The following is a 72089-nucleotide window of genomic DNA, read 5'->3' on the forward strand; positions in this document are numbered from 1 at the left end:
AGAAATATATCTACAAAATGGTGTAACCAATTTTAGAAGGTATGTAAAAGTATCTATTAAATAACTCTTCATATAGAAAATAGCACCAAATCAGGAAAAAATGGAATCCTAGAGTAAACACTACTTTTCATCGAAAGGGTAACAAGTTAGTTAAATGAGTGTTTTGTTGAATGTGTATGGGACACTAATTGGAAAATTCCAAAAGAAACATCAGTGATAGTGTGATAGTTATTTTTTATGTAAGCGTTAGCATTTCCAAACAGATATTAAGAATCCTCTTGGCCTCTAAACATAAGACATTTGTTCTATTTATTGAACATCCATTATTTTATGACATCATTGAGGAAAGAAATGGCTGGTCTTAAAGTCATAATAAGTGCCAATGAAAGGGAACCGTTTTCTCATCTCCCTGAATTTTGGCCTTGGGCTAGAGGGAATAGAAAGTTCACCCAGAAAGAGCTGTGAAAGAGCCCTCTCTGCATCTCCACCCTGTAGGTGAAAGGCTTGTACAAACAATTAACTCTCTGGTACTCTGGAAAGGAGAGGAGAGGCGTGAGGCGAGGGAGTTAAGCCAGAGCCCAAATATGTTGTATTTGTAAAAAATCTCATGTAAATATGACTAGCCAGTCTTCCTCCAGATTTTTCCAGGGGCCTCGCCTGCTCTTGAAAGCCCTACCCCTTACTCGAACCTGCCCAGAGAGGAGTGACTTATGTGAATGGCAAGACATTCAGCAGGTCACATTTACATGCCTAAGGAGGCAGGGTGTTCTCTTAAATCTTCTTGTATTCAGATCCAGTTTATCCATTCTTATGCAGTAAGCATTCCTGGACAGGGGCTCTGCAAGCAGTGGGAGGGGATGTTGCAGAGCCTGTCATTTCCCAGCTTCCCCATGTGCAACGGAATGAATCGAACTGTCTTTTGTCTTCAAATTGTGGTGTGAGGGAGGGTAACTAGGAGATCTTGGTAGCATCTTTAATAAAACCCAGACATGTTCACTCCTAACTGCAACAGAGAGATTTAAAAAGAAGACAATAAGGTACTAGCAGCTAGCTAGCTATTGTTTTTTTAAATCATCATCTTTATTCTTATTCTATACATAACAGTATCTGAAACATACTAGCTGTTCAATTAATGATGCTGAATAAAGACAGCCTTGTAAGGGCTGCAAGAGAACTCCCAACATTTGATTACCAAAGGGAAACTACCTCTTTTGAAGTGTCTGAACTTGCCTGTTTTTACTGCATGCTATTCAAGCTAGGGAACCTTTGGAAATGCAAATATTTGCCATCTATTTTAAAGACACATTCTCAGTCAAGAATAAAGGAAGCAGATTTGTGATAGTTTTAAGGAAACACTTATCCTCAATTTTTAGGAAAACATGTTAAGAGAATTTCCTTCTTCTTGAGTTACCTGAATGACCTCAAATTGCCCAATGCAAATACCCACTGAGCCAGTAAATTGTCTCCGTTAATGCATTTATGCATTTCATTTCTTTTGAGTGCCTTTATGTGATGACCATGCAAAACACATTGTATAGTTTGTTACCTTAGATTCTTTTAAAAAAAATATATATATATATATATTTTTATTGGTTTTTCACAAAGAGGAAGGGAGAGGGACAGAGAGCCAGAAACATTGATGAGAGAGAGAGAAACATCGATCAGCTGCCTCCCGCACACTCCCCACCGGGAATACGCCCGCAACCTAGGCACACGCCCTTGACCGGAATCGAACCTGGGGCCCTTGAGTCCGCAGGCCGATGCTCTATCCACTCAGCCAAACCGGTCAGGGCTTACCTTAGATTCTTAGTAGATGAGAAACTGACTCCCTTCATCTGAAGTTGCTCACTTCACCTTAGTTATACCACAGGTTGCAAATGTATGTGTACTAATTGGCCCACTAACAATTTAAAAATAATTTTAATTGCTTACCATATTAGTTTTCTATTGCTGGGTAACAATAACTACATAGTGACATAAAACAACACCCATTTGTTATCTCACAGTCTAGATGCCACAGGCTGGCTCAATTGGGCTCTCTGCTCAGGTTCTCACAAGACTAAAATAAAAGTGTTGGCTAGGATGAGCTCTTATTTGAAGGCTCTGAGGAAGAATTCACTTCCAAACCCATTTACTTTGTTGGAAGAATTTAGTTCCTTGTGGTTGTGTGACTGAAGTCCCCACTTTCTTGCTGGCTGTCAGCCTGTGACTAGTCAACTCCTATAGGCTGCTTGGTCCTTGGACATGGCCTTCTGTCACTTCAAAGCCAGCAAAGGTCTGTGGTATCCTTCTCACATTTTCCCTTGTGATCCTACTTAATTAGATTAGGCCCATTTGGGTAACCAACCTTTTGCCAATGAACATAACAGGTATGAGTGTGATGTCTCGTCATATTAATTGATGCCATTCACATTCAAAAGTCTAAGGAGCCCTGACCAGGTAGCTCAGTTGGTTAGAGCATCATCCCCATACATCAAGGCTGGGGCCTCATCCCAGGTCAAGGCTTATACAAGAAACAGCCAATAAATGCATAAAGAGATAGAACAACAAATCAATGTTTCTCTCTCAAATAAATAAAAAATAAATGGAGGGGGGAGGCAAAGGGTTCTACACAGAAGAAGGCCATTTGGAATCATTCTAATAATTCCGACTACCACACTTAACCAACATTTAAACATCAGCATATTTCATGTAGATATCCAGAAATTGATTCATCTTAAAATCAGAATTTCCAGCAACTAGGAGCCACATTCTACCATTACAACAGTTGGCTAGACCTGATGAGAGACAGCCTCCTTCAGAGCATTCTCCAGTGGAATTTGCCAGTCCCTGTGAATGTACACCTGTCCAGTGTCACTCTGCATGTAGTTCTGTTCTCAACAATGCTACACAATAAACTATACTGCACTGCAGCATTTCTGACAGAGTACCCAATCACAGCTCTTCCATCCTAAATTTATCCAGGGAACTAATCATCCCAATGATATCTGCACTTTGCAGATAATGAGACAATCTCAAGCTAAGCACTGGTGTTCTTGTTGCCTCTCAAGACTGATTCTTGTAATAACATTTCAATAAACTTAGTGATTCTGAGCATGTACTGTCTTTTGTTCTGATAAGTGAATAATATTGCACAAATTAAATGCTACCACTGAGTTAGCCCATGCAAAAGGCACAAGCGTACTCTCAGTGGACAAATGTGTTCCCGTGTAATCATGCCAGCAGCCGAAAATGGAATCTGTCACAAAAAATAAATTATCCAAGAGTCAGACCATGTTCACATAGCTCGGCCCTAAATTTCATTTTCCTTTTTCTTCAATTGAGAGGCTAAATAAACACGTATAACATGGTCTGAAAGATCACATTGTTCATCAAAGTTGGATTCTACAGCCTTAGAATTCCAATATATGAAAGTCTGGCAGTTGGAAGACCTTCTGCTTTTCATGCCCGGTTTTCTCTGTGGTCACACTCTTATTCAGTTAGGTCTTGTTGGCCTCGGGGCAAATGGCACCAGGTGCTACACAGATGGAGTCAGACCAGCCCACAGTTCAGCAATCTAGTTATAGTACTTGAATTCTGGCTAAGAAGGAATACAGCATCAAGACTCAATGTATAAGGGAAAGTTTACTTAGAGAGTCACAGAGGTAGCAGAAGTGAGCTGTAGAATGAATGGGCTCACTTACAGAGGCAAAAGAAGGGCCCTTGGAGCTTAGGAGAGAGAGTGGTTAAGGTAACATGCCTGGGGTTGGAAGAGGGAGGGGGAGGGGGGAAAGGTGCAGGCCAGCTCCAGAGAGTGAGAGAGCAAGAGGGAGAGCACGCTGGGTCCTCCAGGCTGAGGGCTTTTAAGCATGGAGATTTTAGGAGCGGTTCCAGGGGAGGATCTCAATAAAAAATTCAGCAGCTTTCCAGGTGTGTTCTTTCAGGGTCTTGGTCTCTACTGATTGGTCAGCGCCAGGGCAGGGGGTCATTAGTCAGTGCAGCTGGTCCTGAGGCAGCCATGGCAGTGCTTGTCCGGTTTTACTGCTTTTCTGGGCCTGGAGCTGAAACACAACTGAGCCCTAGATGTATCTGATGCAGGTCAGAACCTCATTGTCCTGGGGGCTTAATGCTTAAGGGCTACTCTCCTGTCTCCTTGTTCCTTCCTCCTCTAGAGGGGGGATGCAGGCGGGGCGGGGGCATCTAACCCGCATGACCACCAACACGCCAGGAAGGAAAAGGTAAAGGGAGGGTCTGAACCGCATGACTGGCTAGCAATATGCCAGGGGAGGAAAGGTTGCTCTGGGGTGAGACCCTTGTTTTTCCAGCTTTTCCCATTGTTAAGCACGTGGGGCTTCCCGCCCTGGTGGCCTTCTTAACTGGCCTTGCTCTGCTCATGTCTGTCTAACTACCTCCCAGTGTTCCAGTTTCAGAAGGCATTAAGGTGCAGGGAGAGGCAGTGCAAAGCCTGCAGGCTGTCAGCTTTGGGAGACGTGGGAGGAGAGGTTGGAGCTAATGGAGGGAGGCAAAGATTGTTCTAGGCTAGATAGTGGAGGCCATACAGACAGGGAAACAAGTTTTAAAATTATCCACTAGTGAACGGGCAGTCTCATTTAGTGCAGCAGCAGCAGACAGCAGTTAGGAGGAGTGTGTGGAGCCAGGCGTCTGGGTTCAGATCCTACCTCTGCCACTTACTGGCTATATGATTTGGGGCAAATGATTTTGATTCTCTGTGTTTTAATAGCTTCGTGTAAAATGGGGATAAGAAGGGAGACGTGAATTCACAGCATTTCAGCAATATCTTATCCACAGTGACAACCTGGTAGACGGCAGCCAGCATCATTAATGATCCGTGTGGGGGCTCACATTGAGTGTTCTTTTTTTAATTAAACAATAAACCCCAAGTAAAAGTTGTGAAAAGGTAGCAAACACAGCTTTAACACAGGTCTATTAGATTTTTCTGGGTTACAAGCAAGAGGCACCCTTGAGTTGTCTCAGTTAATTAGACTTTATTATAAACCTATTTTCTGCCTCAGGTCTAATGTTTATGCAAGGCTTACTGCCTTATAGCTCTTCATTTCTTTGCTTCTCTTCTTGAAACTTATTTTCTTGCTCATTGTGACACATTTATATTTTCTGAAAGAAAGAATGTGAGTGGTTTTAAGTGTGGATTTCCCTGTCTGGGCAGTTCTGCCAAGCCCCTTGCTTCTCAGACCCCTGTCCGGCCTGAAGATGGCTGCCTTTCTGTCAAACATCAGTTCCTGGCTCAGTCAGCTGTGCCCAGGGTGGCAGAGGAAATGCCCCTTCTGGATACGCTGGAGCCCAATGACATTTCGGCCAAGGGTGGGCCATGTATACAGCAGTGGTCCCATAGTGTCTGTTGGTGATGTGGAAAGAAGAGGCTAGACCTGACCACCACGTTGAAGTGACAGTTCTGGGTGGTGTAAATTGATAGGGAGGCTCAGCATGCTATCTTACACACCTACAGTGGGGGGCCAGGAGTTGGCAAGGCACCCACCATGTGCACTGATGTCTGCCCCTTCACACACACCCGCACACCAACACAAACACACACACTCGTGCACACAAATGCATGTTTCATCCCTTCGTTTTCTTTCTCTTTCATCCCACTTCCTTTCTTCTCTCTCTCTCTCTCTCTCTCTCTCTCTCTCTATATATATATATATATATATATATATATATATATAATTTCTCCTCTCAAGCTTTTCTCCTAAGCGCTTTAAGAGTGTGATTTTAGGGGCAGTCCCATGGGAGGATCTCAATAGACCAGGGGTTCTCAACCTTGGCTGCACATTAGAATCACCTGGGAATCTTTTTAAAATGCTGATTTCTGGGCCTCATCCTCCGGAAATTCTGATTCTTTGTTACTAATCTTGTGGCCCCACCCCATAACAAAGAAACAGAATTTCTGGAGGATGAGGTCCAGAAATCAGGATTTTAAAAAGATTCCCAGGTGATTCTAATGTGCAGCCAAGGTTGAGAACCACTGCAATAGACTATTCAGCAGTTTCCAGGTGTGTCTTTTTAGCATCATTTCTCCACTGATTGGTTGGTCGGCGCCAGGGCGGGGGTCATTAGTCAAAGCAGCTGGTCCTGAGGTCAGGCATGGGGTTGCTTGTCTGGCTTTGCTGCGTTTCTGGAGCTGAAATACAACTGAGGCCTAGATATTACTTTTAGGGAAGAAAAATCATCAGGTCCCCACCACATGACCAGCAATATGCCAGGGAGAAAAAATCAACCTGGAGTCCAAGTCCTACCCCATGATTGTCCATTGTTAGGCACCCAGGGCATTCCACCCTCATGACCTTCTACACCTGGCCCATCGTCCTCGCTCTGCTCATCGCTAACTGCCTAACACACCTGTAATTGAACTCTGAGATGTTTGTACAACAATGAAGTCACCTAACAACCCATTCCTCAGAATGTAACCCTTTACATTCTGTGCATGACTGTGTGTTTCCCCTACTCCTGGTTGGCAAACTGCGGCTCTCGAGCCACATGCGACTCTTTGGCCCCTTGAGTGTGGCTCTTCCTAAGCCTTAGGAGTACCCTAATTAAGTTAATAACAATGTACCTACCTATATAGTTTAAGTTTAAGAAATTTGGCTCTCAAAAGAAATTTCAATCGTTGTACTGTTGATATTTGGCTCTGTTGACTAATGAGTTGGCCGACCACTGACCTACTCCATGCCTTTGAAGGTAAGTTGTGGATCTGTCCATTATTTTGCTGTTTTTCTAGTCTTAAGGTCACTGGTACTTTGGGCTGTGATAACGAAGAGTCTTTGAGTGAAAAAGCAGAAGGGACCATGGCCTCATTGCCGAACTTTGCAATAAGTAGTGAGGATGGAAGAGCTCATGGACTCAGGAGTCCTTGGCCTAAAGAAAGGCTCATGTGAAAGCCATGCTGTAGGTGGAGTGAGAGGAGGGGAGGAGGTGGGACATCGAATAGCATAGGATGGAAAGAGTTCTTTCAGAATATTGAGAGGCTATGGAGTGTTTTGTGATGTTGGAGAATAGAAGAAGGCTGGGGGGTTTTAGTTAGAATTTTTGTCGACTATGTACTTGGTGGGTCCTCTTTTTTTTTTTATTTTCACTTTGGGAAATCAGGCAAAGACTAGAAACATCATTTGACCTGTGCTTCTTTAAGAATTAAACTTCCCTGCTCTAACCGGTTTGGCTCAGTGGATAGAGCGTCGGCCTGCAGACTCAAGGGTCCCAGGTTTGATTCAGGTCAAGGGCATGTACCTTGGTTGCGGGCACATTCCCAGTGGGGAGTGTGCAGGAGGCAGCTGATCGATGTTTCTCTCTCATCGATGTTTCTGGCTCTCTATCCCTCTCCCTTCCTTTCTGTAAAAAACCAATAAAATATATTAAAAAAAAAAGAATTAAACTTCCCTGAGCCAAACCACGGGATTATATAAGGGATTGACTGTCACAGAGGATGCTAGGCATGGGTGTTGTACTGAGGCTTCTGGAGGGAAGAGTTTAGCTAATTTTCCAGTATAGCAATGGACCCTGGAATTCCAAACACCTTGCTGATTGCATAACCTTCTAAGCATAGTATATATCCGATTACTGAGGAAAGAGAACATTTTTAAAAAGATGAAATGATGCCCTGGCCAGTGGGGCCCCATTGATTAGACACAGTGGTCAGCAAACTGTGGCTTGGCAAACCTCGGCTCTCGAGCCACATGTGGCTCTTTGGCCCCTTGAGTGTGGCTCTTCCACAAAATACCAACTTCTGTGCATGGGCCACGAAGTTTCAATCGCACTGTATGTGTGCTCCCGCACGTGGTATTTTGTGTGGTTTGCCCACCACGGGATTTAGAGCGTTATCCCATACATCAGAAGGTTTCGGGTTCGATTCCCAGTCAGGGCACATACCTAGGTTGAGGGTTTCATCCCCACTTGGGAACTTTCAAGAGGCAACCAATCAATATATCTCTCTTACATCGAGATTTCTCTTTCTTTCTCCCTTCCTTCGTCCCTCTCTACAATCATGTGTTTGAATGTATAATTGTTCTGGTCCAGTGGTTCTCAGCCTTGGCTGCACATTAGAATCACCTGGGAATCTTTTTAAAATCCTGATTTCTGGGCCTCATCCTCCGGAAATTCTGTGTCTTTGTTATGGGATGGGGCCACAACATTAGGAACAAAGAACCAGAATTTCCGGAGGATGAGGCCCAGAAATCAGCATTTTAAAAAGATTCCCAGGTGATTCTAATGTGCAGCCAAGGTTGAGAACCACTGCTCTAGGCAGTGGAGAGCTATGATAAAAACATGGGCTCCAGACTAAGACTGAAACAAGTTCAAATGCAGGCTTTTCCACTTATTACCTCCATGACTTTAGATAAGTTAGCATGTCTAGAGTGGGTTTAAATTATGTGCCTAGAGTCTTAGATATTCTTCCCTTCGAGTGTTGGAGCCTAATTTCCCTCCTGTTGAGTGTCTGATGGACATGAGGATTTACTGATTCAATGGATTAAAGAGAAAGCGACAGTGTTTGGACTTAGATCATAAAAGGCATTTCAACTTCTCTTGGATTGCATGCTCTAAAGAGGGCCGGCTGCCATGTTGTGAGAACACATCCAGCCTTGGATCTGGATGTGTGTCCTTGGCCATGCCACGTTGGGCTGGGCTGATCTTGGAGAGATCACTTGGCAAAGAACCGAGGCTTTCTGCCAACAGCCATGTGAGTGAGCCATGGTCGCCTTCATCCCTCAGCCCCAGACAACCTCCAGGTGACAGCAGCCCTAGCAAACACCTTGACTCAGCTTCCTGAGAAACCCTGAGCTAAAACCACTCACCGAAGTTGCTCCCAGATTCCTGACCCATAACAACTGTGTGAGCAAACCGATGCTTGTTGTTTTAAGCTACACAATTGTGTGGGTAATTTGCCACACATAAAGTTGTTTTAGTCATATTTTGGAAAACCAGCGTCTGACGGCAGTTCAGATAAAATACAGCTGTGCTGGCCATGCCAGTGGCTGCTATTTAAAGTTATATTGGTTGAAATTGAATAAACCTTAATATTCAATTTACCAGTCACATTAGCTGCATACATGTCAAGTAACTCTATAGCCACATGTGACCAGTGTCTATTGTTTGGGATTGTGCAGGTGTAAAATATTTTCATTACACAGAAAGGTCCATTAGACAGTGTTGCTCTAGAGCAGTGGTTCTCAAACTTCTGGCCCTTTAAATACAGTTCCTCATGTTGTGACCCAACCATAAAATTATTTTCGTTGCTCCTTCATAACTGTAATGTTGCTACTGTTATGAATTGTAATGTAAATATCTGATATGCAGGATGGTCTTAGGTGACCCTGTGAAAGAGTTGTTCGACCGCCAAAGGAGTCACAACCCACAGGTTGAGAACCGCTGCTCTAGAGCAATCAGGGTCACATTGGAGGCTGCAGGAGCTTAGGAAAACATGGACACACTTTGTGAAGTTTATTTGGATTTAATTATTTGAGGTGTTTGGCATAATGATTATTTTTTTAAATAAACACATTCTGAGTCACTTGGACAACACTTTTAAAACCAGATATTGTTAATTAACTTCTGTGCTTGATTTAATACCTTGAATTTGGATGCTGATAGTGGAGTGTGAACCGGGTAGTGCTACTGTAAATGTTGAGAACTATTGACAAAAGAATAGCATCAAAGTCATTGCATAAACAGTGGGTTCTTAAGACATCTGTGACATCAGCCCATGGTGTCAAACATGCCGAGTGAAAGTTCAGTCACGAGAAAATTGGTACACCAACATAACACATGGAGCTTTCAGTGGTTTACTTTATGCAAAACAACATTCTCTTCATATGAAGTTTATACTCTTGGTTTGACTATTTTTTATTATACAATCTGATTTTATAACTAGAGGCTGGGTACATGAAATTTGTGCACAGGTAGGGTTCCTAGGCTTGGCCAGCAATCAGGGCAGATTGGGGCCTTATGGCTGCCAGCTGGGACCTCCTTTCCCCCAACTTTCGCCTGCCGGCTGGGGCCTCCATTTCCCTGGCTGCTGGCCGGGGCCTTCCTTCATTCCACTCTGCCTCCCGGTGATCAGAGCAGGTCATATCGAGTGGTCAAACTCATGAGGGAACAATTTGCATATTAGCCTTTTATTATATTTTATTATATAGGACTAGAGGCCTGGTGCACAAAAATTTGTGCACTAGGGGAGGAGAGGGGGGTCCCTCAGCCCGGCCTGTGCCCTCTCACAGTCTGGGACCCCTCAGGAGATAACGACCTGCTGGCTTAGGCCTGCTCCCGGGTGGCAGAGGGCACGCCCAATCCCTAGGTGCAGCCCCTGGTCGGGCTCAGACCAGGGCCGATTGGGGAGTTGGGGCACCACCCCCTGTCATGCACAGAGCAGGGCCGATAGGGGAGTTGGGGCACCACCCCCTGTCACACACAGAGCAGGGCGGATCAGGGGGTTGGGGCGCCGCCACTGTCACACTCAGGCAGGGCCGATGGGGAGGTTATGGCTCTACCCCATCACACACAGAGCGGGCTCATGGGGGGGTGGGGGGGTGGGGCGCCACACCCTGTCACACACAGAGCAGGGCTGATCAGGGGGTTGGGGAGCTCCCCCCTCTCAGGCACAGAGCAGAACTGATCAGGGGGTTGGGGCGCCTTCCCCTGTCACAAACAGAGCAGGCCGGTTAGGGAGGTTGTGGCTCTGCCCCCTGTCACACACAGAGCCGCAGGGCGATCAGGGGGTTTGGTCGTTGCCCCCTGTCACTCTGATCCCAGTGCCAGGAGGCCTCGCGGCTCCGCTGATCCCGGTGCTGGGAGGCATATCACCCTTTTACTATATAGGATAGAGGCCTGGTGCACGGGTGGGGGCTGGCTGGTTTGCCCTGAAGGGTGTCCTGGATCAGGGTGGGGGTCCCCACTGGGGTGCCTGGCCAGCCTGGATGAGGGGATGATGGCTGTTTGCAGCTGGTCACACCCCCTTCAGGGTGGAGGTCCCCACTGGGGAGCCTGGCCAGTCTGGGTGAGGGGCTGAGGGCTGTTTTCAGGCTGGCGGGTGACTGAAGCTCCCAACCACTCTTTTTTTCTTTTTTTTTTTTATTCTGGGCCAGCTTTAGCTCTGAGGCTTGGTTCCAACTCTTAGGCCTTGGCTGCTGAAAGCAGGTATCTGGTTTGTTTGGGTTCTATAATCAATACACTGTTTCAACTCCAGCTCTGAGATCCTGGCTAGCTGAAAGCAGGTTTCTGTTTAGCTTCTATATTTGTTACAATGTTTCAAACTGCAAGCTCAGAGGCCAGCAGCCACAGGCGGGGAACGTTGGAGTCCTCAGTCACTGAAGCAAGCAAGCCTCATGTTCGCTTGAAGCTGCCTGGCTGCTGGCCGCCATCTTGGCTGGCAGTTAATTTGCATATCACCCTGATTAGCCAATGGGAAGGGTAGCGGAGGTACGGCTAATTACCATGTTTCTCTTTTATTAGATAGGATTGTCTTTGATATTATAAATGGATAGTGATTATAAAAGCAATTATAGCATTATGCTTATCCTTAACCAAATGACATTGTATAAAATTTGTAAGATCGCACTAGAATTCCAGGATATTTTCCTCCTTTAAAAGTGATGCCTACATAATTCAGATTTGAGAAAAAAGGTCTGAGCTATTTTGTTCATCTCAGTTTACAATCCCTCATTTCTGTGTATCTCAGTTTAAATTCTTCAGCAGAGGATCCCAACTGGCCCAGCTTGTATCATGTGTTCTTGCTTGCCCAGTGGGCTGTGATCAGGATAGCAGGTTCACGCTAGTAAGACATTTCTCTCTGGCCAACTCATATTAACTGGGTTACTTTACAGAGAATAAAACCTGAGGAGAATATCCATCTGCAGTGTAATCAACCATTAGAGATAAGGATATTGGCTAGAAAAGAACTCTAGATTTCTTTACAGTTAACAGTCTTACATTTAAATCCAGGCCTTCAAACACACACACACACACACACACACACACACACACACCAAAAAAAAAACAGAAAAACCTCAACCTGAGGACCCTGCTGAGGGGCTATTTTTGCACAGTAGCAAGTCCAGGAAGAAGGTATTTTTAAATGGGGAACCTCTCCTTATACTTCACAGCATGCCCAGTCGGGGGACCTGCCTGCGTTTTTGCTAATGCAGGTGAGTACATGGGTTTCTTTGATGAAGCTTTTCATTAGCTCTGTGAGACACCTAACTACTCACAGAGAACAGGCTTCTGCAGAGAGAAAGGCTTTTGATGAATGCAGTAGAATTATGTTAAGTAATCGGCACACCTTTTGTTATGCTGATTGTGTCCTGGTTTTTATTTGAACTGAATAAAAAATAGAAAGGTCTGAATGTCTCCCTCAGCTATGCACAGGCAACTCTTTCCAACAGCTTGCAGAGCTCTAGGTCAACCCCTGCTGGGGAACAGGTGGGCCTCAGGACATGCTGTTTTCTCCAGGGTCCTCTTTTCTTGTGCCAGGGAGCAGCCCCGAGAAATGCCTCTCCCTTTATTGATGGGAACAACCAAAGGGCCTTTAGTAACGGCCAATCTGAATTTCATGGCTTTTGCTTCTCTTTTCCTCCTCTTTTCCCTCAAATCCATTTGCAAAAGTCTTCTGTCATCTTTCACTGTCTTGCCACCTCCCACATTCCTGCATTCTTCAACCTTGCTTAGTTTATTTCTTAATTACATGTAAACCTGCACCTATTTTTCACATAGCATTCAGAAATTCTCTCTAGGTTTTTTCTCTTGAATGTGTTGCAATTAGCTTTTGTACTAAGTGCTACTGACTTCCCATTGATGACATCCCTTTAAATCAGTGGTTCTCAACCTTGGCTGCACATTAGAATCACCCAGGAATCTTTTTAAAATCCTGATTTCTGGGCCTCATCCTCCTGAAATTCTGTTTCTTTGTTACTAATGTTGTGGCGCAACCCCATAACAAAGAAACAGAATTTCCAGAGGATGAGGCCCAGAAATCAGGATTGTAAAAAGATTCCCAGGTGATTCTAATGTGCAGCCAAGGTTGAGAACCACTGCTTTAAATGGTAATGTTATATTTGCCACGTGTTTATATACAGAGGAAGCAGGCCTGCTTTCATATGCCTGAAAGGAGGAAGTTCCCATTTTCTCACTAAATTATTTCCTGAAGATGAATTAAGTCTTCATGAAATGTGTCATATTTCCCATAGGAACAATTTAAAGACAGAGGAAGTCACATATGTGACAATGGATGTTTAGTTATATGTAACTAGAGGCCTGGTACAGGAGTTTTGTGCACTTGGTGGAGCATCCCTCAGCCCGGCCTGTGCCCTCTTGCAGTCTGGGAGCCCTCAGGGGAGCAGGCCTAAGCCATTAGTCGGACATCTTTAGCGCTGCCGCAGAGTTGGGAAAAGCTCCCACCACCACCGCTGTGATCACCAGCCATGAGCCCAGCTTCTGGGCTTCTGGCTGAGCCATGCTCCCCCTGTGGGAGTACACTGACCACCAGGGGCAGTTCATGAGTTGAGTGTTTTCCCTCTGGTGATCAGTGTGTGTCATAGTGACTGGTTGTTCCGTCGATTTGCATATTACCCTTTTATTATACAGGATACCTTTGCATCACATCCACCCTCAAGTTCCTATCAATTTCATAAGAGTTAGGGCCAATACACCTGGTTCTTTGGGGATCCCTCACAGGAGGTGGTGTTTCACCAATGGTGGTCAAAGTCAGTGTAGACCAGTAAAGGCTATAGACATACTTTCTAGCCAAACGGCCAAATTCAGGATCTTTAACATCAGGATAGACCCAGGTATCATTTCCAAATCCAATAGCTTTGGAAATAGAGTAGTACACACATGCGTTCCAGTGGATAATGATGACGATGTACATAACGGTTAGAAATCCTGAAGATGTTTGGGTAGTTAGTTCTTGTTTCTGTTCTTTGGAAGAACTCAAACATTCGAGAGATCCTTAAGAGTCTGTTTAATCTAATTTCTGGATAGTTCCATCCCAGGTTAAAATATAGCAGATCGGTTGGTACCACTGATAGAACATCAAGTTTAAATTGTAAGTTTGATTTATATTTCTCTATGAGTTTAAGCTCTTCCTTCACCAGCAGTCCTTGCTCTAGGTAACCTAAAATAGAAAAAAATCAATTTAATGTTTTTTTTCTTTTTATGCTATTGTGAATTTTTCTGAAGTAACTCTCAATAAACTTCATTGAGCTCAAAAAAAAAATATGTACAAATAATTTTCCCTTAGTCAACATTTAAAGTTCTTTCTTGACCTTTTAGTGGCATTCACATTTGTGATAATGCTTTTCAAAATAATCTCTAAAAGACTAGATATATCATAAAGTATTTTAATAATTAATGTATGTATGTATTTGATAATTAAAGTGGTTTTAGAATGTCTTTTGGTAATAAATATGCTTTTACATTTGCAGTTATGCTGACAATCAACTTAGAGTTATACATTCAAATTTTACTTCTTCCTTAGGACTTTAAGCCATTTAAAAAAATTACCAAGTAATTTACAAATATAATAAATTTTATTTGAGGAAGAACAGTCACCTTTATTCTTTTTACTTATTCTTCAATTAACATTTGATTAGTTCAAGTCTAATGGTTAAACTCTCTTAATCAATTCCTTGAGCAACCAGTTAATTAAACAGAATTTTTAAGTTTAACACCTTCAAATTTTTTAAGCATTAATCTGACAAACTCCTGGCATTTGAAGATGTCAAAAATTATCTACCTGCTCCTTGCCTGAGTTTAAAACATATTTATTTTTCAGTTGATTAATTTAACAATCACTTGTATAGTGCTTACACTCTCCGGCTGCACTGCCAAGTTGACTACATCGTCAAGCAGATCTCTTATTCCCAAGGTTATGAAGTAAACAATTTACTCTTCTTCCCCAGAGGAAGGGGATGGTGTTGTTGGAGGAAATAGGATCTTCCACCGTAACACAGGAAATGCCTTCCAGGGATACATCTACAGGAGGATTTGAGGTATACTAAGTGTACCAGTTAATAATGTGAATTTTGTAATCAAAGAAAACACGATAATTATAAGAGAAACATCAAAAGTATTTTATACAAAGTAATGTCCATAGCTAGTTACACATTTCCCCATCTTTCAGGTAATTTGTGAATACCGTCCCAATAGAACTTTTCTTGTTTTGAGGCAAACCATTCAGAGACCCAATTTTCCACTTCTTCATATGTTTTGAAGTGCTGCTCAGAATGTGTGTGCCATCGATCGGAACAAGTGGTCATCTGAAGGACCAAGGTCTGGTGAATACAGCGGGTGGGTTAATACTTCCCAGGCAAGAGCTTTTAATGTATCTTTTACTGGTTTTGAAGTGAGTGATGGTGCATCATCATGAAACAAAATTACTTTGCTGTGTCTTCTGGCACATTCTGGTCATTTCACAATCAAAGCATGGTTCATATTGATTATTTGTTGTCAGTAGTGATCAGTATTAATGGCTTCACCTGGTTTCAGAAGCTCATAATACACCATACCTTCCTGATCCCACCAAACGCAGAGCATTGTCTTCTTTCCAAAGCGATTTGGCCTTGCAGTTGATATTGATGGTTGACCTGGATCAGCCCATGATGATGTGCATTTGGGATTCTCAAAATAAATCCACTTTTCATCGCCAGTCACAATTCGATGTAAAAAAGACTTTCTTTCATGCCGTTGAAGCAACATTTTACTGATGACTTTTCGGTTTTCCATTTGTCTTTCATTCAGTTGATGTGGCACTCATTTTCCTTCCTTTAAAATCTTTCCCATTGCTTGTAAACGATCAGAAGTTGTTTGTTGAGCAACATTTAATCTTTCTGCAAATTGTTTTTGAGTTTGACACCCATCTTCATCCAATAAGGCTTGTAATTGTTGGTCTGCAAACTTTTTCGGTTGACCTGGACATTCTTTGTCTTTCACATCAAAATCATCACTTTTAAAGTTTTTAAACCAGTGTCCACAAGTATCTTGAGATGCAGCATGTTCACACTAAGCTTCTAGAAGTATTCAGCAGCACTTTCCTTCAAAATAAAGTAATGAATTATAACTTCCCACAAATGCTCTTTTTTTGGGGGCATGAAATTCGACATTTTTAAGCGTAAAAATATCTATGATGTTAACGGTTTGGCTCAGTGGATAGAGCGTCGGCCTGCGGACTGAAGGGTCCCAGGTTCGATTCCGGTCAGGGGCATGTACCTGGGTTGCGGGCACATCTCCAGTGGGAGATGTGCAGGAGGCAGCTGGTCGATGTTTCTCTCTCATCGATGTTTCTGGCTCTCTATCTCTCTCCCTTCCTCTCTGTAAAGGATCAATAAAATATATTTAAAAAAAAATATCTATGATGTTAACACCTCCAGCAAATTTGAAGTTTTGAAGCTTGCTGTCAATTCAACAAAATAGCATACATATAATATAAGTCACATATATATCAACATATGTGTAACTCCATCTATTGAAAAAAATCTGCATTATTAACTGGTACACCTAGTAGTGGCAAGATTTATTGGAGCAGAAACAAAGGACTGTCCCCAGGTTACCATGCATCTGTCTCATCCATGACCAGCTGGCTCAGCTCCATCTCACTGGGGAAGGAGTCTAGCCTCGGGGGTCACAGGCCTGCACTTGTCCCCATCAAACCCAGGAGGAGGGCCAGGACTCACAGCTGCCATACCATTAGCCCAGCATCCAAGGCTGCAGTAGTCCAGCACCACCTCTATTGGCGTCCAGCCCATGCATGGCTGCTGAAGAGAGATAGCACCAGACTCTAGCCTTTGTTAAGCTTTGATTATATTTCCTTGGGTTTGGGAAGGAGTAAGCTTTCTTTCAAACTACCTAATCTCTTTCCTGGGTCTCCCCAGGACTATCCTATCCAATTTCTTTCCTGAATCTTCCAGGGTTTTCTGCCCTGGTCCTATCTGGTCTTTTCCCAAGATTTTCCCAGGCTAGACTCCTCCCCTTTATGGTTGCCATTTTGGCTTCTACTGCACATGCTCATAGTTTTTCTTCATCATCTGCTTCTACTATACATGCGCTCAGTAGAACTTCCCCCCTGTGCCATCTGAGCTTCTACTATGCATGCGTCTAGCAAAGGAACTTCTCCCTTACTGTTTATCCCTCCCCCTGGTAATCTGAAGAAGCAGGCTGGTGTTCCCTGGGGAAATTGGAAAGCAGGTCTTTCCTGCCCACTCCAATGCACGGAGTGACTGTGAAGCTGCTCCTTCCTAGTTAATCTGGTTTAAGGTCTGATTCCATGTGCTCCCTTCCTCTGTTAATAACTAACTAGCTGCCTCTGCTAACAACAGGACAAGGACATACCTACTGGAGCGCCTATAGATGAGAAGGTAAAACCAAGAAAAGGATGTTCGCTCACATACCCAGTCCCCCCCAACACAATCAAACCTACAATTTTGTATTCCTGATGCTCTTTGGGATTAACCATTAAAACTATGCTCAAACAGGTCTGTGACTGAAGGACATTAGCCTGAGGTATGTCAAAAAAAATCTGTACCTTTTGCAGTTATAGAGGCAAAGAAGCCTTTATTCAACACTATTACAACAGGAGTCAAGACTGTTGTAATAAGGGGAAGAGAATGAATGAAATTTCACTGAAACCAAAGATTGGAGAGTTTTTAAATGCAGGGTTGAGCTAAGGAAAAGGACTAGAGGACATTGGAATGGGTTGGTCAATATCATTAGCCCATCTGAGTTTCCTAATTGGTGCTTGTCACAAAGTTAGGCTCCTACCCTCCCACACAGAACGGGAGATGGAGGTGGTATCTTTCTTAATGATTTCTCTTCAAAGGGATGACTCATAGGTCCCTGAGAAAAAACATTCCTGGGTGTAGAAGATTAAGTCTTTAAGGGTCAGAGAAAGAATAAAGTAAATACTTCAAGAAAAGGGATATTGGGAGTCTGTAGTTAAGAAGAATCCTGCCTAAAATTTAGTTGGGCTGACAAGTCAAACCTCAGGTGGGTGGTGTCAATTTGGCACCAAGAAGACTCAGAAATAGATAAAAACAGTAGCTCAATAAATCAAATCTGAGTCACTCTGTGTACAAGGATAGAGAATGAGGAAGAGGCAGCCATTCTCTTGTCCAGGCTAATCTTTGGGGATCCCTAAGAGCTATTTGTATAATAGATCACCTTAGATCTAATCTATTCTTTAATGTGCTTAAAGTAATAATTACATCCTCTACTTCTTCCTACCATCTCTCAAATGCTACTTCATCTTCTTCTAGAAGGTACTGAAAGTTTCTGATATATTTAGTGAGTATCATAAAGGGTGGAATTTTGCTTGATTGTAATGTAGTATTATAAATTAACTTACTCAGTTCTGTGTTCTGGAGAAGAGGAGAATAATTCAAAGTAGGGAAAATTCATGCCTGGTGAGTTTTATTTGGGGGGGGGGGTATTCAGCAGTCTCATTCATGACATACCCAGCTTTTGTATCAACATGTGATATAATTTTTTAGTTTATTTTTTTAAGGCAGTTAATCCTACTGAGGGCAAAGTTACTAGTTTTGATTTAATGAAAGCAGTGGGTACTATGCAGAAGGTGAAAAGAGGTGGACTCTATTCATAAGGAAAGAAATTAAATTTTCAAATTTTTTATTGATTCTGAAAATCACACTAGTTTTAGTGATAACTTGATAAGATACATTATTTGAAGAAAACCTGAATTTAATACAGTGCAAATGTAAGTATGCTAATTGCAAAAAGTTTGAGAAAGTGTTAGAAAAGCAATTCATTTTGTAAGTGCACTGATAAAGAAGGTACAGCAAGGGGATTTATGCAAATGTAATGAATTAAAGCATTTATCTTGCAAACTTGATAAATAGCAGTAAGCACTTTAGAGGGTGAAAATAATTAGTTCCTCAGTTCCCATGTGTACCCAAATCATAGTTGCAATTATATTTGTTTATTACTTCAAAATGACTTTTTATTTCAATACCACACAGACTTAGAAATCTATAATCACATCACTTTTTTCCTAATGATTTTGTTCTTAATGTAGGATTCCCTTCTAATAATGTTGTCGGCCTTTTGTCTCTCTCTCTCCTTAAGAAAACACAGTAACACTGAGTGTTATCTTACTGTAGGCAAGATAATTTAAGAAACAAACACTTCTCTTCCTAGTCCCTCTCTGATACAATATCTAAATTGCAGTTTATGATTTATAAATGAAAATAAGACCTTGTTGGTCCCATCTTAAAATCTTTCTATATCTCCCCATTATTTAGCCTAAAGTTCTGATAAGGCATTTTGTAATTAACTAGAGGCCCAGTGCATGATTTCATGCACCAGTGGGGTCCCTCAGCCTGGCCTGCAGGATCAAGTCAAAACTGGCTCTCTGACATCCCCCGAGGCATCCTGGATTTCCAGAGGGTGCAGGTTAGGCCAATGGACCCTACCAGTGCACGATTGGGGCCAGGTAGGGATGAGGAAAGTTGGCCAGCCAGGGGGAGGGATTGCGGGAGGGCTCTAGGGTGTGTCTGGCCCATCTCGTTCAGTCCTCATGGGCCAGAACCCAGCAGCAAGCTAACCTACCAGTCGACTGTCTGCCCCATGGTGGTCAGTACACATCATAGTGAGTGTTTGAGTAGCCTTAGCATATCATTAGCATATTATGCTTTGATTGGTTGACTGGACGACCAGACGACCGGAGACCTGGCATATTAGGCTTTTATTATATAGGGTAGGATTCCTGCTAACTAAACATAATTCATCTTCACCTTGAACTCTGTGTTTCAGTCAAATATGCTTTTATGTCTCTTTATATTGGTATACAGGTTGTCCCCACCAAAAAATGTATACATACTTTGAGTGATTATAAAGTCAAAATTTATTAACATGCAGTTTATTTTCAAAATGTAAAAGAATCTACAGAAATGAATACTTTTCTTTTTGCCAATGTCAGTTTCAAAATGGTGACTATTCTGACCCAGGCACTGCTGATAATGTGAAGCAATGAAATGGCAAATATCAAGAATCATTTAGTTCAGTATTTGTGTGCCCTCAATTTGTTGACTGTTGCTAAAAAACCTTATATTTTATGTATCCCCATTAAAAAAAATAATAAAAATAAAGCCTAGTGGCATCTTAGGATAAATTTTCTTTGTTCAAAGTTTAGTTTGGCTTCACCTATTAGGTCAAATTAGTTAAACCTGAAAAGGAGTGAAAATTAAGTGCATTATCAGCTGTTAAATTGTGTATACATTTTTTGATACCCTATACGTTGTCTGTATATCCTATTGGTGTGTTGCTTCTCTAGAGAATTTGGACTTATATAATTCAAAAGGAATTGGCCATGTGAAGCTGATGCTACTTGATCTTGGATTTCTCACCTCCAGGACTATAAGAAAGTACATTTTTGTTAAGTCACCTAATCTGTGGTGTTTTGTTATGACAGCCCTCACAAACTCACACAGTCAATTAAGTTCATTCACAATATTCTTTATGACATATGCCTGGTCTCAAGTCTCTGAGATGTGTATATTTTGCTCATTACATCTGTTGCTCTATGAGAGTCTTTCTATATAAGTTGCATATAGTTTGCTCTATAGTTGCATATAGTTTCTATATAAGTTGCATATAGTTTGGGCGAGTATGTAGGAAGGTCTGTATTTTTGACAAATGGTAACCATGAACCCTTTTGAATGTCCCTTGTTTAACTCTTTATCACCTAGTTAATCAAACTTTGTTTTATTTGACAAGTAAGCAGTAGCATCCATACATTGTCTATACTCTATACAACAAAGAACTTTTTATATTTTCCACTTCTAGCTTCCCATTTTCAATTGCAGTGTTTCTACTTTATACCAATATACAACAATTGCACATTAGTCTTCCACTCTCACCTCTAACATTATTTTAGTCTTCTATGTACATTTCTGTATTTTAAAGTGCTTACCTTCAGTCTTTTTGCTAAAGTTTATCTCATCATTATTTGTTTGCATAAAAGGTATCCTCTAGTCAGCAGAGGTTAACAACTTTGCTCTGTAAAAGGCCAGGTAGAAAATATTTTGGATTTTGTAGATCAAGAGGCTACATATTGTTTCTGTCACAGCTACTCTACTTTATTTTATTTTTCATCTTTATTGTTTAAATTATCACAGACATCCCCTTTTTTCCCATTGACCCCCCTCCTCCCCACTCGGGTCCCCCTCCCCAGGCCTTCACCCCACTATTGTCTGTGTCCATGGGTTATGCATATATGCATATAAGTTCTTTGTTTGATCTCTTCTCTGCCCCCTCCCCCACTTCCCTTTGAAAGCAGCCATGGGCACTAAATAAAGGAATGCGTGTGACTGCATACCCAGTAAAACAGGATCTTGGCCATCCCTTGCTGAGCAGTGTTCTGATAGATTTCTCAAAAGGGTTGATGGGTACATAATTCTCTAAGTTCTTTTATATTGAAAACTGTTTATTTACTTTGTTTTGCATTCTTGCTATTTGAAGGGCAATTTGGCTGGATACAAAATCCTTAATTCATACTTTCTTTTATTGAAGTTTTAAAAAATGAAGTCCCATCATTGCCTTGCTGGTTATGTTTTGAAAAGTCAGGTACTTTTATAAATTATTTGAGCATTTTACCTGCATGTCTTAAAAATTTTACGGTAATCTTTGAAATCTAATCATTTTAGCTAAGATATGTCTCAGAATTGATTGCTGTGAGTTAACTTTTCCAGTTAATTTTTTGAGTTCTTTCAATGTGTAGATTTTTTTCAAATATATTTCTGCAAAGTTTTCTGTGGTATTGTTTTTTGTTTGTTTGTTTGTTTGTTTTAATGAGATATGATCACTTTAATTTCTATACTTACCCATGAGGTTATTATTTTAAATATTAACTCTGTTCAATTGTTTGTTTTTATTTTTCAGTGACTTATGATAATATACCTGTTATTTTTTCTTTGCCTGTTTTCCATTCCACTGTTTTTTCTTTTGATCTTTTTTTATTTTTTTCTTTATGTCACATTTATTCTCTTAGTTATTTTCCTATCTTTCTTGAATGTACCTTATTAAACTTTCTTTAAAATTTTTTTAATTTTTCAATTACAGTTGACATGCAATATTATATTATTTTTAGGTGTACAACATAGTGATTAGACATTTATATAATTTATAAACTGATAACTTCTGTACCCATCAGACACAATATTATTAACCATATTTCCTATACTGTACTTTATATTCCGGTGACTAATATTACAAGGGGCAATTTGTAAATTTTAATCCCTTCCCCTTTTCACCCGTACCCCAATCCCTAATCCACCTGGAAACTATCAAAATGTTCTCTGTATCTATGACTTTGTTTCTGTCTTGTTTGTTTATTTATTTATTTATTTTTTATTCCACATATAAGTGAAATCATATGGTATTTGTCTTTCTCTTTCTGACTTATTTCACTTGCCATAATACCCTCTGGGTCTATCCATGCTATTGAAAATGTCAAAATTTCATTCTTTTTTTAAATGGCTGAGTAATATTCTGTTGTATAAATGTACCACTTCTTTTTTATCCATTCATCTATTGATGGGCACTTGATACTTTATTAAATTTTTATTTGAGTCTGTTCTTTTTTTAAAAATATATTTTATTGATTTATTTTATTTTTTACAGAGAGGAAGGAAGAGGGATAGAGAGTTAGAAACATCGATGAGAGAGAAACATCGATCAGCTGCCTCCTGCACACCCCCTACTGGGGATGTGCCCACAACCAAGGTATATGCCCTTGACTGGAATCGAACCTGGGACCTTTCAGTCTGCAGGCCAACGCTCTATCCACTGAGCCAAACTGGTTAGGGCTGAGCCTGTTCTTTATTGAGAATTTTTATGCATTGTGGTTTGTTTACTCTTTACAAGTGTTAGGCTGCTGAACTAATGTCCACATAAATACAAAAGGAAACTGAGACATTAGCACTGAATAGACTACAGACCTGCTTAAAGAGAAGTTTATGAAGTAAAACCCAGGATTGCTGAGTCCTAGAGGGCAATTTTCCCCATACAACAAGATGCTATGCTCCATGTTAGTATAGAACAGAGGTATTGGCATAGTAGAGTCACTGTATATGTGTGCACAAATACTAGAATGTGTATTCCAATATCTACTAGTAGAGCAGAGACTGGCATTGTAATAATTGCTGAAAAATGTTGCTGAATTAATATTGAGTGAGTCATGTACACATAAAAACTCCAAAACACCCAATCTTCAGGATACCAAAGAGCTAGGTGAGATTGCAGATTGCTAGCTCTTGTTATGGTTGATTTCTGTATCAACCAGCAAACCACTTCCAAGCCTCCCTATTCTCCCCACACATGGTTCTTTTCACTTTTATTCAGTTCTATCCTATCTGCCCCCACAGACGCATCCCTCCCTGCTAGATGATGACCAAAGCTCTGTTGGACACTTGGGGATAAGATGAAGGTCAATAACCAGATAAGTGGTTTTAGATTAGCTCACATGGATTGTTTTGAATATTTACTAGAGATCATAAAAATTTTTTCTAAAGTAGACCTTGTAGCCCTAACTGCTTTGGCTCAGTGGATAGAGCATTGGCCTGTGGACTCAAGGGTCCCATGTTCGATTCTGGTCAAGGGCATGTACCTTGGTTGTGGGCACATCCCCAGTAGGAGGTGTGCAGGAGGCAGCTGATCGATGTTTCTCTCTCATCGATGTTTCTAACTCTCTGTCCCTCTCCCTCTCTGTTAAAAATAATAATAATAAAGTAGACCTTGTTGCAAAAGTCATCTAAGGTGATCTGTGGAATTATCTATATTTCCAAAGAGAATGAAAAGGGGCAGAAAACATGCTTGTGGAAGAGGAAACAGAAATAACCAAAAAATGTTTCAGATTTTTCTACTCCTCTCTGAATTTTAAAAGACCTCATTAAGTATTCATACCTAAGGGGCAACCATCCAGTCTTCAGATGTGCTCCTTCTCACTTGTTTGGTCACGTCCTGTCCACTGCTTACTGGGGAATGTATGCATTGAGGAATGTAGATGTTTTGTGAGGTGAGATATTACATTAAAACATTGACCATAAACTTACTGTATGTGATCATTTCCCCACTCAGTCAGAAGCAGGCATGTTGCCTGGAGAATCAGACTGTTGTGGCAGGAATGCAAAGAGAAAGAGACAAGGTTCAGTGTTTGACTTCCAAATTGGCCAGCTACCTCAGAAATAATAGTCAGCACCAGGAGACTGCTGAACACGCTCAGTCTCCTGTTCCAGGAGGCAGCGTGGGAGACAAGCCAAGGCTTACAGGCCATCGGTGCCACTTGAGCAAGCTCAATTTGTTCCTGGTGCAGGGGAGCCTCATTAGCAGTTCTTGTCAATGCTGGATGAGTGTTCCATCAAAAACTGCCCGAACTTGTCCAGGTGATGCCTGTGCTCAGAGACTTTGCTGACACCTATTTGAATGGTCTCATGTGGACTGCCTCTCCCCTCTTTTCTTCCCTATCCCACTCCCTTTTTCAAACATCCAGGATCATTGTAAGTCAAATGCTCAAAAACAGAATGCAGTGGGCAACGCAATCCAAAGAGCTAATGTTGTAAAGAGAGAATTCATGATGCATTACTTGGGGGAGATCAAGCAGTGACGAAACCCTGCACAGTTATACTGTAGGGATTTTCACATTGTTAGGCGGAAGTAGACATTCTGGGGAGGCTGACTTTTCAATTTATGATAATCTATAATAAAGCGACATGGGTAGGAGTAGAGAGAAAAATTGAAAAAGAATTATAACAGTGTATGTGGTTGTTCTAGTGGCTGGTATTAATTCCAGTCCAAGTCCAAAGGCCAGAGAACCAGGTGAGCCAATGTCCCATCTCAGCAGTCAGGCCAGAGTGGTACCCTTTTCTCAGCCTTTCTGTTCTATTCAGGTCTTTCATTGCTTGGATGAGGGCTATCCACATTGGAGAGGGCAATCTGCCTTCCTCTGGCTATTGAATCTAACAAATGTTAATCTCATAAAAAAGCATAGTCACAGATATGCCTAGACACCAAATGTCTGGGAACCCCACTTTTTCAAATTTTTAAATCATGCATTATATACAGTGTGGATTTTGTGGGGATCCAGACCATAATTTTCCCAGTACTGAGCAATACTTAAGATTTTAATCCAGCTTATGTGGAGTATAATGTAGGGCAGGTTTAAAAGGTGTTTCAGAAAACCTTTTGTTTAAGAAATAATGTGTTGTTGTTTTTTTAAATCCTAAGCAAAATATACTTGAGTATTTTTTATGTTGGGTTGATAAAAAAATTGCTTACATTAAAATGAATGAAATTAAATGTTGTGAATATCTTTAAAAATGTTGACACATAAAATTAGTCATCACAAGTCCATCCTTTTTCAAATTGGTGCCCATATACACCTCCTCAACCAAAACTTATTTAAGTAAAGACAACACAAGGTCACACATCTGACTAATATGGTACAACTACACTATGTACTACTGCAGTCTGCCTTGCTCAGTCTACTGACTCAAATGTTAATCTCATTCAAAAATACCCTCACAGACACACCCAGAATAATGTTTGATCCAAAGTATGGGTACCCTGTGACTTTGGCAAGTTGACACATAAAATTAACTATCACAAGGATATAACAAACCTTCCGTGTTGGGGTCCAACCCCAGCAGGTCCAGGGGTTCCCAAAGGTGTGGACAGAGTCGGCAAAGAAGGAATGACACAGAGACAGTGTTCAGTTGATCAGCAGCCTAGCCAGGTTCTCGCCAGGATCTCCAGCCAGGTTCTGTGTTTTATTGTCTTGTTACATCTGTATGTATGTATGTATGTATGTATGTATGTATTTATTTATTTATTTATTTTTCAGGTATTGTGCATTCTTTTTATTAAGTCTTCATTAAACAATGCAGACATTTTATTATAACAAAACATTTAATGGTTTTCATTTAGTCCTTCAAAGAAAGCTTTAAAGGAACTATAATTTCAAAGTGACCAAGCCAACTCTGTGAATTAGTGTACAGAAATATCACACATGTAGAGTTATCCCCTCCAATCTAGGGGGAGCATATAGCATACACAGGAAAAGTAACAGTATAAACAACAGTAAAAAATGGGTAAGTGGAAACAGCATATGGATGAAAACTTTATACCCATTTAAGATGTATACACCTTGCAAAGGAAAAATAATTCATTTCCAAGTCTCAGTTCTCTCCTTGTATTAAATGACATTTCCCCCTCTGTAACTAGTATTAGTTTTTGTTGGTTTTTCTCCAGAGTAAGATCACCTGGTTATTTGGGTGTTTATACTTCTGTTCACTAGTAGTCGATGCTATACTTTATATGACCACATTCTCAAGGCTTCAAAATAAATTAGGTAGTAGCTCTGAAGGAGATGTGATAAGCTTCACCTTTCTACTGATTTTTAACTATGTCTCAGTGGTACTTATACTAGAACTAAGTGGCCTTATGCCTTATAAAAATCGATGATTAATAACCACTAAGCAGAGAATTCAGGCTACAAGATTTTACCTATCTACCTGGGATTGGATTATTTTGATAAGATGATGATACACAAATAGATTTTGATATAAGAAAACTAAAAGGTATGTTAAATATTGCTGAGACTAAGATTTTAAATTCCTGTTTCTGGTTGACCAGATGGAAGCATCTGCATATAAAAGCTAGAAGCAGAGTTTTACTGCATGAAGGAAGCCCTTTACCATTTATGAAAAGCCCAATGTGGTCTATAATTCATTCAGATAAACTGGTCCCTAGACACTGATTTTAGGGAAGGATGTGAGAGAATAACTCAGATTTAGATTTAGGGCTCAAAGGTTACTGAGACATAGGAAGGTATGGAGAGATATACTGAGTCTCGTCAGAGGAGAGTCAAGTAGCCTGGTTAATCCTAGAACCGTCCCAGGAAAGTATCATTTTCAAGCCAGGCCAGAATATCACTGGCCTCTGAAAGGTGAGCTAAATGAAACATCACACCGGATGACTTCTTGGATATTCAGGTAGCACAGGTTTAGAAAAAAACAATCCCAATACCACAAGTTTAGATTTATCCTGTTAACTCTCACATTTCGAAATAATTCCAAAACACTGAAAGAATGCTTCACTTACAACTTTCTATTGCCCCCAAAATAGGTTTTTGTATTTTAAGTGACTTACCAAAAAAATGGGTCTTATATTTTGGAGGTAAACTTGTTTTCTTACACAATCAAAACTCTTAAACTATCTTGGTAAATTATCTTTTTAATAGGTTATCTTCTCATCTTCTGTAAAGATTTCACATTGTTTTATTTAATATTGTTTTTAAAAGAAGTTAACATATTGTACACACTTATAGTATTGCTGCATATTATTTGTAATTTTATTTGGTATAGTATCCCTTTCAGAGTTATTTTTGTATATTTACAGTGAATTATAGTGAACAGACCCATGCCTCCCCCTCCCCATTAAAAATAAAAAGGAAAACGGAGGGGGCGGGGAAGACAAGAACAACAAAAGAGATTAGGTTCTGCCCTAATCATTCAACTGTGGGGATGCAGGCGTCAGCTTTTTGCACCCATTCTCCATGCTAAAAAGAAAAAAAGAGAAAAAGAAAAAGGAAAAAAAAAACTTTCTGGGATTACTATGAAGTATTTCAAGAACGTCCAGTAGACTTCTGGATTTGTTCCTTTAAGATCAGGATACTCTGCCTTTGCTCAGGAGGCAGCATGGCAATTTGATCTGCAGTCAGTTGAAGAACCTGCATGATCAAAGCTGCCTTTTCTTGATCCTGTGGAGTTCCTTGGCTCTGCCCTGGACTAAAACTGCTAGGCTGGCCTCCACTTTGCTTAGTTGCCCCCTGTACGCCTGTTCCCTGCATGCCTGCCCCTTGCATGCCTCCTCCCTGCATACCTGGTCCTTGCATGCCTGCTCCCTGCATGCTAGCTCCAGGATTTCCCACCCCTGAAATGCTTGGGACCTGCCTGGGTCCCTGTGGACCACCTGCCCCCATATTAATGCAACCAGGACCCTGGATTCCACTGGTCATAGGGCCTTTTGAACTGGGGCCAGGGCCCCATATCTCCATTCCTCTTCCATCCAAGCCTCTGGCTTCCATTGCACAGGTCTTCTTTCCTCTTCTCTCCATCACTCGTGCCTCCAAGACCTCAGTTTCCATGGCTCGGGTCTCCATCCCTCGAGAGTCTCTACTACCTCTACCATCCAGAGGTAGAACCCTTTGATCTATCATCTGTCCTCTGGGCTCTCCAATTCGCATTCTGGGATCAGCGATTGGCCCTCCCCTCATCTCACGTGAGGAAGGGCCACGGCCGTCATGACCAGGGGCATGGTGCATGGGGGGGCCCTGATGAGGTGGCCCAAGATAGCCCCTGGGCTCCACTTCTCCAGCGTGAGTGACTGAAAGCAAAGTCCCTCCACGCAGGTCATTTGGAGCATCTCCCAACAACCCTCGACGAGGTAGTCCACCAGCAGTGATGGGTCCACGTGGCATAGGAGCTCTGGGATCCGACATCTGCATCTGTCCCCGCTCCAAAGGCACAGGACCAACCATTGGCATTCCAAGTTGGGGCTGCGGAGCTCCACCAGGAGTTAAAGCACCAGACCCAGGAACTGCAGCTGGCATGGGCCCCGGGGCTGGAATTCCACCCTGGATAGGTGTCTGCATCAGAGGAGGGATGTCTTTCACAGGTCTTCTAGCCAAAGGCTGGGGCTGAGGAGCTGGAGGGTTTTGCTGGTTCAGCAACACATTAGGTCCTGGGCAGAGCCCATGGCTAGGGCCAGCGACGGGGCCAGCGACAGGGCCAGACACACGCTGAGATTTGCCTGCGATCAGCGGTGTAACGGGTATCTTGGGATGGAGAATTTTCAGAGCAGTCTCTCGGTCTATGATTTTCATCGCTACTTGCACCTGCAAGAGCGCATAAGCCAGTTGCGGGTTCTGAAGTAACATTGTTCGCGCTTCCTGGGGGCTGTTTTGGACACAGAGCTTCATCTGCTTCATCAGCTCCAACATCTGCTCCGGGGGGAGACTAGCGACTGCTCGGGTAATTGACTCAGGGGCGTCCTCCGGCTCGATAGGGTCCCCATAGGGTGAGTCAATGATGGGCGCCACGGGCCCCAAGCTCTTCAACTCCTCCTTGTCCTTTTCACTGGCAGCATTGTCCACCCGCAGCGCCCGGCCGCTGAGCTCGCGCCCATTCAGGTTTCGCATGGCACTGAGCGCCGTCTCCTGGTCTTGGTACTCGCAGAAGCCATAGCCCTTGGATTTCCCGGTCTCTCTATCGTATACGAGCCGGAAACTGACAACGGAACCAACCTCCGAAAAAATGCCCTTTAACTGCTCCTCGGTGGCCTCATAAGGAATGTTCCCCACGAACACTGAACGCAGCGATCGATCCATGGCTGGGTCTCTCACCGACAAACTCGACATGATTCCCGCGTTGCACACAGAGGCGAGTAGGATCCCTGTGTGTTGTCCTTCTCAGACCCACACACACTTCTAAGAAGCTGAGCCACCTACATCTGTATTTATACCAGTTGATTTTAATCCGGTCAATTTCTATTCCAAAGGTTAGGGCGTTTCTTACCTCCATTCCAGGGAGTAAAGAATGTGTAGTTAAAGGGATTAACTACCCACCTGGCACTTAGTTAAGGGGTTTTATTCCATCCCGAGCTTCAGGGAAAAATCCCTACCTGGGGAAACAACCTTTCTGGGAGAGGTGACCTTGGTTCAAACACATACCGCCAAGAAGGGGAGCAAACATATTAAGAACAGTATGCCATATACTCCAGGTCCCTTGAAACATATGCTGTGCAGATGTTTCTTCCCTGCAGCAACTGTGTCAAGCAGCAAGGATGGACAGGCTTCCGGCACCTACAGAAATAGTGAACCAAGTTGGGGTTTGATGATTGAAGGAAAGGGAAGGTGCTCAAAACTAAATGTTTCCACTTTTCCTTTTTAAACCATTTTGGAGGACTTCTGAAAGATAGATTAGTTTAAGAGGAGGGGATTAGGATACATCCTTTGGGTGCAAAAGCAAAATAAGTAAAATCAATCCTTAAATTTTTTATTCTTTTCATTTCTGTGAGAATGTTAGAAGTACGGCATTTGCATAACAGAGAGCCCACGCATAGAAGCTTTATTTTAAAGTAGCAGAGGGAGGTAAAATTATATTACTTTAAGGGGTTGGCACAGAGCTCCTAGGGTGAGAAGAGTCATGTTTGGCCATAAATATGAGCATGAGACCCTTTGGGCATGAGCAGATGGTTTGCAAAAAAACAGAGGGCTAGCTAAACTGTTCTGCAGCAGAAATTATCTGAAACCTTGGGTGGGAGATACGGGTGAGTGATTTTGGTCTGAGAAGAAGGGACGGGTGGGAAGCAATATGGTGCAAGGCTAAAACCCCAGTAGAAAAAAAATGGCCACCACAAATTCCCTCGGTAAGTTCAAGGACTTAAATCCATGGATGTTTATTGTCAATGTCCAGTTGTTTGTCCTGCTGCGCAGCTAAGTAAACCTACTTCTCCCTCTCTTGTCTCTAAATTCTTAAGTCTGAATTAGATATTACCTGGGTTAGAGGAATTGGGGGAACAAAGATATTTGGGTGTGACTCAGTGGGGCAGTGGGGTGTAGAACCAAGGATTCCTCCGATACACGGGAAGCACAAATTGGAATGGAGATTGAGAATGAAGCAGAAATGAATGGAGAAACGTGAACTTGTCCACCATATCTTTTCCTAAATCGTCAGAGAGTATTTGAGGAATTCAAGCCAAGTTCATGTAAATATCAAGGATATGGCCACCAGTTAGCTGGAGAAATTAAGCACGGCTAGATATTTGGACTACAAGTCTAGCAGAAAAGTCCCCATTGTGCTTCTTTATTTGGCTTTCAAATAAGCCATTGGCCCATCTAGAGCCAGACCTGGGGTGAACATCAAATAGATTATGAAATCTTACATCAGATATTTTGGTCCACATTCATCCTTTGGTTCTTTCCTCTTAGAAACTAAGCTCTGGCACCGTTGCGCTGGGTTGTTTTCGCTTCCTTTCTGTGGCTCTGTGTACATGCTGTTGCCTTTATATTCATGCTCAGCAGTGTGTTCTCTGAAATCTATAGCAATCCGAGCCTTCCTTTCAAAACAGAGCTGATGTGGAGAAGATCTGGAGGCCCACAGTGGACTTTTGCTTTGAGATGGGCTTGGAAATTAAACAATAAATTCGAACCATGTTATTAACCAAAATAGGCTCAAAGGATATTTGCTTGGCAGCACTGCAAAGAACAGCAATAAAATTAAACAAGTGCCTGTGGATAGTTACGCGTGAAATAGTGTTTTTTTACTGGTGCCATGACAGATAGAGGGTGAAGCACATTATGGTTTGAAAGCCCCTTTTGGAGAAGGGCTGTCAGAGTGGCCATTTACATATCTCAGCAGGGGGCTAGAATCTTCTGTGCATCCTAACAGCTCCTCTGCGCTGGCTGCCAGGAGCTATCATTCACATCTCATAAAATAAGCTAAGACTCGGCATCTCTTCGGTGTTTCAAATCGGAGGCTAAACATTACCACAGGCAGTGGCACCTGGAAACAGGGAATTTGAACAGAGTTGGGTTGGGCTCTTTGAGTCTTTCATTGGTTCATCCATTTGGCCAACAAATTCTTAAATTCATCCTAGGTGCACACTATTACATGATTCAAGCATGATTTAGATGCACAAGCTTACATAAAGGAACTTTCCATATAAAATGGGAAAGAAGGTGTATACACATATAGTCAAAAGTGCCACAGACCACAAGTTCTCAATGTTCTGAGAATATTATTAGGTGTATTACTTTAACTACTGTCCTTGTTTTATTCTTTAAGGACTACAGTGAGTGAGGCACTATAGATAAGAGGTCTGTATTCCCTGCCTATAATTCTTCAACTCATACCCATTCTTTGACCCTCTGTAATCTGCTTTCACCCTCACCAATCTATAAAAAATGTTCTTGGCAAACATCACCAATGGCTTCCTAATGCTAAAAAATTCAAAAGATCTTCAGTCTTTAAGCAACATGATGTTGATACCTTCACTTCCTCCTTTATTTTCTATTCAATACTTATAAGATGGATCAACATTCCCACCAAGAAACTGATTTTACCTTCAATTTCCAAGATGGGCTTCTGAAACTTTTCCTCCCTGCATCTTTCTCTTTTCTAGGTCTTTCCACTGGCTCCTCTTCCGCTGCCTGTACCATCAATGAAAGTGTCTCCTGAGGTTTTTTTCCGACATCCTTTCCTCTATTCTCTTTTCTACCCCAATTTCTTGAAAAACCTCACACATGAACACAGCTTCTCCTCTCAGCTTAATGCTGTAGGCTCCCAGATTTCTATTTTAGTTCCAACATTTTTTGTGCTATTTCTAAATCCTCCTGGATATTTCTTAGGCATCCTAAACTCTTAGTTCTGAAATGGAATTCATTAAATTCCCTCTACATACACTTCCCATCTGCCCAAATCAGCCCCCATTCTCTTCTTTTTGTCAGAATGATTCTATGGTAATGATGTTCAATGGCTAAACCAGAAACCTAAGTGTTACCCTTCCCTCCCTGTGCTTTTTGACACCAAATTTTTAATATCATCTGAACCCACCATATCGTCTTCATCTATAAAACATGGCCCTCATTATATTTACTTACACTATTAAAATAGCCTTCTATTTAGTCTTTCCTTTGTTAGCATTTCCTCCAATCTATCCTCCTCACTGGTTGAAGAATTATCTCTGAGGAATTCCAGATAGTTCATGACAATGGTGGCTGCCTTTGTCCCTATTTCCTAATATAACAAACTGTAGCAAAACAACGGATTCTGCATAATTTAGAGACAGCGAATCCTATGTAATAAAAGCCTAATAGCAAATGCAAATCAACCAAACAGCAGAACGACTAGTGGAACAACCAGTCGCTATGATATGCACTGACCACCAGGGGGCAGACGTTCAATGCAGGAGCTGCCCCAGACCACAGGCCCCAGGCCAGCCAAGGTGGGTGCCAGAGGGGGGCTCCCGATTACCCTGCTGGTCACCCCACAGATCGGCCCTTTTCGACAGCCAAGCCTAGGGACCCTACACATGCACAATTTTGTGCACTGGGCCTCTAGTTCTAAGATAAAAAGCAGAAACAGCAAAATTCAGCCTGGTGTCTCTCACACTACAGTTCAACACCTCCTACATCAAGGCCTTGCAGTAAGCAGAGGAGGGCTGGAATCATGGGAGAGAGAAGATGGGGCCTAGAATTGGACTAGAGTTGATCCAAATCTAGACAAAGCCATCCTAGGGAGTCTGGAAATCCTAAAAGTATGCCTGGTAGATTAAAGCAGGGATCATAGGCAGGAGTTTGAAAGTATGTGGAATTTGAAGGGGTAGATTTTGAAAAGCAATGATTTGGGGGAGGAAAAAATGGCAGAAGGAAAGGGAAAAGCAGCACTTGATTTAGTGATGCCTCTGTTCGGAATGCTATAACAAAATACAATAAACTGGGTGGCTTATAAGCAACAAACATTTATTTCTCATAGTTCTGAAGGCTAAAGTCCAAGATCAGGATTCCAGCGTGGTCCAGTGAAGTCCCTCTTCCAAGCTGCAGACTAACTGTATCCTCACATGGTGGAAGGGGCTGGGGGCTTTCTGAGGTCTGTCTGATCAGGGTGCTAATCACTTCCCAAATTCCCCGCCTTCTGATGCCATCATCATCTTGGGAGTTAAGATTTCAACATATGAATTTTGGAAGGGGACAGATATTCACTCTACAGCAACATGTGTGCTTTTTTTTCCCCTGCAGAGAATGTACCTATCCTTTTTGTCAGGTTTTCAAAAAACAGTTTAAGAATCTTTGTTTTTGACAGAGGTACCAAAAGTCTGTCATTACATGTCAGTGGGAAAAGGATTATTAGATAGAAAAGCACCATATGTGTTTTGGAAGGAAGTGAATGAGTAGGAGCATTTGGCCAGGCAAAGAATAAACATATCCACACTAATTGACTAAAGGTATATCAGTGGGGACTGATGCGGTATGGCTTATTTGAGAAAGTCTGAACTTTTCGGCCTGGAGAATGATTAACAATGAGGAAATAATTCCAAGATACAAGACAAAACTTAAATCGAGAATTGATATATTTCTGACCAAATGATGGAAGCCTGAGTAAGGCATCATATTTTATCATACAGATAATGCATAAGTGTACTGGCTATTGGACTATAGTCACAAAGACCAGACAATTTGTAGTATCCTACCAGATTGGGATTTTCGGAACAGATGAATCAAACATAGCATAGTTTTTGAGTTTTTGTTTATTTATTTAGTTCAATGTGGAAAATTCTTATTGATCTAATAACATAGTAAAACAATACCTACTCAACAATATTTTGTAGATACCGAAAGTTTGACTCTGGATTTTTTGTATTAAATTTTATTACTATCATTGTTTTTACTAGAGCTAACTTTTACTTGCCCCATGTTTCTTACTTGCTCTGAAGTCACCTTCATTACCATATTTAATCTTTAATAAAAGTCCTATGTAACATATGTTATTATTATACCAGTTTGAGGGAAAGATAAACTGAGGCTGAGAATAATGAATTCACTTCCTATGAGGTAACACATACCTAGTTCTGTGTGGTGCTGAAATACATTCTGCTACTCTGTTCCCAGCAGTATATTCCCATGTTAGTTTTGAGAGAGCATTAACAGTGAGAATTAGAATGAAAAGTACCTGGCACCATCTCTTGCCTGAAAACAGTGATTCAGGGTGATGTGTACTCTAACAAGGAATAGAAGACATTGATTACAATTTGCATCAAACCTCAAAAACATTGCAAAGTGACATGGCAGAACAGTCCCAGAGGAAAATGCAATGGAAGGAGAAAGAAGATGGAAACTTAGAGAAAAAAAGGAAAGGCTGGAGGAAATACAAAGTGAAAAGTCAGCAAGCAGAGACTCCAGACATGAAGGCAGAACAGGAGCACTGCTGCTCCCCTTCATTCTCCGCCCACAGAAGGACTACGCTGAGCTGTGGAAATCTGTTATCTCTTCTAAGCTATTTGTTGAGAATTATTCTAGAAGTTAAGGAAACCATGTTCCTCCCCAATATATGTTGTTTTCTAGCTTTGGGTCTTTTATTTTAAATTTTTTTTGTTGATTTATAAACTCTCTAAAGTGTAATTTTTAACTACTGGCCTTAACTGCTTTTCCTACACATTTTGTCTGACTTTATTAAATCATTTCCTTTAAAATGTAATCAGTACCAAATAGGATAAAGGATTTTACATCTTGAATTATAGATAATTTCCTTTCTAATGAGTTTTAAATAATAGAATGTTAGTCCCTGGCTGTAGGCTGACAGTAATAATGGCAGCTTTTGAGGGCTGACAATGCATCGGGCGCTGTGCTAAGAGTTTAACATGTATTCACTCATTTAATTTGCACAATAATACTGTGAAGAACATTGTGGCAGAGACTGCGGGTTGCCTACCACCCTAATTTTTCTTTCTTCCTTTGTACCCAAATTTTATCTAAAGTGACAAAGTGGCCTGCTAAAGACTCCATTCCCAAGCCTACTGTGTAGTTTCGTGCAGACATGTGACTGAGCACTGGTCAGTGAGATGTGCATAGCACCGTTGCGTGGAACGTAGGCTGTTGGTAGATGCTTTTTTTGAACTCACCCTCTACCCCATTTTCTCTTTCTTACTCTCTGGAATGCAGATATGATGCCTAATGACTTAGCAGCCACATGGGCTATGGTAGCTGAGGATGGAAGCTACTCAGTGCTGAGCATGAGGGAGCAGAAAGACAAAAGGGTCCTGGGTTTTTGATGACCTCCTGGAGACATCTCCCCAGGTTTGGACTGCTTCTGTCTGTACTTCTTTTATGAGAGAATTAAACCATATGTGTTTAAGCCGCTGTTATTTTGGGTAGTCTACTAGTATTCTATGCTATCCCACCACATAATTGCTATTATCTCAACTTTATGGATAAAGAACCTGGCAGCTTAACCATGTTAAGTAACTTTTATAGTATTTGGATTCCTATTAGCATCTGTCTGACTCTAGAACCCAACAATTTACTACTAAATTCATACTAATAGAGTAATTTTATTGTGAATATTCAAATCAGGTAGCATTAAACATAAATCTCTTCAAAGCAGCAATAGCAATTCATACAGGTGTGGAGACCATAGCTAGTCAAGCCAAGGTCATGAATACCTTTCCCAAGGAAGTCAGACTTTTTTCGAAGTCACAATCTCTTGGTGCCTCTGGCCACCCCTCAGCTCCTGCCACAAGGTGTGCAGCAATCACACAGGGAGCTGGATTAGGGTGTGCACAACTGTTCACCACCAGTGATAAACAGCGTAGAGTGCTGCCCATGAATCATTGTATATACGTGTGTGTGCACAAACACATCTGTATTCTAGACATGTCATTCACCTGCTGCACCTGCTGCAATCCTACTTACATATCCTTCCTGACCACAACCACAGCCATTTACTTCAAGACCCTCCCTGCCTCACTCTACCTCCAGAGGCTGAATGAACCAGTGGCAGCACCTAATATTAGCAGAAACCTCCCAAAGACCAGGTTAAGTCAATCAGGTTCTCCATTTTAACAAGCGAGACCATAATCTACCCGTAACAGCCTAACGATTGTGTAACTTCCAGATTTAAGTCATCTGTTTTGGGGTCTGTGTAAAACATAAACAGGTGAAATAAACTGCGTAGGCTGAAGAAGGAGTTTAAATAATTGTACTAATTGAAAATTTATAGCACCACTTGGCTGGTTACTTTCTGGTTATTTTTAAGATTTCAACCTCAACTTTAAAGAAGCATTTACTATTCTCTCAAAATCAGTTGAATGCATCTCATGTTTCTACTTTGTACAATTTTACTATTTTTTAAAATATATTTTATTGATTTTTTACAGAGAGGAAGGGAGAAGGATAGAGTTAAAAACATCGATGAGAGAGAAACATCGATCAGCTGCTTCCTACACACCCCCTACTGAGGATGTGCCCGCAACCAAGGTACATGCCCTTGACCAGAATCGAACCTGGGACCTTTCAGTCCACAGGCCGATGCTACTGAGCCAAACTGGTCAGGGCTGGTTTCTATTTTTGAATGTGCAATAACTCACCATGTTTATTTTAATATTAGCCCTGTGTTTTCTTCCTTGATTTGACTTAATCTCTTCCTGTTTCTGGAAAAGATAGTTGGAGAGAATGCATATAAAATAGATGGTGAGGTGTGCAGAGAAGGGAAAGGCCAAAGATTTTGGAAAGTAGAAATATCATCATGTGAAATAATAGCAAATGTGCCCTGGCTGGTGTGGCTCAGTTGGTTGGGCATCGTCCCATTCACTGAAAGGTTGCCTGTTTGATTCCCACTCAGGGCACATGCTTGGGTTGCAGGCTTGATCCCTGGTAGGGGACGTGCAGGAGGCAGCTCATCATTGTTCTGCTTTCACATCAATGTTTCTCTCTCTTTCCCTCTCTCTCTAAAAAATAATAAAAAGAATCTTTAAAAAATAAAAATAGGTAAAAAAAGCAAATGTTCAGTTTACTCATTGCTACATGTTTAAAATGAGTGTTATGAAACCTATGATAATATTATATTAAGCTTTTCATTTGACCAGTAGTTATAAAAATATGCTTTGACACCACACTATTTTAATAAATGATGAAGTTCAAATTGAAGAATAGTGTAGATTTTTTTCATTGACTTTTTTTTACCCAAATAAGGAGGATAAGGGTTAGCATTGCCAGAAGTAACTATGAAAAAGTTATAGGAAATGATGTTTTATTATAAAGCTCATCTGGGTGAATGGCATGTCCAAGAGAACTTCTTGATTGAAGAAAATAATTGTTTAAAAGCCTTCTGTACAACCTATTAACTCAAATGCAAATTTTCATTATAGTTTGTGAATTCATTTAGGTGCAAAGTATAATAATAAAAAATCATAAACAAATCATGGTGGCAGACAGGGAATAAACAGGTTTGTGTCTGACACTTTGGAAGAAGGGGTTGCCTAGAATAATTTAAGCTAAGAGATGCCACATCATTGCTTTCCTTAGAATCACGCTTCATAGGTAGCAGATGGCACAGAATCAATAGCTGATCAGAGAATAGCACTTGGCATTCTATCCTGTGGGTGGGAGGAAAAGGGTGTTTTAATTTTACGGAAAAACATAGCTCATCAGCAAGACTGGCATACAAACATCAAGAAGAATGCTAAGGGAATGAATAACTTTCTTTTCATTCAGGGTCCAGAAAAGCAGAGAACAGAAATCTATTTGCCAGAGCTCAAGTCAAAATGATAATTTCACTTGGTCTTATTTCCTTATGACTTGATTTTTAATTTCAAGTTACTGGCACTGCTAGGGACACATCCCCTCTGTCCTTAGGCAAACTTGTAGGACCATTTCTTTATGTGACTTTATGTGAAAGCAAGTCAAAGACTGAGGAGACAATTGGTACTCAAGCCCAAACAAGGTGCCTTATTGTCTTTTACTTGCCATCATGTGCATGTCATCAGGAGAAAACTCCCGTGGTCTCTTTCCTCTGTCCTTGTCTCATATCTCAGGCTATTCATGCTGAGTTTATGTGGACTAGGTCTCTCAGGTGTGTTGCACTGGTGCCACCTCTACCTTTTGTCACTTGCCTGGATCTGAGTTCCTCTACCTGTTCCCCATTGGACTTGATTGCCAGCCATCACATTGAGAAGAGAACATTTGGTAGTACTTAGTGATAAATGGCCTCTGGACTCACTCGTGTGTCTGTGTGTCTAGCTACTGCTATTCCCTTTCTCTCAGAAAAGCTTTCACAATGAAATTCATAAAGCTGTTAACCCTATAGATGGACGACCAGGGTGGGGGAAGGCAATACAAATTTCTGGTCATCAAATGGGTCTAGGAACAGCCTCTGTTAAGATTTTTAGCTCTTGTTGGGAGACCAGAAACAATGTTTATCATTTGGGGTTGAATCTGCCTTGCTTATAGGTCTTCCATTAATTGTCTCAATTATGAGATCTAAACCCACCTGTAGTTAAGACAGGTGATAGAAAGTTCATAAAAATACCTGATGTTGCATCTTATGTGAGATAAGTTCTAAAGCTCAATTCAAAGTGAAATAAATTCTCATATATTCAAATTTAGGCAAAAGTAATCTTCAATTTTTGTATCAGTCAACTTGGACTGTGTCATCCTGCAGTAATAAACAGCCCCTGAATTTCAGCAGCCTAACCACAAAGGTTTATGTCTTCTTCATGTTAGAGGTTGGTTGCACATACCTTCTTCATTCTGGGATCCAGACAGTAGGAGCAGCCCCTCTCATCCATGCCGTTCTCATGGGAAGAAGGTAAAAGAGTGATGGAGAAACCATTCCATGGCTCTTCAAGTTCAGATATGGAAAGTTTCAGTCCTGCTTATATTTCAATGGCCAAAGCCAGTCACATGGCCAAGCTTGAAGCTGATGGCCGAGGAAGGTACATTTCTTCCACTAGGAAAGGTATTGCAAGTCACATGCAATGAGTGGGGGTGAATAATGCCACTATTAGGAGTGTAGAGAAGAATAGAAAAGACAATTAAAACCTGCCACATAAGTGGGAACAACAATACAGTCTAGTGCAATGTCCCTTAAGATGTCCCGATAGCAATATGTAGATGAGTTCTTATTATGAGGTGCTGTAAGCAGCCTTACTTTCTTCATATGTGCACCTGATGAAGTAGTTATATTTGAGGAGAGGGAGCCTGGGTCTTAACAAAAGAATCACCCTCACATCTGGGAAGGATGCACATTTTGGGAGGCAATTAGGAAGTAAGACTAATTTTATAGGCAATGCAGTTTTCCCACTTTCTACTGACTCCAGGGAAAATCTTCGTTGATTAAACAGCAGTAGGAAACTATTGAATTTGTTGTTCCTTTCCTCTTTCTCTTTAGAGTCAATCATATATATTTTAATTTCAAAAGTTAAATATTTCTATGATGAAACTCCACTATAATTAGGAGACCGTGCTATTCTATTGTGTCTCCATAAGTAAGTATGTCAGATGAATTTTTGGAGAGTTCGTTCTAGATCTTTGAAGAAGGCCATTGGTATTTTAATGGGAAGTGCGTTGAATTTATAGATTGCTTTGGGTAGTATGGACATTTTAATGAGAGGTTCTGTAGTATACTGGTTAAAAGCATTAACTCTGGAGCCAATTTGCCTAGTTCTAAATGTACTGTTTACTAACGGTGTTTCTTAAACTATTATGCCCCATTTTTCTCATCTGCATAATGGAGATAATAATAGTTTCTATTATGTAACATATATTATGGATATATATATATATATATATATATATATATAGAGAGAGAGAGAGAGAGAGAGAGAGAGAGAGAGAGATAGATAGGTAGTTAGATAGATATAGATATTCACTGTTCTGTGACAGTGGCTCTATTTCAGGCCCAATAATCTAGAATGATGCTTGCCATGTAGCAAGTATTTAAACATAAATATATATATATATATGCCTAATATGCAAATTGTCCCTTTGGGAGTTCGACCGGGAGACCGGGAATTTGATTGCTCGCTATGATGTGTGCTGACCACCAGGCGGCAGTGTGGAATGAAGGGAGGCCCCGGCTAGCAGCCATAAGGTACCGATCAGCCCTGATCACCAGCCAGGCCTAGGGACCCTACCCATGCACGAATTTCATGCACCGGGCCTCTAGTTTGTTGAATAAATGTATAAGCCCCATTTGTGTTCCAGGTCATTGCTTCTCCATCTTACCATTGCTTAAACCAGAAATATGAGAATCATCCTTGATATCTCCTTTTTCCTTACTTTCCAATTCCATGTATCTTTATTAATGAACATATTTTATCCATCTCCACTCCCACTACATTGTTGCACAGAGCCATCATCATCATCTCCCTGGACTAAGGGAAAGTCTCCTTTATGGTCTCTGCTTCCATGCTTACAACTCCAATCACTTCTCCAAACAGCACGAAGGGAGGTTTTCTTAAAGAGGTAAATACCTTGATAACATCTCCTTGCTTAAAACACTCCATGATCCCCTATCTCCCTTAGAGTATGAAATCCTCACATTGCTGTGAAAGCTCTGCTTGATCTAGCTCCTACCAGCCTCCTGTCATGCTTGCCTTTGCCTCTGCTTCCTCCCCCTTAGTCACAGTGACGTTTATTCCATTTCTCAAGCATTTCTACAGCATCTTTCTTCATAGTCTTCACACCCAATGTTCTCTATGGCTGCCCCCTCTATCTTAATCCTTTATACCTGCCCCCTCCCTTAGCTGATCCGTATTAATTTAGAAAGTCTCAGATTAATAGTTGGTTCCTCAGAAGTACCTTCCCTCCTTTTTTTTTTTTTTAAATATATTTTGAAAGGGCGAGGGCTAGGCCCTCCATCTTGCCCCAGGGTAAGGGCTAGGCCCTCCATCTTGCCCCAGGGTAAGGGCTATGCCTTCCATCTTGCCCCAGGGTAAGTGCTCCATCTTACCTTGGCCACGTGCTTGGCAAGGAGCTTCTTCCCAGAAGTCTAAGCCTCTGCTAGCCACACCCAGGAACAAGACACCGACTTGTGCCTGGCCAATCGGCAGGCACAGCCTTCTCCTCCCCTTACTCCAACCCCCTATATAACCCCTCTCCACACAGAGTTCTCTCTCTCTCTGCTTCCTGTCGCTGCGTCGGCAAGGTGGGGGAGCCGAGCTAGCTCAAATAAAGACTCTTATGCTTTTGCATCGGACTGGCTGGCTCCCTGATGTGGTTTCTTGGGGATCCTGAAATCTGGGCATAACATATTTTATTGATTTTTTACAGAGAGGAAGGGAGAGAGATAGAGAGTTAGAAACATCGATGAGAGAGAGACATCGATCAGCTGCCTCCTGCACATCTCCTACTGGGGATGTGCCCGCAACCCAGGCACATGCCCTTAACCGGAATCGAACCTGGGACCTTTCAGTCCGCAGGCCGACACTCTATCCACTGAGCCAAACCGGTTTTGGCATACCTTTCCTCCTTGCCAGGTAAAATGCCCTTGTTCAATTCCATTGGACATTTCTTGTGATTCTGTTCTCTAGCACTTACACAAGAAATATGCTTTTAAGTCGTTTTTCAAACGTATCAGATATATGAGTGTGGCTTTTCTTTTGGACATTATTTAAAACTAGAGGCCCAGTGCATGTAATTCGTGCATGGGTAGGGTCCGAGCGGCTGCCAGCTGGGCCTCCCTTCTCCTGGCTGCCTGTGCTGCCACTGGCTGGGGCCTCCTTACCCACAGTTGGCTGGCTGGTCCCACCCCCTGGTCGAACTCCCGGTGGAACTCCTGGTCGAGGGTACAATTTGCCTATTAGGCTTTTATTATATAGAATAGCTATATGGAGGAAAGGAGGCCCTCAAAATTCACCTTAAAACTTTCCCTCTTGGATATAAAGCTCTTCTGTGGACTTCCCATAAGAGTTTGTCCTGAATATCACAGAGCTCCTCAAAACAAAGATTTACTGGAGTCCTAGATAAAACCTGAATCATTATATTTATTTCAAAATGAATTTTCTAATATAGCACTTTGAAGACAATTAAGAGCTGGTAGTCAGTGCAAATAATTTCTGAATAGGCATTTTCTACTCTCCTGATAGTGCTTACATGCTCAGTAATCGGGGAAATGAAATAGATTTAACTTAGTAGAATTACAGCAACTCCTGGGCTTGGCACTGGATTATATAGGAATCATCTGGGTACATTCTGAAATGTCTCAGGAAACCAGCAGGAAAAGACGTAGCTGAGAGACTCCAGGTCTGCAACCACATTAAGTTCCTTTGACCTTTTACATTAACTTTTTCATAGGTTTCTTGTATGATATGCACTTATATTTAATGAATATTGATTAACATTTTGTATGTGCCTACATTTTTTTTCTCAAAGCAAGAGACCATTCCTCAGGTAGAGTTAATAAAAACATTTTAATAGCACATACTGGAAATGTAGTGTGAATGGATTAATGCTTGTCCTCTCTTTCTCCAAACCCCTCCTCCTCCTCCTCCTCCTCCTCCTCCTCCTCCTCCTCCTCCTCCTCCTCCTCCTCCTTCTTCTTCTTCTTCTTTTTCTTCTTCTTCTTCTTTTTTTATCAACAAAAACATCAACAAAATTTGATTTTCATTGTACTTGCAAATATGGGACATATGGGTCTCATTTGAAGGTGTTTTTCCCAGCACAGAAGTAACAGTAATTATGAACAAACTTTTTAACTCCTGATAAATCACTACATGCCAGGCAAGACATGACAGAAAAAAGAAGATAAAGCAGAAAAATACATCTTTTCGACATGATCCTTCAAGTGCTCAAGCATAGTTTGCTTTAGGAAGACTGACAATTTTGCCATTTTAGGACATATCCAGCTGACACTTGGTACAGAGGTTTCATATCCAAACTGTATTGCCATTTTATTTGAAAAGTATTTTCCCCCATCTTTACTTCGTAGGCTAAAAGCCCCTCGGTACATGCTCCCCCCTTAATAAAATATTCAGTTGATTTACTTTCTAAGTACACAAGTAGAATGTTCTTGTGAAAGAAATTGACTAAACCCTGTAGAATATTTAATTGGTGCTTAAATCCAAGCAGCTGTCTTCCTGCAGATAGCTTGGGCCCTGGGGAACCTGGCTAATGGAATGCTCAGGCTTTGTTCAAAGCAACTTCCCCCACTCTATCCCTGGAGCCAAGATTTGCATGTTTTCCCCATTTTTGCTTCCTCTTTTAGAAAGAAAAATGCATGTGAGAAACTTCTCATAAAAATGTCAATCTTTCCTGAGCTGAAGTCAGTCTTGACTGAAAATATTAGTTCTTGAGTTTGTACATACAAGCTAAAGGTGGACAGAGTTTAGCCCTAAAACCCAATAGATTCCAGACATTTGGGAAACTTACTGTCTTGTTACCCTCCTCTTTATTATAGAATTGTCATAATAAAACTTTTCCTAGCGTGCTCTACTTTTCTCTGCATTTTGACAGGTAAAGAATACTTTTAAAAGTATATGTAAACCATGTTTATTTGTTTGTTATCTCTAGGTGTTAAGTCACATTGACTTAGGAAAGAGTTTTGTGGACTTAAATGGGTTTATTCTATCTTGCTGCCTGAAGTGAGATTATAGTGGACTCTGCTAGACTAATAAAGTGTTTCCTGTTTTAAAGATCTTCTGCAGGAGGATTTCCATCTCCCAAACATGATGTATTCCATGGTCTGAGGACCAGTAGGGATCTGCATCATCAGAAAGTTTTTTTTTAAAATGCAAATTCTCTGACCTAAGGAATCTCTGCTGGCCAGAATTTGGGTTTTAATTAGACTGCTGAAATTTAGGAAGCATTGAACTGTCCACTAGATCAGCTGTACGTTGTGGATGGTAGTGTGGAGTTAGACTGCCAGAGTATAACTTAGGTAAATTTCCTCTTTGTCTCACATGATTTCTCATCTGTAAAAATGAGATTTTAAGAACACTTACATTCACAGATTTAGTCTTGGAATAAAATGAATTAATACACATAGAACACTCGAAATTGTACTTGCTACATAGTAAGCACTAATAAATGGTATTCACTGTTAGAAACTTATTGCATGCAAATATTTAGAAATATTTTTGGGTTCACAAACATTTACAGGGTACTCAAAGTAAAACCAAACTTTACTAGATAGCCAAAGAAATAAAAGGACTTTTCAAGGTAGGAAAAACATTTTTGTCATTATTCTATTCAAGAATTGCTTGTCTTCTTCACATCCTGAAGTTCACATGGATGAGAAACAGAAAAAGAAAAAGGAACATGAGAGAAAATATGTATAATGTTCTAGACTTAGCTTTAGAGGTCAGAGGGAGTAAGTTTGAGCACAAGTTCTATAATTTAGCCACAGGACTTTATTGATTTTTTTCTTTATGGGAAATGCTTTTTGTGTCCTAGAAAATATTTGTGTATCTTTTTGGTTAAATATTTTCTCTTACATTTTCTTCTAATAATTTAATAGTTACAAGGTGTTTTTTTTAATCTATTCCATGTTACAGTTAATTTATGTACATAAGTTGAGGTAAGGTTTAATGTTCTTTTTTTTCTTATGAACATTTAGGCCCTCTAACACAATTTGTTGAAAAGACTTTCTCCCACTGAATAGCCTTCATACCTTTGCATCTTCAGTGGACTACATGCACAGCTCTATTTCTGAACTCCTTGTTCTCATCATCTATGCTTCTATGTTCCATGAGCATCACCAGTCTTGAGTATTTGAGCTTGATAGCAAGCTTTGAAAATCAGTAGTATAACTCTTCCAATTTGATCATACCTTAATAAGGTTTGACTATTGTATTACCATATAAATTTTAGAAATCAGAAATTAAAACTCAACTTCTCAATTTCTACCAAAATGCTGCTGGGATTTGATTTGGGTTACTTTGATTATATAGATCAAGTTAAGGGGAGTTGATATTTTTAAAATATTCTTTCTTCTAATTCATAAACATGGCAAATCTCTACATATACTTAGATCCTCTCTAGTTCTTTCAGCAATGTTTTATATTTATCAATGGCCCTCTTTCACATATATTGTTAAATTTTTCCCTTTGTACTTAATGTTTGACAATCTAAATGATAACTTAATTTTTTTTATTTTTCAAGTGTTTGTTGCTAGTTTATCTTATATAATAAAAAGCTAATATGCAAATGAACTGAATGGTGTAACTCCCGGTTGCTATGACATGCACTGACCACCAGGGGGCAGGTGCTCAACACAAGAGTATTTGTGAATTCATGACAAGCAGCATGATTTTGGAGACAAATAGAAGTTGGTATATTACTGGTTAATTTGGTATATTAGAATTTTGTACATTAACATTCTCTACTTCAAGTGTCATGGAGAAAATTTAAAAAATAATTATATCTTTGTCCATGCCATTAAGAAACAAACAATACAACAACCAGTTCCTAGTAGTTTAGAGAAGTAGAGAACTGAGCTGTGCACTAGTCCCCAAAACATCATCCTTTAGACTGATATCAGCTAGTCTACATGTTGTCAGAATTGTTGACTTCCAGATATGAAACATCAGCCATACTTCTCTTCCTATAAACACACACACACACACACACACACACACACACTTCCTTAAAAGAACTAAATGAAGTGAGCTTTAAATAAATAAAGTTAGCAAGATATGATTTGTTCTATTTTGTCAAAAACATATTAAACATTGGTTATAGAATTTTTGATTCAGATGAATGTACATTCCAAATGTCTGTAGGTTATATAATATTCAGATTGTAAGTACCATGAACAGTTACTGGGTCTGTTTTTGTTTTGTTTTTTTCCACTGCTTTTTCTCTAGCACCTACTGCAGTGTCTGGAACATGGTGGAATTAAAACAAATATTTATTGAAAAATGAGTGAAAAATCTATTTATGTTTTCTTTCTAAAAAACAGAAAATTATTTGCCGAATTTCAGATTTTCAGCATCTCTCCCAACCTCTATAATTTTATTATGAACATTTCAAGGGCATGCACACCGAAGTATAGATAATAATATAATGTATAGCCATGGGCCTACCATCAAGGTTATGAAATAAAACATTACGGATATAATTGAAACTGAACTAAGCACTGTGCTGAATGTGTTTTTAATTTTATTCATTAAAAGTAGTTTTATTGAATATACAAACATTCGTATGCAATATATAAGCATTATTTTGCTTGATGTGAATATAAAATTGGCAACAAATTATACAGCTCTCAAACTTTTATATTTTCCCTCTCAATATTATATTTTGAGATTTATCTATGCTTATAATCAGAGCTCTACTTTATTAATTTTTGCAGCTATATACTATTTCATTGTATGGGTAATCCAAATATATTTAAACTCTTTTAATAGTTCGCATTCCTTTTTTTTTTTTGCTGTTGTAAACAATGATGAAAAATATTCATCTATTCATGTATATATTTTCCCAAGTAAATGTATGGAGGTTTCACTAGACATTTTCAAATTTATATTATATTGAACCTAAATGAGGTTTCTCCCAATCCTTAACATCATCAGCAGCAGCAGCAGCATAATTTTTCTCCCACTCCTTATTTTAGTATGAGGATAAAATCTCTAATACAAACTTGAAATGAAGTGGCCATCATGACAGATTGTTACAAAATGACCCACAATCAATCACGTTTCTGAAATTGTAACCTATGCAATCTCCTCCCATACTGAATCTGGCCTACCATTTAGCTTGTTTTAAGTTATAGAATATTGTAGACTTGGTGCCTGAGTTCAAAACCCTAAACTTTATGAAACTTTGCAGTTTATGCTTTTGCCCTCTTGAGATTTCTGAGATATGATGTAAATAAACCTGAGCTACCCTACTGAAGAGTCCACGGGGGCAATGAAAGCCTACAGAGGGAAAGAGGCTTTGGAGAATGGGAGTCTACAAAAGAGAGATGCCCCAAGTATCTCAGGTTAAGAACTAGCTCTCTGAGTGAGACCATCTTGAATTGTTTAGCCAAAACTAAAGCCACATTAGCAAGCCCACATGAGACTTTACACATTGCGTACCGCATAGAAATCTCTAAGACATACGCCAGGGACCGCACGTTTTTGGGCAAACTGCACGTTATTTAAATCATCATAACGCACTTTAGGTGTTGTTTTTCAATAATTATAACATTTTTATTTACAAAAACAATTAAAGTTCCTAGTACTTTTTTAACGTATGGTACTGCGTAAAACATTTTCCTCTATGAAGAGGGACCAAACAAAATTTATATAAGTATCTAGATTCGCTCCTTTTTCCATGGGTGTGAAACATGAGAAAACTCCTGAGCGGTACGAAATGTGTTAAGTGGGGAGGACAAGTCATTCCATCTGAGCTCTGCTTAATCAATTTATAGAATTATGAGAATAAATCATTATTTTTATTAAGCACTAAGTTTGGGAGCTATTTATTCACAGTAATAGGTAATGGTTAAAGTGGTAATGATGAATTTTTTTATTACCTTTTATTGACTTTAAAAAATATTGCTTTTAATGTTATACTATTAAGCATAATGTTTTTCTGTAGTTTTTTGTCAAGTACGTACCTTTCCTTTATGAGGTTAAGAAAGTTTCCATTTGACCATAGTTTTCAAAAAGCTTATTTTTTTCAAATCCCTTTCTCATAGCTTCTGTAATGATGTTAACTTTTTTCTTTTATCTGCTAGCATGGTTAGTTGCATTTTAAAACATTAATTACACTTTGCATATCTAAGATAAACTGATTTTATGTATTTAATGTACATTGCTAAATTCTCTTTGCCAATATTTTATTTAGGGTTATTATATTTATGCTTATGAATATAATTCTTGCACTATTTTTCTTTCCTCTACTCTTGTATTAAGGTTTTTATTGTCCTCATACAATGACTGTAAATATAGGCATCCTGTGTTATCAGTAGCTCATATATACATGGAAATATGTTGGGCAGAATATTTTTGCATATTATGTGCATACTAGAGGCCCGGTGCATGAAATTCGTGCACGAGAAGGGAGTCCCCCAGCCTGGCCTGTGCCCTCTCGCAGTGTGGGAGCCCCGCAATCAATTGCCCCAAAGAGGTAGGCCCTGCCCACACATCCAGGGCTCCTCAATGGATTGCCCCAAAGAGGTAGGCCAGAGCTGGGGGTCCTGCCTCCACACCACATGGAGCTGCGGGACCTCCAGGCCTCACTGGGCGGGGCCCCAGGACCCACCTCCGCACCATGCCTGCAGCTCCAAGTCCCCACCCACCCGCGTGAGCCCACTGAGCACACAGCCTCCTGGTGATGGATTGTGACAGTGTGAAGGCGTGATGACCATTTGCATATTAGCTCTTTATTATATAGGATTATATTCCAATTTTTAAATAGCACCAAAAAATGCATTTACAGGCCACCTAAAATCCCTCAATCAAGTTTTTCTACATATCACAAAAATTTTCTTAATGCAAGATTTTTTAATAATAGAAAGCATCTCAATCATTTATTCATTTTTTCACTAATAATGATGCTTTATTAGATGCATATGACATTCATAATGTGTACATACAAAGAGAATGTCCTACTTCATAAATAATCAATGAAACAGTATGTTAAAGACTCTGAAGTGGTTCCCCCCTTATCCCCAGTGGATAATACTAAACCCTATATATACTGTATTTCTTCCTTAACATACATACCCATGATAAAGTTTAATTTTTAAATTAAGTACAGGAAGTGATTAACAATAACTAATAATAAAATAGAACAGTTATAGCATTATACTTCAATAAAAATTATGTGAATGACTTTGGGGTCATTATTAAGTAAAATAAGGATTGCTTGGACACAAGCACCTTGATGCTGGGATAGTCAATGTGATAACCAAGATGGCTACCAAGTGGCATATACAGGGTAGGTACACTGGATAAAGGATGAGTCACATCCTGGGTGGGGCAGAGTGGGATGGCACGAGAATTGAGAGCAATTTATAAATTGTTTCTGAAATTTTCCATTAAATATTTTTGGAGGCAGTTGACTGTGGGTAACAAACTATGGAAAGCAAACCAAAAATAGGGGGGACTACTGTAGTTTCAACTAGACACAGATTGAGACTATGTCCGGCTATCCAGCATATACAAAGCACAGTGCCCAGGGAATATGTGGGAATATGTAATGATTATGCAGTCTTTTAAAATAACAGTAGCTCAAAATACTGTCCTTGGGAAACAATCCACTATAGACTGAAGCTCCATTCCTCCTATGGCTCTGGGTACAGTACAAATTTAACATTTTTCCTGGCATACAAATGTAGATTTTTAATAGGAAGTTTTGACTCAGTGAATCTGGGCAAAATTTCACAACTCATTGTATTGAATATTCATATCAAGAACAGTTGTGTAATGAGGAATATTTCTAAAGCCTTAGTTTGTTTCACAACTTTTAACATGCAGCATTTTCACATTTGAATATTTTTAATTTATTCCAATTTCTATTTTATTTATGAGTTATTTAGAAATGCTTTTAAAAACTTTTCATATGTGTTTCTTAAGCTATTTTAAAAATCATCTGTACTTAACTGAAGTGCTATATCATTAAAATGTGGTCTATGTTTATTTTTTGGTATTTGTTTAAACCTCATTTTGCTAGTATTGTAAACTGGAGGCCCAGTGCATGGGATTCGTTCACCAGTGGGGGGCGTGGCCTGCGGGGATCAGCCCACTGTGGGAGCGCCGCTCATCCCAGTGAGTGGAGTGGCACTCCCATTGTGGGAGCGCACTGACCACCAGGGGGCAGCTCCTGCATTAAGCGTCTGCCCCCTGGTGGTCAGTGCATGTCATAGCAACTGGTTGACCGGTCGTTCTGGTCATTTCACCATTCGGTCTCTGGGCTTTTATTATATAGGATCATGTGAGCTTGTAAATACAGACAGTTCTCGGGTTATGTTGGACTCTACATACATCATTTCATGGTTACATCGCCATCTCCCATTTATTTATTAAAAAAAAAAAGTTCCGTCATTTCGATATATGTACATATGTGCTTTATGTTTTTTATTATTTATTTACCACAAGTAAAGGTCAGGAATTGTTATCTTTCTTTAAATTTTTTTACTGTTTCACTTCATTACTGCTGTGTATGTGCTCCATGTGAGTGATGTAGGTGCTTATGCAGGTGGGTTCCAACTTATGGCGAAAATTACATTACGTTGTGCCGTAGGAACGAATCTCCGACGTAACCCTGGGGACCTACTGTATTGTGTAGCCTTTATTGTTGGCATGCATGGTTCTATATATGTATTATCATACCAAATTTGTTGATTGGTATGCTAAATCTTTTATATTTTTATTGGCTTATTTATCTGCTATTTCAATTACTAGAGAAGGTGTCCAGATATTTTAAAATTTCTCACTATGATAGTAGAATTTTTTTATTTCTCTAGTTAAATTGTCTCAATTATATTCTGAAATTGATTCTTAGATATATGCTGGTTTTAAAATTGTAACATTTTCCTATTAAGTATTATTTTTATTATGATGTGAAGACCATTTTTTCTCCTAATTGTGCTTTTCACCTTAAAGCACATTTTGCTTACTATTAATATAACCACAACAGCCTTCTTTGGGTTAACATTTTCATGGTATTTTAATATCCTTTTTTAGGTTTTGCATCTTATTCATTTTGCTATACAATCCTCCTTATTGGTCATAATTAGGTTCTATATAACCTCTTTTGGTTAATGCCTCCTCTTTCTGAGAGATTTAATTTTTAGCAAAGCAAATATAGAACTTGTCAGACACTGGAATGAAATGATTTTCTCAACACATTACTAAATCTTGCTTTTGTGAAAGTTTCTTATTCCCCATTTGATAGCCCTAATCATAATTTTACCCCTCAGCATAATCCTTACTCTAACACTAACTCTAACTTTAATCCAATTTCTATGCCCACAGTAAAATCTCATGGATTAATCATTGTTCTTTTTAAAAAAAATCTTAAATGTTCTCCAATAATCTTTACCTCTATGGTCTTGGTATTCTAGGTGGATCTAAAACTATGCCACTTTTTCTAAAACCCTTAGTAGATCTGTTTGCCCTTCTAACATTGTATTATCCTACCAAGTCTGCAAGTTAATTTTTATTGTGTGGGGTTTTTTCCTAAAATTTAAAATTCACATTACTGGGAACTTGCACAATGACATATATTTGCATTTGGGATTATAAATGTTATTACTGATCCCAGTCCAATTGCTTTTTCATATCACTCCCTGGCTCCACCCACAATGTTTTCCTTCTCTGAAAGTGATAGCTGCTGTTTTTCCTAGTAAATGGATTTACATAGTTATCTGCATGTTTCTCTCCTCTCTCATCACATTTAGTTTCAATTCCTTTTGATTAGTTTATCTAGCCTCCGGGCAAACACATTCTCCAAGAAGAAAATAATGTGTAAGCTTGACAAAGCTTAGAAAATAAGATGAAAACAGGGAAGGCATGCTAGGTAAAATGAATGGTACAGAGGTAAAAACATAAAAATGTGACCAGGAAACATTCTATGGATAACTGTGGGATTTCTAAAAGAAAATAAGAGATTAGGTAGAAATTGTAGGTATAGACCACAGGAAAATAGCCTTAAATTTCAACTTTAAAAGTTAGATTTAGTCTGCAGGTTTTAAAATCTCATTTGAAGTTCCAAAGTGTTGCTCAAAATTAGCCTGGCCATTGTGGCTCAGTGGTAATAGTTCGATTCCTGGTCAGGGCACATGCCCAGGTTTGTTGTGGGCTTGATCCCCAGTGGGGGGCATGCAGGAGGCAGCCAATCAATGATTCTCTCTCATCATTGGTGTTTTTATATCTCTCTTCCTCTCTGCTCTGCTCTGCAATCAACAATATATGTATTTTATTATTTTTATTTTTATTTTTTTAATTTTTTGTCTTTGTTTTAAAGCCCTTTTTTAAATTTCCTATTTGTTTTATTTATTTTTATTTTTGTATAATTGGATTTATTTTTTTATTTTCTCTTTTTTTTAATTGTTTAAAGTATTACACATAGTAGTACATATATCTCCTTTTTCTTCCCCCATTAACCTTCCCCCAGTCTCCCTTACCCCCTATTGCATGCCCTCATACCACCCGCACAGTGTCTTGTGTCCATTGGTTGTGCTTATATGGATGCATACAAGTCCTTCGTTTGATCTCTTTCCCTCCCTCCCCAACACTCCCCAGCTTTCCCACTGTAATTTGACAGTCTGTTCGATGCTTTATTGCCTCTGTATCTATCTTTTTGTTCATCAGGTTATAATGTTCTTTATTTTCCATAAATGAGTGAGATCATGTGGTATTTTTCTTTCATTGCCTGGCTTATTTCACTTAGCATAATGCTCTCCAGTTCCATCCATGCTGCTGCAAATGGTAAAAATTCCCTCTTTTTTACCACAGCATAGTATTCCATTGTGTAGATGTACCACAGTTTTTTAATCTACTCATCTCCTGATGGCCACTTAGGCTGTTTCCAAATCTTAGCTATGGTGAATTGTGCTGCTATGAACATAGGGGTGCATATATCCTTTCTGATTGGTGTTTCTGGCTTCTTGGGATATATTCCTAGAAGTGGGATTATTGGGTCAAATGGGAGTTCCATTTTTAGTTTTTTGAGGAAACTCCATACTGTTCTCCACAGTGGCTGCACCAGTCTGCATTCCCACCAACAGTGCATAAGGGTTCCTTTTTCTCCGCATCCTCGCCAGCACTTGTCATTTGTTGATTTGTTGATGATAGCCATTCTGCCAGGTGTGAGATGGTACTGCATTGTCATTTTGATTTGCATCTCTCGGATAATTAGTGACTTTGAGCATGTTTTCATATGTCTCTTGGCCTTCCTTCTGTCTTCTTTTGAAAAGTATCTATTTAGGTCTGTTTCCCAATATATATTTTAAATGACATTTTAAAAATTATGGTGGAAATGACATGTAGAAGACATGGGAATAGAAATAAGATACATAGGTTTGCATGAAAACCTGGACTATTATTCTAGATAAAGTGGAATAAGTGAGAAATTTAAGGATAATGAGGAGAATAGATAAGACAGATGAATATGAAAACTTTGGTAAGATTGTTTAGCTTATCAACTTTGAGAAAATAGTATCACTGGTACACATAGAAAGTTGCATAGGGAAAGTAATTAGGGGACTAAGGATGGATCTGTGTTACACATGGTGAATTAGAGGCATATTCATGTAACCTAGGATGAGAAGTCTGTTAAACAAAAATGCTTTATAGTTGATAGAGTTTGCGAGTAGCAATCAGGGTCTTCTGTATTGTCAAACCCCATGTATGATAGTCTAAGAGCGATGCTATAGTATGACTTTCTCAGGTCAAGTTATAGAAACCTAACACAAAGTAGTTTAAGCAACAAAGAAGATTTGTTGTCTGGATACTCAGGTAGATCACACAACAGAATAACAACTTCAGACCTGGGCAGTTCTTGGGGTTTAAGAAATAAGAACTGGGGCTTGGCCACAACCAGAACCTTTTCTCGTCCTCCTCTCTTTGGTTTTATTTCCTTCTATGGTAGACAGACACCTTCCCTGTCATAAAAACAGTAATTACTGAACAACTTTGGAATTATATCATTAGGGAATTTTTCTAAAGAACTGCTAGCCTCTGGTCCATAAAGTCTGGGGAAGGGCTCTGATTGATTTGTTTGGCTCATGAGTTTCTTCTTGGGCCACTCACTGTGGTCAGGGGCAAGAAACAGTATGGTTCAGGTTCATCTCTGTGTGCAGGAAGGTGGATGTATCACTAGATAAAGTGATAGAGGGGAATATTATATCTATGGAGAAAAGAAACCACAGTTTCTACTAAGATGACAACTTGAGTCTCTCAATTTTATGAGGCTATAATGATTAAAACACATATTTACAACTGCATCACTGTGCTGGATGTTAATACCAATAAATGATGCACTAGTCAACTGGCAACGTCATTGATGATGATTAAAACAAAACAAAATGAAAAACTGAAGTAGAAAAAAATAAATTAAATGGCTACATATTGTGTCTTTTAGCAAATCTATATGCAACTAAACTAAGTAAGGATATCATCAAAGGCATTGTCTTTCTTTGAAATAATTAGAATCAAACATGATGAGACATCAAAGGATGGGTTTCAGGATAAACAAAAGAAAGTTTGCTTCAGGAAGAAAATTGCTTGGTATATGCCATGAGATTAGAATAAAATCAAAAGCATGAAAACAATAGCCCATCAACCTGTGGCATCTTGATTCTGAACAAGTCAGAAAACCAATGATGTTGTAAGTTGGGCTCATATGTAATGAAAGCCATGAGGCAACATATATCTAGAAAAGGTAGAAGTCATGGAGAAGAGTAAAGGCAGCCAGGAGCAGAATAGGAAAAGAAGAATTGCATGGAGAGAAACAAGAATGGGGCTGTAAGTCACAATTACGGCGGGGTATGCCATACTTAAATTAATTGAGGTGCTGATGAAGCTGTATTTTGGCATCTCAGTTCTCCATGAGGTTTGCCTACATGGCAGTTGGAACTATTTCAGTTAGTTCCGACTTTCCTATGGGTCCTTAGGATATATCCCAGTTATTGAAACAATCTCTCTGTATCTTTGTTCCTTGAAACCTGAAGAATCCTCATTTTATATATATATTTAGATAAATATTTGTTTGAAGACAATGGGTTCCTAATAAATGTATGAATTTTGCAGTGCTCTATCCCTGAGGAATGTTCATGTCTTTGAATATTGTTGAGAGTTGAGCAGCAAATACAAGTTGAATTAAGCCAAATTTATTTTCCAAATGATTCTCTAGTTTACCAAGAGCACTGGTGCCCTAGCTGGTTTGGCTCAGTGGATAGAGTGTTGGCCTGTGAAATGAAGTTCGATTCCAGTCAAGGGCACATGTCTGGGTTGCAGGCTCGATCCCCAGTGGGGGCATGCTGGAGGCAGCCGATTAATGATTCTCTCTCATCATTGATGTTTCTATCTCTCTCCCTCTCCCTCTCTGAAATCAATAAAAATGTATTAAAAAATAAAAGAGCATTCTGGAAAATATGATTTGGAGACAGTGTAGTATGATTTTAGAGCACAGGGACCTTGAAGTCAAACAGACTTGGCTTTCAATCTTGAAATTTTGTATTCTCAAACAGGTTTGTTAAGTTTGAATTTTAACACTTTTAAAGTGAAGTTAATAATAGTGCCTTTCATAGGGCCCTTTTGAAGTTTAAATAAGACAGTATGTTTTAAGTAGAATTATTATCATATAGTGCCCCAAAGTGTTAGCTATTATCATTTGACTAGTATGTTAACTATTATCTCATAGTAACTTATTGATCTGAAATTAATAAAATAACCTTTGTAAATACTAATATCCTATTATATATTTGAGCAGATTATTTCAATATTGCCTTATTAGGATAAAACATTTGTATGATAGGCTGGCAGATCAGAAAAAACAACGAGAAAATAATGGGTATTTGCCAAGTCGCATCATTATTCTAAACAAATGGTAATTTTTGGATTATCCCTCCTAGTACATGGTGAATGAATTAAGTAAAATATAACTTATTTAGGCATACTGGGGTTTGGGGAGTCTCAGAAGCAAAACTGTCAATTTCCTGCCTCAGTTCTGAACAACTGAGATATAAGACAAAAGAGTAAAGCAGCATCTATATATATAAAAGGCTAAGTGACCCACCTTCCCTCCACCCGACCGTTCGGCCAACCAATTGGCCAGTACATATGACTCACACTTGCAATCTACAATAATAAAAGCATAATATGCTAATTAGACCAGACAGCTGAATGACCTTCCGGATGTCCTTCCGGATGACCTTCCAGACAAAGCCAGGGCTACGAGGGCCGAGGTAAGCTGCCACAGATGTGAGAGCCGAGCCCCTTGCATGAATTTCGTGCATCAGGCCTCTAGTTCAAAAATAAAGGTTGACTTGTGCATGCGAGATACATATAAAGCTCTCCCCGGTACCAATCACATGTGTGTGTTTCCATCTGTCATTGTCGATTGTGAATTTGGTTGACACTTCTATTATAGAGAAAGGGCAAATAGCAATATTAAAATATTTCTTCTAATTAATTTCTTTTCAATGTGCACAACTTCATGCACCGGGCCACTAGTTATAGATAATACTGATGTTGCAGATGGTGGCTTATATCTGTAACAAGGTGGGATGTCTAGTACAGAACCAGAGAGTTTGATGGCCACAGGCAACCCTGGCTTTCAGGCCAGACCTTCATGCTTAGGGTCAGGGCACAGAGAAGCAAAACAGGATGTGTTTTTCCTACAAACACCCTGGCTCCAAAGAGAAAGAGAGGGGGAAGTGACTGGGCTCCCCAGTTTTCCATTGTAAAATCACCAATAATTTTAAGTTATTACTTACATCTTGAGAGAAGTGAGTGAGTGGACAGAAAAAGGTTAGAAATGTTATACCATTGGAGTCCCCTCCCTTAGGAAAGAGAACACCAGAAGAATAAAAAAGGACCCTCCCCAATCTCCCCCAAATAAAACACATTTATTTAGTCTGTTTTAGTTAGTCTTACAATTTTTGTAAATTATCTTGTATTATTTACAGGAGTAACTGCCAGAATATCATAGTATGATTTTTAGACAAGTCTAAAAGACTAACAAAGTACTAATTCCTTTTTCATATTTTCAGAATATGGATAATTCACTATGTAGGTGATGAGTGAAAAAGTAGGTCATTGTTTAGAAGGAAAAAAAAGAATGGTAGTATTACTAGCATAATAAAAGAATGTTTTTGCCATGTAGACTTTGCAAAGATAAAATAGCACCAAAACATAACAGCCTTGGGACTGCCCATTGGGGAAAAGAATGGAAACTCATGTGTGAGAGAGTCAGAGTGCATTGCACTCCCGGGGTCTGCTGTGCTCCTACATGGAGGGATCAGGGTAGAGCTAAACCTAGATCATATACAGTAAGGTACCAATGGGTAAGTTGGGTAAGATATCCTTAACTTCGAATTTTTCTCCTTTGAAAAATTCTTTTAAATGTGATACATTTTAAATCCACTTTTCTTACCAAAAGTTGCCATAATATCCCTTTTCTCTAAGGCCAAGACACCACCAGGGGATGGGTGCTAACAGACCTTTGGACAGGTAATGATTTGATTTTGTGTTTTTGTTTTGACAGGGACTTTATTTATTTTACTCTTTTTACATTTTGGCTTTAAATCTTTATTGTTGAAAGAATTACATATGTCCCCCTTTTCCCCCATTGACCCCTTCTAGCCCGTCCCGCCAACCCCCACGCCAGGCGTGCACCACCCTATTGCCTGTGTCCATGGGTCATGCAAATATGCATACACGTTCTTTGGTTGATCTCTTCCCACCCATCCTCCCCCGCCTTCCTTCTGAGATTTGAAGTCTGTTCCATATTTCTATGTCTCTGCATCTATTTTGGGATAACAATTTGTACACAAACATGTGCTGGTGTGGAAATTCATGAGATAATCGTTGAGAGGAAATATTTTAGTACAGTCTGGTATTCATGCAATGGGTGGCTACCAACTATAAATTGCCTCTCTGATTGTGGTATTTTTAGACTCAGAAAAGCTTGGTGCTTTTTTCACCTAGTAAGTGCTATCTTTTTTATAAGTTGCGAAATGTGATCAGATGGTGAGATCACAGCCGAAGGAAGCCTGGCTTCCATGGAATAACCTCAGGGATGTGGCGTTTCCATCTCAGACATTGTTGGAAATGGTTAATAGGAGAGCCGGGGCGCTGCTGCTTAATGCTGTAATTGCACCTGACCATAACAGCTTCGGCGTCAGTTCCCTTCCAGTGAATTCAAATCGAAATGTCAAATTCATGGAGAGAAAAATGAAAAAGTTCTGCATAAATTAAAACTTAAATTAAAGTCCTGCAGGAAATAAGAAGGTGTTGTGTTGTAGGCAGTGATTTTTAATTTTTAAAATTTTTTTTCCAGTGACAGTTAAATTGTTAGGTAATTGCTATATTCTAACAAAATGATATTGGTACAATCCGCTTCGCAGAAATTGCCTGGGTGCCTATTACAGTAGGAGACGTGACCACTCTACAAAAGAAACACTACTAAAAAAAACCATTAAATTTTTAGGGGAATTAGAGGGAAAGTTTTGAAAGTCACTTTTAGAAAAGGACAAAGTGTTTTTCCCTTGCATTTTGCTTGGCTGATGGATGCAGGATTCTGGTCTTTGGTGTGACTCAGAGTGTTTATTTTAGAAACGTGCTGCGTAGATAGAGATGGGATGCCGGGACTTTTGTTGGAGGAGCTGTTCCTAACACCTGTACTGATGAGAGTTTGTGTGTGTTTTCCTCCATAACTTTGATAGTGATGATGTTAAATATTTCTTTCAATTTGTTTTTCCTCCAGATCCAATGAACTTTTCTTAATAAGTTAAGGTAGGATTCAGAAGGGACTCTCCAAGAACCTCATGAGGGTATGGGGAAGTATTTGTTATGCATCAGTTCTAGTTTCTATGAAAGAATATTAGACACAAATCTCCTACTTAATAATTATTTAATCATGCAAGATTTGGAGTTATTTCACTTTCTTGAGAATAACAGCCTTAGCTTCTAAAATAGCAGTCTTTATATAGACAGAGTTGCAGTGAAATAAAGGCACTTGGCTGGTTAATAATGCATGAAACTTGTCTCTCTATGTATGTAGTTCATTCTTCCTCATATCACTTCTCATCAAATGTTGGTTGAAAGATATTTAGCCCTCAGGTCTCCATTCTTTAAAGATGAATAGGTCTTTATTTTGGATAATAAAAATAAAAGCCTTACTTGCCACAATGTTGTGCTATCTGGGCTGTGAGGTGAAGCAATTCTAGTAAAAGGACACTAATTTAGACTCTTGTTTGTTTTCAGGATCTTCCAAGACCAGGGCCTTTTAATACGCTCCGAGTAGAAGGCTGAGATGTGTGGGTGGGTTATAAATCTCTCCTTGGTGTGCATTCCTTCTCCCTTCTTTCATTCATCAGGCACTTATTGAACGGGGTGTGGTTGTTTTCAAGGTTAAAAAAAATTCAGAGAGATGGAGATCAAAATACCGTAGTTTTATTATTAATAAACTGAAATAGAATATATATTTCAGCTATGTAGCTACATTCAGGCTTCCTAATATTTTTCTTTCAGAATAAAATCCATCCATATCAGAAATGCAGGCATCTCTCCTTGACAGAGGCAGAGCCTGCTTTCAGAAAGCCATGCATCTTCGGGCAAAACTGCTGGAAAGAAGCCTAGGGGAAGGGGTTTATCCTCTTCATTTACCAGTTGCTGTGTCACTTCTCCTTGGGAGGAGAGAGAGCGCCCTCCATGGTCCCCCATGCTTTTCTCTTATAGGTTGGGCTCATTCTCATTTCTTCGTATGGAAAGCTGGGAGGGAGAACTGTCTCAGCTCTGCAACCTCTGCCCTCCCCACAAGGATTTGCTCTGGGCAGGCAGTTTGCTAGGAGTTGTGTGATATGCACAGATAGAAAAACTAAGTGACCTGCCCCTAAAGCAATCTCATGTGGAAAGGAACCTGGTACCCAGAGTGCTAAGTTGAAGAAGAAACAATGTCATTCCTTGTAGCCTAGATTTTAGGAGGAACATCAAGGTAGGGAAAGCCTTTAAGCTGGCCTTTGAAAGATAAGAGGAACATAGTCAGGAACAGATGGATGGAAAGACATTAAAAAAATAGGAACAAACACAAGGTAAAGAAAAATCAGAGAACTCAGCCGGTGTGTGTCTCAGTGGTTGAACATCAGTGGTTGAACATCGACCCAAGAGGTTACTGGTTTGATTCCCAGTCAGGGAACATGCCTTGTAGCCTAGATTTTAGGAGGAACATCAAGGTAGGGAAAGCCTTTAAGCTGGCCTTTGAAAGATAAGAGGAACATAGTCAGGAACAGATGGATGGAAAGACATTAAAAAAATAGGAACAAACACAAGGTAAAGAAAAATCAGAGAACTCAGCCGGTGTGTGTCTCAGTGGTTGAACATCGACCCAAGAGGTTACTGGTTTGATTCCCAGTCAGGGCACATGCCTGTGTTTCGGGTTGATCCCCAGTAGGGGGCATGCAGGAGGCAGCCAATCAATGATGTTTTTCTCTTATTGAAGTTTCTATCTATTCCTCTCACTTCCTCTCTCTAAAGCTCAATAAAAATCTATTTTAAAAATTAAAAAAATCAGAGAACAGTTGTAGGATTTTTTAAAAAGAATGGATGTAAAGAAGGATTTTTTAAAAAGAATGGATGTAAAGAATTTCAAAGAAAAAAGATAAATTAGTAAGTTGTGGAGAGAATAAGAAAGTAATATGTATATACACACAAAATAAAGAGTGGGTTTTTAGAAGCTCAGTATTTCTGGACTTAATACTCTTAAATTCAAGTATTTAAGAACAACTCCCAAAATTTCATGACAATTTTTTAATGGTGCCATGTCTATCTCATAGATTTGCTCTGAGGTTCACATGTGCTTATACATGTAACACTACTTAAACTAAATATTGATCGTGTGGCTTATGAGCGTGGGATCAGATAACATAGCTAAAGACGAAGCCCAGAATTTACTTCCAAAATAATGGTTAAGGTGAAAGTGGTGATTCTCAAAATCTTGTGAGGTATCAATTTTGAAACTTAAAATAGTTTACTATCCTCAAACAAGAAATTTAGGATCATTTTCCCTCAAGGGCTCTGAGCATACAAAGTCTTTTTTTTCCCTTTGCAGAATTTTAAATTGTGGTACATAAGAACAAGGAAAAACAACTAAATATCGCTAGTCTGGAAAAAAAGATCAAAATTCAAAACAAAGTACAGTTTCTACTGGATGCATATTGCTTTTGCACCATCTTAAAGTAAAAAAATCTTAAGCCCTACCATCATAAGCTGGGTATCATCTGGATATTGGAGCAGCAAAATGTGTGTTGGAGGGAAGAGAAAGAAAATTTAATATTAAGATGCTTGAGGAGTTTTGAATTTGAATTTCAGTTCAAAGAACACTAAAACATTTATTCTTGTAATATAAGCAGCATGATACAACATGGACTGTGGAAATGTTTCAAAGGCCATAAAATTGAAAACCAAAGAAAAATTGAGAAATGTCCCAATGCAGTAATGGGACTCTAGGGGTTTATAATTGGGCGTTATGTGTTGTTTCACCATTTACGTTTCTCTGTAATATAAAGGAGGCTGTGAAAGAGAAGGAGTTTATTTTATTCATACTAAAACTTAATTTCGAAGAGTTTGTTAAATCCAAGTTTACTGAAAGCTAAAGTCAGCTTGTAGTTGTTCATACTCAGCATCTATGAAAATCTTTTAAATCATTTGGAACTGTAATTCTTAAGCAGAAGGGCTTACTGGGAATGCAATTTGGAAGAAAACTCTAGAAATCAATATGCTAGCATCAAACTGGGTCTCGTCTTCCTTTTCTTAGATTTTGTTTTTATTTTCTCTTTTCCTGAACTTGCATTTTTCCCTTTTTGCTTATGATGGTGCTCTATTTGCACATTGTTTTAGAAAATAATATTTTTATTAGAAGAAGCATTGCTCGGCACATTAAGCATTCCTGATTCAGTTGTGCAAGCTTTAGAATGTCAGCCTGCCCTCGGCTCTAAGATTGTATTTGCTTCATTGTGTTATTTCTCTTTCATGAGGCCCCTGGTGCCAAAACTACAGCTCCAAGATGGAAGTTCTGAAAGAGCTAATCATGAATCACAGTGGTTGGAATATTTTGGAATAAATTGCTGAAAACATACAGCAGCCCCTCAGGGTTACCATAGAAAACAAGAATTGGTCTTTGAGTATCTGGTTTGACCTGTGATTCCTACATTGATTGGTAACAAAACAGTCACTAGAGCTAGAGCGTAAACAAAGAAAAAGGAAGTTTTGCCCTTAAAATCTTGACAAGTTCAGGCAAGAAATTTTGCATTTCTTTCAGTATTCACGGGAAGAAAGACCGGTTGTTATTTTACAGTTCATTAATCATTCCTTGGTAAAGGGCTGTGGAGCAGCAGAAGGAAGCTGGGGTCAGCCAGCCAGCAGACAGCCCATAATAATGACCCTGTTGCAGAGGTCTTTAGCTGAGGGCAGCCAGCCCGGGCACAGGGACTGCTATGATTAGTCACCATAGCCGGTTGAGCTTGAAGTGCCCGCTGCTGCTTTCAAACAAAGCAATGCTGAAACTCTAAAGTCCCCTGATGTAATTATTTAATCCAAATAACACATTTTTCTAGATTTTTCAAAGTTATAAAAGCTGAGAGGGATTGAAAATATAAAGACTAAATCAAAATGTACCATAATGTTTCCTCTCCTTAAATAATTACCAGTTGATCAAAAAGAAACATTGCAGATTTGGCAGAATAATTATCACTTGCTCAATGTTAACCATACCCTCATAATTATTGTACCACAGGTATTTTTTTAGTCACCTTCCAGGTCTTTCCTCTTTCTCTTATTCCTCCCTAAATTCAATGTGCAGACCTTGTCAAATAAACATTGTATAAAATTGTTTTGCAGAGATTCTTAGTCACAAATCCTGGCTCAAATGTAGGACAGAATTGTACTGTATCTTGATTAATGTAAGAGTTGAGTATTGTTTACAAAAACAATAAAAGAAAAAACTAGCACTTTCTTTTTCTGTGTTGATCTTCACCAGAGGACATTTTTTTCATTAATTTTTAGAGACAGTGGAAGGGAAGGGTAGAGACAGAGAAACATCAATGTGAAAGAGACACCTCGATTGGTTGCCTCCCACACAGGAATAGAACCCGAGACCCTTCAGTACAAGGGCCAACACTATAACCATTGAGCCAAACCAGCTAGGGCCGAGCACTTTCTTTGTAAAAGCCTTATAAGAAACATAGCTCCTTTTCTTTCAGATGGGAATTATTCATAAATACCAGAAAAGTGTCCAGAATTGAATGCCTTTAAAATAATATCAGGCATTTTCTGATATATGACAGTTTTATTTAAAGATTTTGGTGATAGTTTTTATATTTTAATATGTTAGCACTAATATTTCTATTGCTTGTGTATTTATATAAAGAGCAGTATATCAACAGAGAACTCAGTATTGCACATAAGTTAAAATTTTATTAACTTAGAATGTATTATCTTTTATATAGCATCTTAGCTTAATTTTATATTTCATGGTAAGAAGTTTGCAAACAAAATGAATTATGCAAACTGAATTGCCAAGAAAGTACTTTCAAAAAGCTCTAGCCAGTTGGACTCAGTTGATAGAGCATCAGCCCTTGGACTGAAGGGTCCCAGCTTCAATTATGATCAAGGGCATGTACCTCAGTTACAATCTGGATCCCTGGTCCTAGTCAGGGATGCGTGCAGGAGGCAAACAATTGATATCTCTCTCATATCGATATTTCTCTCTGTCTCTCCCCTTCCATTCCACTCTCTCTAAAAATCAATGGAAAAATATCCTTGGGTGAAGATTAACAACAACAACAAGAACAAAATGTAAAATAAAATATAATGAATGTTGTTTTTTGGATACATGAAGCTTGGAAGCATTCATTTATTGATAATTGAGTTCCTATAAATCATTGTTCTATGCATTTCAAATACCTATAATGGAAAATGTTAATTAACTTTTTATAGTAGTTCAATGTACTTGAAAGATATAATTTTTTGATATGTGCTAAAATTCTGTTTCTTCCCTTTGGATTATTTCCCTCATTGAGCATGCAATAAATAAGTTTACTTACAACCACATTTAAAACTTATTTTGATGTTTTTCTTCCCTAAGGAAATTTGTTCAACTATGACAGTGATAGGTCTTTGCTTTCTCTTTCTCTTTTTATAACACCATAGGGATCCTTCAGGATTCTATCTGAGGCAGTATCAAGCCTTGAATCAGATTTTCTATTTGCCATAACTCTGATCACTCACAAATGCATTGAGGAATGTTATGATAAAAGGGAATGTGTGGACTTCAGATTTCAAAACTTCTAGACATAAGGAGGATCATAATAAACAGGAAAGATACAGATTTACATAGAAAATGAGCATTAATTACAAGACCATAAAGTGGCACCAAGACAGACAAAGCTGGTCAGTAAAATCAAGCTACTTCCAGCTAAAATAACCTTGCTTACCAGAATTCATGATTGGGAGAATTTTGGATTTTTTTTCAGAGCTACTCTGTGCTTCCCTTCCATCTCACTGACAACTATTCCAATTGCTTGCCAACATCCTGGTTTAAGCTTATATAACTGACTGTAGCTGGTGCTAGCAGCATCCAAATTCTGCCTAGAGCAATACAAAAACACAGCAGATGAATTCTGGGTGAATAAAGAAGGACATTACATTTGTAAAGTTTTCACCACAGGATTTCTTTAAATATTGTACTTCTCTAATGCAATTGAAATAATCCAATTAAATTTATAAAAGACTTTCAGAAAGATATCCATAGTGTTAGTTAATTCTTGTCACGTACCTATTAGCACAGTCGTGATGTTTTGAAATACCATTAAAACTAAATGAGAGCATTCCAATTCCTCTAAATGTTTATAATTTGTCAGAATTAGAAACTTTATGAAATTATTCAAAAGTATTTATGAAATATCTACAAAGTAAAAGGCACTGGCTGAATGTTTTTAAAAAATAATGTGCTAACATTAACATTTGGCTTCTTATTATAAAAATATATAATCTTTATGAAAGATACATTTTATTAAAAGTTACATAAGTGCCATTAATTAGAGTGAAAGGCAAAATGTAAAGACCATAAAAGAAATGCATATAGGTGCATAGGAATTAGGAAAATGAAAACAATCAAGAACTTTTCATCTTTGAAAATAATTATGAAAAATCATTGAAAATCCATGGGACTGGAGTTGTGTAAACATGAACACTCTTCAAGAATAGTATAATGAAGATCTTAGGAATCTTAAAAAATTAATAAAGTAATGGTTTGGGGGCAATATTTAAAAAATAGTTTGTTAAACATATTATTCCTATCAGCTAATACTGTTTGACTGCAAGTAACAGATCTGACTACTGTTACCTAACCTTGATGCATTTATTTTTTTGCAAAAAAGAGTCTGAGGTAGTCCAGACACTTATGCCAACCCAATGATGCTGACAGTGATCTGGCTCCTTTTAATTTCATCCTTCACTTGTGGCTTTCCTCCTCAGTTTCCTCAGACTGCTGCTCTACCTCCAGCATCACGTGTGTCAAAGATGTCTGCCAGCCAAGTGGGTCCCTGTTAGCTGGGAAAGCTTTAGCCAGGACATCCCATGCCTCCTCCAGATGCACATCATTGCTTCTCACTGAGCGGTGAGTTTCCCATTTTTAAGCCTCTACTGTGTCTTGACCGAACGTTAGTCTGGCTTCTCTCTTCTACAGAGGGTCCCGAACACCAGCTTGCCTCCAAGCGTAAACAAGCACTAAAATGCAGAGCAACTCTCATGACCTTATGCTGGGAAGTGGCTGACCACCCCAAGACATTCCCTGTAAAACCTTACAAAATATACACTCTGCTTACTACCCCCAGTTTTTATGACTTCCCTACTGATTGCTTATCCCTCCCTAAAAAAGAAAAACCTTTTTCTGTTCGATTATTGCTACATATTTGACAGTATTATAGATGTCCCTCAACTCCCCCCTCACACACACACACACACCTTGTCTCCTTCCTTCCAACCCGTGCCCTACCCCAGGATTTTGAGATCCGTGTAGATTTCTGAGATTAGAATGTTCCCTCTATTTCAATAGTCTTTTTTCTAAATCAAGTCTGGACTTGTTTTTATGATACTTCAATTTCTGGTTTGGGGGAATACGAAAGAAAGGGCAGTCATGATATCAGGTATTAGGCCACGTGGAGTGTCTGCTGCAGTTAGTAAATACTTCGCAGTGTTTGAGCAGAAACTGGCTGACGATTGGCCAGCATTGTTATGTAAGGGCATCATTTATTCACTGAAGGGCTTGACCTAGTCCTCGATGACTGAATGTTCCGCCCCAAATCTAGCAGTGTGATTCACAGCATCGTTTACATAACCCCCTGTGATCAGCTTTCAAGCAGTGATCACATCTAGTTTTAATCAATTGGAACAACATTTAGAGACAATAGAATTTAAATAGGACTTTAATCATGGGTAGAATTTTGAGAGTTGAGACAATAGTGCTACATTATTAATCAGGAAAATATTCAGTATTTGTCACTCGTTGACATGAAGCTGTCTGGATGCTGTATTTAACTACCAATGATTTCCCAAGCTCCCAGCTTTTATGAGGAGAATAACTAAATTCAAGTTTCCCATATATGTTGATATTTCACCCCCAAAGATACATTCTTGGGTACAAAAACCATTTTTAATACCATTTTAGTCTTATTCAAGTCTTGGCAAGAAAAATAAAACTAATATGCAATTTTCTCTCCTCTTGGTTCAAAAAAGAAATGTGATAAAACTGTATCTTGAGCTCATCGAAAGTAATTTAAATCATCCCAATGTGTCAAATATCTAATCCTATTTGGAAATAGGATGAGAAAGAAATTCTTTACTAATTCTCATGGGAAAAATAATCCTTTTTTATGGATATGCTGAAAGGTGTTAATACAACTTTCGGACAGAAATTATATAATTCATTATCTTAGCAGAAATGAATACAATATTTATGAATAAAAGAGATGTTAAAGAAAATGCATGGAAAAAACTTGAAAAATGTTATTTTCCTTTAAATGCACCTCATCTTGCTTCATAAATACTTTTTACTCAAGTTAACTTATTTGATTGCTTTCTGAATGAGTGAAAAAATTATAATTTCATTATGTACTCATCTTGATAGTATACTATATTGACACAATAATTTTAATTAAAAAGGATGTAGAAAATCCTTTTGCTAGTTTCTATTTAAGATTTTAATCCTACTGTGTAATTTTCTTTATTTATTTTAAAATAGACTTTAATATTTCCTGGTCTCAGACAGCAAATATATTTAGGCAGACAACACTTCTGCCTTGAATTTAGAAATGGAATACTTGTATCAAACTTTTACTTATAAAAAGCATTAGTAGAAAATTTATGTCATTGATTCATGAAGTAAAAAATATTTTTCTTGCCAGAAATATGAAACTCCTTTTACTTCTTTGTTTTTGTTTTGAAAAGTTAAAAAAAATACAGCAAGGTACAATAAATAATATGACAAGTGTCAGTGTGCCCAACACAGAATTGGCCAATACTGATGTTAAAATGTTGCTTTCTATAGAAATATACTCATCTTTTGTATACTTTAATATTTTATTTTTTAACATCACATACAAATTTTATTGGATTTATTTCTATAGATACCAAAGGTAAATATAATTTTTATTGCTACTGTGAATGTTTATGTTTTGTATAGCATTTTCTAATTTGTTATAGTTTACAGGAATGGGCATAAGTAGGTTTACAAATAATACAAATAAATAATACAAAAGTTAATAAACAATAAAGCAATAGACTGTGTTTTGCATACTCACAACTATAAACTTACTTTTGCCCACCCCTGTATTTATAAGATACCTAATGATTTAGTATGTTGGTTTTGTATTCAGCACACTTACTAAACTAATACATACATTGAATGCTGTTTAAGATTGTTTTGGATTTTTCATGTAAATAACACCTATTTTGTGACTTCTTTTTAAATTTGTATGCTACATATATATCTTTCTTGAATTATAATATTAGCCAGGATGTCCACTGCAACATTCAGTAAATGATAATAATATACTTGTTTCACTTCTGACATATGGAGTGATGAGCCTTACATTTACTTTTTAAAGTAATATTTCTATAGTTTGTTGGTACACTTTATCAGGTAAAGATGTTCCCTTAGGTTCCTAAATTGCTAAGAACTTTTTACATAAATGAGTGTTGAATTTTTCAAATGATTATTTCTGCACCTATATTTTTATCATATTATCTTTTAGCTTAACAGATCAACGTTTTATAATGAATTGCTAGTTTAAAAATGCATCCAACCTTGCATTCCAGGAATAAAGATTTTTTTTGGTATTTTTGAGTTCTTTCATATACTATACTGGGTAGAATTTGATTTCTATGTTTTACTTGTATTACCTCATGTATTTGAAAGGTGAGATTTAACTTTAATTTAATTTTATACTATTGCCTAATTTTTTGTATATATTAGATTCATAAAATGAGTAAGAGTTTCCCATAATATTTTTGTTTCTAAAATAATTTGTTAATATAGGGATTACTTATACCTTTAAAGTCTGATAAAACTGACCTATATAATGATCTGGATCTATTACCTATTTTAGAGAAAGTTTTGTTTGTTTGTCATTTCTCCCAACCTATTCAATTTTTAATAGCCACTGGTCTATTGAGTTTTTCTACTTATAAAATCAATTCTAGTAACTTGTTTTTATACAAAATTGCCCATTTTGTTTTTCTTTTAAAATACATTGGCATAAAGTTGTTTATAATATTCTTTTATGATAAAAAACAATCTCTAAAGTATTATCACCACCTTTCCCCTTCAAATTGCTACTGTTGTTTATTTGTACCCTCTTTCTTTTATTACTATTATATATTTTTTTTCTTTATTAATCTTGCTAGAGGAGCCCAGACCTCAGCCTGTCTGTCACACATGCAATTCTCCTGGCTGCAATAATTAGTTGAGGAATGGGCACATGTTCTAATTCACAACAGTGGTAAAGGGACAGAGTTTTCTGCCACTTTTGGAAAGTGAGGTTTTCCCTTCTGAGCATTTAGGCACAAATTTGTGGCCCCAAACTGCTCTAATGCTATTTATAGCATCCTGATAAGAAAAGGTACCCAAACAGGATGAAACAGTCATGCATGTTTCAGGGAGATTTAACCTTAGCTACTAGATCAAATCCTCAACCTACCTCTGAACTCTAAGATAAATGAGCCAAAAAGTTCATTGTGTAAGTTCTTGCTTACTTAAATCCTAACTGTTGCACCTCTGTTATTTTTTTCTGCATATCCTTTAAGTTTACTCTATTTTTCTCTCTTAGACTTCTTTAGTAGAGTTTCTACATAATTGCCTGTACAATACATGTGTATTCAGAAGTTGGCCACTAAATGTTTTTCATGTGAATAAAACACTATTTTATAAATTCTCAATCAATATTTCTCAAGGTCACTGGCTCTTCTCTCTGCCCAGCACCACCAATATAGATGACCACCAGAATCTCTAGTTTAGCTGATTGCAAACTCCCAGAATCTTACTACTTGGTGCCAGCATAGCCAACCCTCCTCCATGTTACAACCTCTGCAGCTAGACAACTTGGTCTAAAGTGCAAATTTTGTTTACCACTTTTCTGCTTAAAATCCTTTGAAGACTGAATTATCAGGGAATTTGGTTACAAATGAGAAAATCTAATTCTGGCGAACTTAATAAGCAGAAGTGGAATGTGAAAGGTATTAGAGAGTTGACACAGTCAATGCCCAGAAAATGGACAGAGCATAAGGAAGGCAAGGTGGAGCCAAGACTGTCACAGGCAGTTGGTTCGGATGGTGTGAGAGGTTGACTCCTTTGTAGGGCTCTTGTTCCCAGGGTTTTGGCGAGTGAATATCTGTTTACTTTCCTTTTGGGAATTCTTTACCAAAAGAAAGGATGTTCATGGAAGACATTGTCAAGGTGGCAAATAAAAATTAACAGTGGTCCTCAACTTCTCCAGTTCAGACTCTTACAACGTGGCTTATGAAAAACACACACTGAGCGTCTCGTGTTTTTCTTTCTTTAGGAATGTTCTAGCTAACTCCATTCATCCTCCAGTTCTCAGCTCAGAATTGCTTCCTCCGCTGGAAGCTTTCCCTTACCCTTCATGTCTAGGTTGGATATTCTGTGTTTGCATAGAAAAAACTGTATCTATAATGTCTTATTAATATTTTAGATGGAATTCTACATCTCCTTCACTGGACTTTATCCACTACTCTATTTTTACTTCACACTTAAGATGATACTTGGCACAAGCAGACAGTCAACAGTATTGAATGAATATATAATATATGTGCAAGCATTCAATGGAATTCCTGGAAAGTACTTTGTTATTCAGTAATGCTATCCCCCTCTTCTCTTTCTTTTTCTATTTTGTAAGAAACAGTTTAGTTTACGATCCTTGCCAATAATACCTGGATTCTGATGTACTAAAGGTGAACTTGGGACGGGAACTTTGATAGCCTTTGATACTGGCTGCTCCTTTTATGCAATAATAATTTCATCCCAGTAAGACTTCTTAGCATTTCATTTTCCATTTACCCAAAAATCAAGGGTGTGAACTCCAGGTGTACCTGTTGTGCTTGATATTCTACATAGTGTGATAGTCTTTGTTCTTTGGGATTAGAGCTGCTTGTTTGTGTGCTGGAGGAGGCTCATGCTAATTGTGTAGATTCCCTTAAATTTGTCATCTTGATCCCAATATACCTTGCCTAAGATATTTGTGTATGATAGTTTTTTTCCATCTTACTTAGTGATAATTTAATTTTTCTATTTTTTATAGGAAATGAATTAATTGTGCTATAACTTTGAGAGGCAGGCTATGTATAGTAAAAAATTATGTCATTCAACCAATCTTTCTTTAATATGCAGGTATTGGGATTGCCTATTAGGTTTTAGACTCTGGAATAGGCAAAAATGATACCATAATAAATAAGATTCATTCCATTCTTTAAATGTAGTGAGAAAGACAAACACATAAATCATTCATTCTAAAACAAAGAAAACAATGAGAAAAATGGAAGCAGTGAGTAGGGGTGTCCCTGAGTAGACGGAAGTGGCACTTCTGTGCCTTGATAGTCAAGGAGGGATAACAAAAAAGGAGTTTGAAACACTAAGTCTTCTGATGTTCCTTATGCTCTCTAGTGCAAAAGATGTAGAGAATTCTTAAAACAAATATGAGTTATACTCTATCTGTGAAAATCAGACTATAATTGTGAAAGCTTTTACTCAGAAGTATCTAGAAAACATTTAAATTCACAGTGATTAAGGACATACACTGGGTGGCCAGATTATTATGACCACCTGATGTTTGTAGGCAAATTAGCTATAATTTTGTGCTGAAGTTGCTAGAGGGCCAGACCATTATAAATAGGGAAGCAGCTTGTTTACCACGACAGTAGAAGTTATTTTTTTTCTGAAGATATGGGTAAACAACGTGATTTAACTATATATATATATATATATATATATATATATATATATATATATAGTATTTTTAAAGTAATACAGTAATTATAGGTATTTCCCAAGAGCCTTCAGGAATTAAGTTCAGGAGTTATGGAAGAAAGAATTTCCTGAGAATGACTGTTTTTAAATTATTCTAAAAGTACAGATTTTTAGGGTATATAGAATTTAAACAGAAAATATTCAACTATTTAGTCAGAGCTTATTTTATAACATTTCCATGAATGCTGTGGTAGACTGTATTATTTATATATAATTCTTTCCTCCTTCCACTCCCTGTCATGATTCATTTGGGACCTACTTCCCTGTGCCATTGACTTTGGGCTTGGCCAGGTGACTTCATTTGGCAATGGAATGAGGGGGCAATGAGAATGTTCCA

The 72089-nt window shown here is 39.0% G+C and overlaps 1 protein-coding gene across 3 annotated transcripts; it reads right to left on the reverse strand.

Moving 5' to 3' along the window:
- Positions 1-27491: 27491 nt before the first annotated feature.
- Positions 27492-29422, reverse strand: LOC102432793 (cleavage stimulation factor subunit 2 tau variant-like). 3 transcript variants are annotated; one of them, XM_014451443.2, is made up of 3 exons: positions 28691-29422; positions 27946-28639; positions 27492-27855 (listed from the first exon to the last, which is right to left on the reverse strand). In XM_014451443.2, the coding sequence occupies exons 1-3, from the start codon at positions 29420-29422 to the stop codon at positions 27629-27631; spliced, it is 1653 nt and encodes a 550-aa protein (XP_014306929.1). In that variant the 3' UTR covers positions 27492-27628. The 3 variants fall into 3 exon arrangements, with proteins under 3 accessions (XP_014306929.1, XP_014306928.1, XP_006084102.1); XM_014451442.2 differs by having other exon boundaries at positions 27946-29422; XM_006084040.3 differs by having other exon boundaries at positions 27492-29422.
- Positions 29423-72089: the final 42667 nt, after the last annotated feature.

Source organism: Myotis lucifugus, unplaced genomic scaffold (assembly GCF_000147115.1).
Source record: "Myotis lucifugus unplaced genomic scaffold, Myoluc2.0 scaffold_9, whole genome shotgun sequence".
NCBI lineage: Eukaryota > Metazoa > Chordata > Mammalia > Chiroptera > Vespertilionidae > Myotis > Myotis lucifugus.

Excerpts from the sequence above, each read along its gene's own strand:
- LOC102432793 (XM_006084040.3), bottom strand. The coding sequence starts at position 29,422 with ATGTCGAGTTTGTCGGTGAGAGACCCAGCCATGGATCGATCGCTGCGT.